Source organism: Saimiri boliviensis, chromosome 5 (assembly GCF_048565385.1).
Source record: "Saimiri boliviensis isolate mSaiBol1 chromosome 5, mSaiBol1.pri, whole genome shotgun sequence".
NCBI lineage: Eukaryota > Metazoa > Chordata > Mammalia > Primates > Cebidae > Saimiri > Saimiri boliviensis.
Window position 1 is genome coordinate 34348112 of NC_133453.1, and position 72089 is coordinate 34420200.

The window sequence follows — 72089 nt, forward strand, 5'->3', positions numbered from 1 at the left end:
CCAGCCTTGTATTCCAGGGATGAAGCTGACTTGATCATGATGGATGAGCTTTTCGATGCGTTGTTGGATTTGGTTTGCCCGTATTTTAATTGAGGATTTTCGTGGCTACAATAATCAAAACAGCATGTTACTGGTACCGAAACAGAGATATAGACCAATGGAACAGAACAGAGGCCTCAGAAATAACACCACATATCTACAACCATCTGATCTTTGACAGAACTGACAAAAACAAGCGATGAGGAAAGAATTCCCTATTTAATAAGTGATGTCAGGAAAATTGGCTAGCCATATGCAGAAAGCTGAAACTGGATCCCCTCTTTACACCTTATACAAAAATTAACTCCAGATGGATTAAAGATTTAAACATAAGACAAACACCTTAAAAACTCTAAGAAGAAGCCTAGGCTGTACCATTCAGGACATAGGCATAGGCAAGGACTTCATGACTAAAACACCAAAAGCAATGGCAACAAAGCCACAATAGACAAATGGAATCTAATTAAACTCCAGAGCTTCTGCACAGCAAAAGAAACTATCATTAGAGTGAATCGACAACCAATAGAATGTGAAAAATTTTTTGCAATCTACCCATCTGACTAAAGGCTAATATCCAGAATCTACACAGAACTTAAACCAATTTACAAGAAAAAAAAAAATCAAAAAGTGGGCAAAGGATATGAACAGACACTAAATTTATGCAGCCAACAAACATATGAAAAGAAACCCCTCATCACTGGTCATTAGAGAAATGCAAATCCAAACCACATTGAGATACCATCTCACACCAGTTAGAACGGTGATCATTAAAAAATCAGGAGACAGATGCTGGAGAGGATTTGGAGAAATAGGAATGCTTTTACACTGTTGGTGGGAATGTAAATTAGTTCAACCATTGTGGAAGACAGTGTGGCAATTCCTCAAGGATCTAGAAACAGAAATACCATTTGACCCAGCAATCTCATTACTGGGTATATACCCAAAGGATTATAAATCATACTATTATAAAGACACATGCACACATATGTTTGTTGCAGCACTGTTCACAATAGCTAAGACTTGGAACCAACCCAAATGCCCATCAACAATAGACTGGATAAAGAAAATGTGGCACATACTTACCATGGAATACTATGCAGCCATAAAAAAAAGGATGAGTTCATATCCTTTGCAGGGACATGGATGAAGCTGGAAACCATCATTTCAGCAAACTGACACAAGAACAGAAAACCAAACACCATATTCTCACTCATAAGCGGGTGTTGAACAATGAGAACACATGGACACAGGGAGGGCAACATCACACACCAGGGCCTGTAGGGGGGTGGAGGGCTAGAGCAGGGATAGTAGGGGGTAGAGTGATTGGGAAGGGATAACATTAGGAGAAATACCTAATGTAGATGACAAGAGGATGGATGCAGCAAACTACCATGGCACATGTATACCTATGTAACAAACCTGCATGTTCTACACATGTACCCCAGAACTTAAACTATAACAAAAAAACAGCATATGTATCCCAGAACTTAAACTATAATAAAAAAAAATATAAAAATACAAATACAAAAATTAGTATATAGGGTGTGGTGACACATGCCTATAATCCCAGCTACTTGGGAAGCTGAGGCAGAAGAATCACATATCTGGAAGGCACAGGTTGCAGTGAGCCGAGATTGCATCACTGCACTCCAGCTTGGGTGACAGAGGGAGACTTTTTCTCAAGAAAAAAAAAAAATTAGGATGCTGTTCATCCTGACAATAACATCTAGGCCAACAAACTCTGGAAGTCACTACTACTGGGGCCAAAGGCACCTACCTCACTGACACATGTGCACTTTCCCATGTTTTCTTGTCTTTTATAACACATGCTGTGGTAGTGGAGGCTCCCAAGTTCTACCTTCCCAGCAGGTGTCAAACATGAACTCAATCTTGTTCTTGTTCATGGTGCTTTTTCTTTTCTTTTCTCTTTTTTTTTTTTTTTTTTTTGAGACGAAGTCTCGCTCTGTCTCTCAGGGTGGAACACAGTGGCATGATCTCAGCTCCAGAGTAGCTGGGACTACACATGCGTGCCACCACACCAGGCTAATTTTTTGTATTTGTAGTACAGATGGAGTTTCGCCACGTTAGCCAGGATGGTCTGGATCTCCTGACCTCGTGATCCACCTACCTCAGACTTGCAAAGTGCTGGGATTACATGCATGAGCCACTGAGCCCCACCACGAGGCCTTTCAATACAGGTACACAAAGTGAAAAGCTGCTAATTCACCACTCCACCAGAAAAATATTTTAATTTTGATCCTTTGAAATAACTACTGCATGGAATATAATCTGTATATCTTTGGTTAAACTATTTTCTCACTGACATCAATATTTACATTCTCTCATTTATTATCACTCAGGCCATTATTCTCTTATTCTTCAAGTATTCCCAGAAAAAGTTTCTAATATGAAAAGAGAACAGAGACAAATTTCAAGGTTTAATAAATTTTATCTTGATAACATCAAAAACAAGTTTAGCTTTTACATTGCAATATAAAAAATACATTAGTCTTCACATTAGTTTTACATGGAAATATATAATTATTTGAATATTTAAATATAGCTTTTCTTTAACCAAAAAAAAAAGTGTTACTCAGAGCCCTAGTTACAGAAATAATTTAAATGCACAAATGCAAAAACACACTTCACACGATATTGTCCACATACTGTAGAACTCAGGACAATTACAACAAAAATCTATGCAAGATACTGAACAAGAACAAGATTAATAAAATACTCACTATGGTTGTAATTTGACTTTTTACTATTAAAAGAATTTAATGCATTCTTGAATACACAAAAACATCAATTGTTTTATCTAATCTGCAAATAAGCCAACATTTATTTAGACAAAGGGGCACATCTTGTATCCTACCAAATTCTGAAAGTAATTTGTTTGCAATTTAACTTAAATTATAAGTTTTACAATTTCAAGCTTGTCTAAAATAATCATGATTACAAGAACTTAGTAAGCATTTCAAAAAATTTAAACAAAATAATCAGTACTGCACTGTACTTTTATATTTGGTAATACAAAATTTAAATATAAGCCTTCTCCCTGCCCCCACTGAAAAATGGTACTTAGAAGGGCTTCCAATGTGAAAATGGTAAAATTTTTATAACTTGAAATTTTGATTACTTGAATTATAAGAGCTGCTCTCTCTGCATGATGTAATTACAACAGCTATGACACATCATATGTACTATTTCCATTTGAGCTCTTGCTTTTAAACTTACACTAAAAGAATGCCGAATGTCTATTAATAATATTTAAGGGAACTATGTGTCTATTCCATAGGGGAAAAAGACACCAATACCCACAAGTAGAATATTTTATGTATCAGCTGTTTATTTATTTCCTAGTCAGTAGGACAAAGCTCTGTTCCTAAATTAAAATTGGAGGATTATTTTGAAATAGTGGCTCACAGTGATCTTTTTAAGAAGAGAAGTGAAAATATATTTGTATATGAAGAGGCAAGGTTGAAGGAAATGTGATATATGCTGCTTTGCAACTAAAAACACAAACATTTGTCTTTTCTTAAAACATAATTACTATTTCAATTTAGAAGTACAGAAATCACAAGAGAACTCCATCATAGCATACACACAGGTTAAATAATGGCCCCTGAAATAAAACCACATTTAGAAACCAACTGTTATACTACATTTCATTATTTCTAAGGTAACACATTTTAAAGTCTGAAATCAAGATAATGGTTTAACATTTACCTTAGTTTCAATAAAGTATGGCAGTCATACAATATAGTTGGAATTCATGTTTCCCCTTAACATTAACAATAGAAGATCCAGGATCTTGGCTCAACATGAAAGAATGACAACTCAATGCATCTGTACCAACTCAACCAGTCCACCTGACTAAAGATTCTGGATGCATTCTGACTATCCCAGACTCAAACTGCATCTCATTAACATCTTTTATTTGAACTGTTAAAATCTGTTAACAAGTTTACGACAAACTAATGTATAAATACAGGTTTCCACTTGGAAAATGGGCCTCCACAGAGGTTACCAGTTTTATTCAATTTTTTGAAATATTAAGTAATTTTTTAATGAGAATTAATGGCCTGCCCAAATACTACCAAGCCAATAATTTCAGTTCAAGCTATTAAAAAATAATATGGTAATGTCTAAACCACTTTTAAGAGATAAGGCCACAAAGTAACCTGAATTTTCATATTAAACCACCAACTCTTCATGTTGAGGGGGGAGTAAAGGTGGTTAAACAAAGAACAGGGGGAATGCCTAAACACACGAGCCCAATTATTTTCCCCATTAAGATCTAAAAGGCTAACCCAAAAAACCTACAGAGACTGTATGTGTGCACATGTCCAAATGATAAAGTAGAGACTTGCAGATCCAATTTTTTTAATTTGTTTTTACTGTTTTGAGATGAAGTTTCACTCTTGTTGCCCAGGCTGGAGTGCAACGGAGCCATCTCGGCTCACCGTAACCTCCACCTCCCAGGTTCAAGCGATTCTCCTGCCTCAGCCTTCCAAGTAGCTGGGATTACAGGCATGCCCTACCACATTTTGATAGTTTTTTGTATTTTTAGTAGAGACAGGGTTTCTCCATATCAGTCAGGCTGATCTTGAACTCCTGACCTCAGGTGATCCGCCCACCTTGGCCTCCCAAAGTGCTGGGATTACAGGCATGAGCCACTGTGCCTGGCCTTGCAGATCCAATTTAAATGAAGTAAGAGTTCGTGTTACACGTAAAAAAATCACCAGGCCATTTTTTAAAACTGTATTAAAGATTATGGAATCTCATTTTCTGGAATGCTTCAAAAAGATAAATTATATTTCGTTTGTGTTCATTTAAGTCAACCCCACTCAAAAGTTGACATAATTTATTATAGTTCCTTCCTTATAATTGTCCAATTAGAATACTATATTGACAATGCCACTCTGAAACACAATATAGGCACGTATGCGTTTGTTCCAATTTTTAAAAAGTAATAATATAGCATTAATAAGTTCGCTATATTCATTCTTACAACATTAACTTTGCTGGCATGAGAGAGATAATCATAAAAAAATAAGTGGGAGATGATTTGAGGGACAAAATTCTATATACTCTGCTAAATTATTTTGTGACATAAATTAAGATGAAGGTCTTCTACAGAAAATGTTGGACAAAATTTAAGGTTCATGTTGAATCTTAAAATGAAAGGACTCTAAACACTAATTTTAAATGAATATAAAAATTCTGAAAATAATATTTATAGCAAAATAGTTCAAGTTTAGTTTTCTCACCAAAGTTGGGAAAGCTGTGTGCACAAAGTACCAAATATATTTCAATTGAAGTACTGAACCCTCAACTGGCCTGAATACAAAAACAACTTCTATTTTACCTCATTACCTCTCAATTTGTTTGCTAGCCGAGTCATCATTCTTTCACAAGGTTGTGAACAAGATGAACTTCTCAGATTATATGCTCTCACAGGTCCAGAAGAAATTTTCTTTTGGCTCTGGCAATCTTCATTCCTCTTCTTCTCCTCCTCCCTTTCTGCGATGCGGCTAGAAAAACGCACAGGTTGAGAAGAACGCGCAGGTCTAGAAGAACGCGCAGGTCTAGAAGGCGGCGCAGGTACAGCAGAAGCCGCAGGCATAGAAGGCAGCGCAGGTCTAGAAGAACATGCACGTCTAGAAGAATGCACAGCTAGCTTCGGAGGAGGATTTGCGATAGCGCTTGACAGCTCTTCAGCACCAGCTGGTGAAACTGAGGAGTTTGAAAGCACGTTAGCTGTTCTCTTTGCCTTCTTTAGCCTACCGACAACAGTTTTCTTCTTCTTCGGATACATTCCAAAACAAGCATACCTAGACTGACATCTATGATATAGAAAAGCAGAGTATTTTGACATATACTTTCTAATTACCTCACTTGGTTTGGTCCAAATTGAAGCTGATTGTTTTCCTGAAGCTTTTCTGGCTTTTTTCCGAGGAATAATTGGTTTACAAACCTTTTTGGGAAAACCTAGCTTACTACCACTAGCTGTCACCTTCTTCCCATGAATTTTCTTTTTACTTTTATTTTTAAAAAACTTATTTCTAACTGATTCAGGATTATTTAAATGATTTTTGACAACACCATGATTTAAAAAAGTTAGCTGGAAATTACTTTTCTTTGGAACCTCATGAACCTGCAGAACCTTTGATTCTTCCAGAAACAGAGAAGACTCACTGGTTCTCTGATGTGAATTAAATCCATATCTTGCTGGCGCTGCCAATAAAGGCACTGAAGCAGAGCTTTGTCCATCAGCATCATTATCTCCTGCGCTGGAGTTTAGGTTGCTCCTATTAAAATGAATTTTAACCCAGTTATGCCTCTCAAACTCTGGTACTATTAAATTCAGGGGAGAATTACCTACAATTTGCCTAATCAAGGACTCAAAATAATCAAAGATATTCCATTTATATTTGCATATAAACCGAATATCATTATCCCAACTATGGTGCCTCATTTTAGGGAATTGGGGGCCTTCACCCTCCTTCAGTTTAATATTTAAAGAAGAAAGAACACAGACTAAGGCTTTGGGTTGCATAGGCTTCAAAACTTTAGTACACGATGCAGGAAATTCAACTTTTGTCCCAATTTTGACATTCTTTTTGGTTTTTCTGTCATCCTGTAAACGTGAACACTTACTTTTTGGTGGGTCTTCCTCTTGTCTAATTATTTTTCTTTTCAACACTGGGTAATTCTTACAACTGGTTTGAGTACTATGGCTGATGTTCGCTGTCCGGCATTCCGAAGCCACAGGCCACTTTTGTGTAGAAGGATTCTCTGCTGGAGGATGACGATGGCATGGTTGATCTAAGGCCACTGACAAGTCATCAATATCTGAACTACCACGTACAGTATCATCACTCTCGGACAGAGCTTGAATTGGTGCAGTGTCCTCCTTACCTTGCAAGTCAGCCCAGGTAACCCTTTTCTTCTTTGGAAAAACTTTTGTGGTCTCACAGTCATCATCAAAGTAACAGTGGAAACGACCCTCCCTAAACTCCTTCACAAGAGCATTAATTTTCATGTCATCTTCTCTCATTATCTGAGACCATGTTTTCCCCACAAATGAAGGAGGTACATGAGGTAAGGCTTCAAGAACTGGTTCATCAGGATTATCTTCTATGATGTCCTTTGCTTTTTTCAGGTTCCTTACAGAATCAACCTTGGGAACAGAGCTTGGCTGGGAATCACAGTTCTTTTGTTTCAGGTCAAAAGATACCTTCTTGCAAGGATGCCTTCTCTTAACAGTTTCTTGAGGCTGATGAGTATCAGACCGAAGAGGGGGAGCACACTGAAAATTCATCTCAAAATCAGCTGGTTCCTGGCTCACACTCTCTAGATCTCCATGTTTTAACTTCAGTTTTTTTCTATCAGCCCTTCGATGAAGCGCTGACTTAGAAGAGACACCAAAATCCACTGCAGAAGCACTAGATTGACAGCTCTTACCCTTTAGGCTAGCATTTCTTGGATCTTTCCGAAGGTTGGCTTCTTTGTGAGCTTTCTGCATTCGGTGAGTCTTTCGATGAGAAGTACCTTCCAAATTAAATTTTCCTTTAGAACCATTATATCCACAGCTATTATCTTCTGAGTCAATATATTTCACCATTTTCTTATCAGGTTCTTGTGACTCGTAAGTCATGGACTGATTAGAGGCATCAACATTAAAATTCATTTCAGAACCACAAGACTGACAACTTGGCTCTCCCAGAATGATATAGTCTTTCTTCCGGTTTATTATTTTGAAAGTCTCTTTGCATTGGCTTGTCATTGAGGGAGAAGAGGCTTTACAACTACATCTGACTTCAGAGCCAAAAGAGTCACAGCTCTTATCTTCTATATCCATACATTCTGTATTTATACAGTTGATATCTTTGACAGTCAACTGAGGTGGGTCAGTCACTAACTGAAGGGGAGTATCATCTGAAATTACTTCATAATCACCATCACTGGGTATCACATTCACAAGTACCACCTTTGGAAGATGTGTTTCTTTGTCTGACCCTTGAAATTGGTTAACTACTATTTGAAAAGGAATATCAGAATCATACATCATTTCTGAATCAATAGGTTCATCAGTCTTTTCCATGACATGGTCTTCCTTCTGAAGGTCTGCCTCTTTGTAAGTCACTTGAGGTTGGTCAACTTCTGACTGAAGATTAACACAAGAACCACATTTTATTTCAGAACCACAGGTTTTACAGTTCTTCTTTTCTAGATCATTACGATCCTTCTTTTGTAAGTTTATGTCTTCAACAGACACAGAAGATTGATCAGTCACAAACTGAACAGGAATATGAGAAGTACAACTTACATCAAAATCACCTAGTTTATAGCTCTTATCTTCCAGGTAAATATGGTCTTCCTTCCAAAGATTTACTTCTTTGACAGATTTTTGAAGCCCATCAGCTGCTGCCTGAAAAGAGTCACTGAAATCAGAACTTTCTTCAGGACTACAAGAATCACTGCTCTTATCTTCCAGATTGGCATGCTCCCCTTCTAAAATGTGTGGCTGTTTAATCACTGACTGAAGAGGGATATTTGAAACATAAATTATTTCAGAATTACTGGGTGCATAGCTCTTCTCATTCAGACAAACATGTTCCTCCACCAAAAGATTTAATTCTTGATTGACTCCTTGAATGTTACTAGTCATGGACTGAAGGGGTTCATGAGAATCAAAATTTATTTTGGAATCAGTAGGTTTGACAATCTTATTTTCCAAGTCAGCATGCTCTTTCCAAAGACCAACCTCTTTAACTACTTCTTCAGGTTGGCCAGCCACTGACTGAAGAACATCAGAATCATACATAATTTCAAAACTCTTAGCTTCATCTCTCCTATCTTCCATGTCAACATCTTCATCCTTCCAAAGGCTTATTTCTTTAACAGTTTCTCTCAGCCGGTCAGCTACTGACTGAAGAGGGTCATCAGAATCAAAACTTACTTCAGAACCACAACGTTGATTGGGCTTATCTTCTAGTTCAACCTGCTCCTGCTCTAAAACAGTCATTTGAGGTCGACTGACTATTGACTGAACCAAGAAACCAGAATCCACATTCATTTCAGAACAACTATATTGGCTGTTCTTAACTCCCAAGTACATATGGTTTTCATTCCCAAGGTTTACATGTTTAATAGCTACTTGGGGTTGGTCAGCAACAGACTGGACAGAAACATTAGAATCATGTATTAATTTAGAAGTATTAGGTTCATTAATCTTATTTTTCAGGCCAATAACCTCTTCCTTCCATTGGTCTATTTTTTTAACTGCTTCCTGAAGTTGTTCAGAATTCAAAGTTATTTTAGAATCACTTGATTTGCTGTTTCTGTCCTTCAGATTAACATATTTTTCCCTCAAAAAAGCTAGTTGAGGTTGGTCAGTCATTGACTGAGGTGGAATATTAGAATCCAGAATTATTTCAGAACCACTACATTTATCACTCTTGTTTTCTAGAACACATTGCTTCTTTCTGTTTGTTTTGTTAACAGCTGCTTGAGGTTCAATTACTGAATACTGAGAGACACCAGAATCTAAACTTGTTCTCAAACCACTGAATTCAACACTTCCATCTTGGAATTCAGTATACTTTTCTCTTTGAAGCCATGTTTCTTTGACAATTACTTCAGGTTTGTACATCGCTGACTGAAGAGAGATATGAGAATCCAAACCTGTTTCAAAAACACTCTTATTTTCTAAGTACATGTGCTCTTTTTTGTGAAGGTTTATTTCTTTAATGGAATCTTCAGAATGTCCAGTCACTGAATGAAACATGGTATTATAATCCAAACTTACTTCAGAATTGGTAGGTTCATTTTCCTTATTTTCTAAGTGTCTCTGCTCTTCTTTTTGAGGATATAGCTTTTTAACAGCTACTTCAGGAGAATTAGTCACTGAATGAAGAGGGGCATAGGAGTCCGAATTTATTTCAGAACCACTGGGTTCATCATTCTTCCTTTCTAAGTGAATGTACTCTTCTTTCTGAATTACTTCTTTAACAGCTACTTCAGGGTGATCATTTCCTGAATGAAGAGGAATATCAGAATCAAAAGTTATTTCAGAAACACAAGATTCATTACTTTTACTTTCCAGATCAACAGTTTCTTCCTCATAAACAGCTACTTCAGGTTGGTCAACTACTGAATAAAGAGGAATATCAGAATCAAATGTTATTTCAGAACTATCTGACTCACAGCTCTCATCTTCCAGGTCAAGGTGCCGTTCTTTTCCTTCGGCATCCAGCTGAGACTGCTCAGTAACTGACAGAAGAGGTGGGTCAGAATCAAAAGTCAATTCAGAGCTGGAGCAATCGTAGCTCTTAACTTCCATGTCAATATTTAACTCTTTAAGATTTACTTCATCCAAAGCTTCTTGAGGCTCATCATGGGCTGAATGATAAAGAGAAGCCGGAGAATCAGAACTTAGAGAAGTACTGCTAGACTGAACACTCTTATTCTCAAGGTCAACATCCACTTTCTGAAGGTCTATTTCTTTAATTGCTACTTGAGATTGGTCAGCCACTAACTGAGCATCAGTGTGAAAACCCATTTCAGGATCCTGGGATTCACAGTTCATATCCATAAGGTCAGCATTCTTCTCCTTCAGAAGATCCATCTTCGCAACAGCCCTCTGGGATTCATCTGCAACTGTCCCAAGTGAGACATCACAATCAAGATGTGCTTTAGCACTACTGGGTTTACGCTTCTTATGTTTTAGGTGAACTTGTCTACCTTTCAGGTTTCTTCCTTTGACAGTCAGTTGCATATGATCAAGAGAAACATCACAATCAAAACTTGTTTCAGAACAGCTCGATCCATAGTTATCAACCAAGCCAGTATGAGCCTTCTTCCGAAGTTTTGTTTCTGTGACAGCCACTGAGGGTCGGTCAACCGCTGACTGAAGTGGGAAAACAGAATCAGCACTTAATTCAGAGCTACTAGAACCATAGTTCTTATCAACCAAGCCAATGTGTGCTTCCTTAGGAAGGTTTACTTCTTTTACAGATTGTTGAGGGTAATCATCACTAGTGGACTGAGGTGAAGCATCACAATCAAAATTCGTTTCAGAACTACTAGATTCATAGCTTTGGTCAACCAGGCTAACACGCATTGTATTCTGAAGACTTATTTGGGATTGGTTGGTAACCAACTGAAGAACATCGTCACAATCAGAACTTACTTCAGAAATACAAGATTTGTTACTCTTATATGGTACAGCAGCACGTACTTTCTTGGAATGGTTTACTTCTTTGGCACTCCCTTTAGATTGGTCAGTCAGTGAATAAAAAGAGGAACTGCAATCAAAACTCATTTCTGATTCTCTAGATTCATAATTATCTTCTTGGTCAATTCGCTCCTCTTTCCAAAGATTTAAGTCTTGTGCAGCCTCTTGGGGCTGATCAGATGCTGACTGAAGAGAGCTACAAGCAAATTTCATTGCAGAACTCACTGAGCACTTCTGATCCAAAAAGGCTTTCTTGTTAAAAACCAAATGCTTTTCTTCTTGGGTACAATCCATATTAGAAAAGAATTTCTCACGATGCTTTGGAATAGTATCTTCAAAGATTCCTTTATTAGAAGGCATGTCAGTTTTACTCGGGTTTGCTGCTAATTTGGAAGGAGATTTAACTTTTAATGAGCCTTTAGTACCCACACGTTCATGGAATTTCAAGCCAGCTGACACAGTTTTACCCTGAGATTTTACATCTTTCCGCAAAACCAACTTATCTGAATTTATACGTAAAGATTTCCTACTTGATTCTTTCTGTTTCTGACGTGAAGCTGAAGAAGTTTCCAGATGAGATGATGGCACAGGATTTCTAGAGGCCCTGTCTGGCTGTTCAAGATAGTTGTCCACTTTGTTTGGGCCACATTTGCTAGCTGAATCCAAATGAACTGCTGGTGGTAAACCAGTTGAATTAGTTGTAACTGGTCTACCATTAGAGCTTTCAGGTAAACAACTAGCAGGAGCATTATAAATCACTGGGGGGCGTACCAAGTTGCTTCCATTATTTGTAGCCTGAGCAGTATCTTCTGGATTACATTTTTTCATACTGGCCCCAATTTTATGACCAAACTCCAAAGGCTGCTGCTGTCCCTTCTCCAGTTTTTGAATAACTGATGGTCGAACTGAAACCTCCTTTGTGCCTTCCTGAGATTCATGGGGTCTGGAATGCAACTCTTCAATACGCTCAGAAGCCTCAGAGGGTCTCTCTTCAGTAGCATCCTCATCCTCAACCTCATTCTCATCCTCTTCCTCTTCTTCAGAAAAATCATCATCCGAATGCACCACTTCAGACGATGACCCAGTATTCACATATGTCTCATTTTGTGTTGAACTAAAAAGAAAAGGGGGAAACTCATAAACACATTCTAGCATCTGTTTAAAATATTAAAATAAAGGCATAATAAATGTTATTTTCTATTCTGGACTATCCTTAAAGGACAAGGAATCCAGGCTGTCACCACAGGCTGAACACTGCACGGACTACAGGGAGGGAATTACTGCAGAAGGTGGAGGTGGCTCCACCAATTGCTCCTTAAATACAAATGGCTTCTAAACTTGAAAAAATAAACAAATAAATAAATAAATAAAACCATATATTATTTTTCAGTTATCAGATTACCAAAGTATTAAATAGCAAAAAGTTTGACATATGTTACTTAACTTTGTATGCTTCAGTTTCTGCCTCCAAAAAAAGGGAATCTCATTCTATTTTCCCTCATGAGATTGTTTTGTTGAGTAAATTAATTGTTACATGTAAAGAGCATTAAAATGAAAAAACAGGTTGGCACCTAGTAAGCATTCACAAATGTTAGCTATTATTATTCTAAACACATTGTTTTGGTGAGAGTGTAAAGACACAGGCACTTTAATACATTGTTCATAGGAGTATAGATCAGTTAACCTCTGTGAAGGTTAGTGGTTAACCTCTATGTAGATTTGAAACCTCTACAAAGAGCAATTTGGCAATGTGTATTAAAATAAGTATGTATATATGCTCTGACCTAGTAATTTCACTTTTGGTTTTCTCATGTGTTTAATGAAAGATGTACAAGAGTATTTACTGCTACTTTTGGTGGGACAGAGGGGTTACAGCAAATGACTAGAATCAATCTGAATACTCAGCAAGTGGGTACTGGTTCATAATTAATGGTACTTAATGGAATACAATATGGTTTTTAAAAATAATAAAGCAGCTCTATCCATACAAATAACTATAAACATTTTTAGTGAAAAGCAAGAATACACAGAATGCTACCACTGATGTGAAAACAGAAGGGAAGAAAAACAATGTATTTAGAGTATCTGGAGAAGGGCACATACAACTGTAGAAGTGTAGAGGGAACACCACTTGTTACCTCTAGGGAAGTGATTACAGGATGGGAGCAATTTAAGACTTACTTTTGAATGTGCCCTATGAATGATGTCTATGTCTAGATATTTCCCATTCAAAAATTTAAATTCCATTATTTTTAAAAAGACTCAAATGTTTCATTACAAAATCAGTCTTTGAATCTCTTCCACCGGTATGAAGACAACATGCTTGATCAAAGCATTTTAGAGACTGCTCTTTCACACATGATATTGCCATAGCCTTAATCCTTAAAGTCAGGCAAACATTCATTCACATAACAACCTGCTAAGGCCTAAGGACTTGCTACTACATTACAGGCACTATGCTAGGTACTAAGGCCAATTCAAAAAAAGATAAGCTGCCTCTTAAGACCACTAAGTAGCTGCAGAAGGCAGACACATAAAAAATAATAAAAATTCAAAGTGATCAGTATCATCACATCTAGATTTGCTGAAGGAAAAAAAAAAAAAAAAGAAGATTCAAACGTCACGGCAAAGAGGAGCCTAAGAGATATTACAGGTTAATGTAATGTGGTATCCCGGATGGGATTCTGAAACAGAAAAAGAAGTACAACTAAGAAAATCTTAGTTTAAGAAAACTAAGTTTAAGTAGAAACCAAGAAGTCTAAATAAATCATGGGCTTAACTAATAGAAGTTCATTACTTATAACAAATATACCATGTTAACGTTAATAATAAAAAAACTAGGTGAGAGGGTATTACAGGTGCACTCTGCACTATTTCCTCAATGTTTCCATTAATCTAAAACTGTTTGTTTATAAAATAGCCTATAAAAATTAAAAATAGAATACCTAAAAATGTATTGAATTTTTCCAATTTGAGATGTCATTTGTCTAGGAGAACGTGCATACATGTGTCAGCCATTTGCAATTTCCTTTTAGCATAAGTATTACTGTTACTATCTTTCCCATATAAATTTATTACCTGAAGATTAATTTTAAACTTTGAAAATAAAAAAGTTACCCTACAGGCTGGGCATGGTGGCTCACGCCTGTAATCCCAGCACTTTGGGAAGCCAAGGCAGGTGGATCACGAGGTCAAGAGATCGAGACCATCCTGGTCAACATGGTGAAACCCTGTCTCTACTAAAAATACAAAAAAAAAAAAAATTAGCTGGGCATGGTGGCACGTGCCTGTAATCCCAGCTACTCAGAAGGCTGAGGCAGGAGAATTGCCTGAACCCAGGAGGCGGAGGTTGCGGTGAGCTGAGACGGCACCTCTGTCTCAAAAAAAAAAAGTTACCCTGCATCCAAAGCATTGTGATATAGCAAAAAAAAAAAAAAAAAAAAAAAAAAAAAAAAATCCAAATTTTTCATACTTCTGAACAATGACATTGCAGGCAACCTAACTTTACTCTAGTTTTCCAGAACCCTAGATGATCTTCATTCATCTTAAGGACTATCACAACATTCTCAAAATAAAACTGATTTTACAACATTAAGAAAAGAAAGAAAAGAGAGGAAAAGAAGGTAGAATCATAAAATCATACAGTTGGTAAAATCCCAAGAAAATCATGAACTGCCATCTGGATGCTTTGATCTGCATCTATATCTCTGTGTGTACATGTTTAACAATTAAATCATAATCCACATGTAACTCATCATTTGTAACTATACAACAACAAAAAGGCTCTCTAAAAATCTAACCATTAAGGATTAAAAACCACTCTTTTGGCCAGGTGTGGTGGTTCATGCCTGTAATCCCACCACTTTGGAAGACTCAATTGGGAGCATCACTTGAAGCCTGGAGTTTGAGGCCAGCCTGGGCAACATAATGAGATCCTGTTTCTACAAAAAATTTTAAAAATAAGTCAGGTGGCCAGGCGTAGTGGTTCACGCCTGCAATCCCAGCACTTTGGGAGGCTGAGACAGGCAGATCACAAGGTCAAGAGTTCGAGACCAACATGGCTAACACGGTGAAACCCCACCTCTACTAAAAAATTAGCCAGGAAAGGTGGCACATGCCTGTAGACCCAGCTACTCGGGAGGTTGAGGCAGGAGGATCTCTTCAACCTGGGAAGTGGAGGTAGTAGTGAGCCGAGATCACGTCACTGCACTCCAGCCTGGATGACAGAGCAAGACTCTGTCTCAAACAAATAAAATAAAATAAAATAAGCCAGGCATGGTGGTACATACTCATAGTCCCAGATATTTGAGAGACTGAACCAAGAGGGTCACTTGAGGAGTTTGAGACTACAGTGAGCTATAATCATATCACTGCACTCCAGCCTGGGCAACAGAGTGAGACCCACAAACGAACAAAAGACAGCTAAACTCTTGACCTAAAACGAAAAACTCCCGAGATAAAAAGAAAAAAAATTTTAATCTAAAAGAAGTAAAATCTATGAGATATGCCCAAAATAAAAATGTTGTACTTTTAAATACCTCCATTAAGAAAAGAATTCATAAATACAACTGGGCACACAATTTAAGATGAAAAAATAACAACAAATTGCTCGCATAAGCAAGTAGACAAAATATATCAAGAAAAGGAAAAAAATTACGATGAAACAAAAATAGAGCAAGAGCTGATTTTCAGGAAAGCTAAAACAATAGAAAAACAATGTCAGACAAGGGGGAAGAGAAATAATTTTTTTTTAAATCATAAATCCTATAATTGAGAAAGCTTATACGTATACAATAAAATACTCCTGGCATGGGATTTTTAAAAGAGGAACCCAAGTGGTATTCAAAATGAGATACATGTCCACATATATACACAAATACGAGAACTTCAGTTATGACACAGGTGGGGACATTTTATATCAGCAGGGATAATTAGAGATACAAGAAGTACTTGTCAGGCACAGTGGCTCACACCTGTAATCCCAGCAACCTTGGGAGGCCAAGGTGGGTGGATCACCTGAGGTCAGGGGTTCAAAACCAGCCTTACTAGCATGGTGAAACCCCACCTCTACTGAAAATACAAAATTAGCTGGGTGTGGTGGCGCATGCCTGTAATCCCAGCTACTTGGGAGGCTGAGGCAGGAGAATCGCTTGAACCTGGGAGACGGAAGTTACAGTGAGCCTAGATCTTGCCATTACACTCCAGCCTGGGCAACAAGAGTGAAACTCCGTGTCAAAAAAAAAAAAAAAAAAAGAAGTCCTGCCTCATACCACATATTAAAACAAACTCCAAGATGATTACAGATAAAGACAAAACAAAGGCATGAAGGTATAAAAGCAGCCATAAACAGAAATTCTCCTTACATCTGATTAAATAAAAATTTTTAATTTCTGTATGATAAAGAATAACATAAACAGTTAAAAGACAAACAACATAGTTTCTGGAAGAAAAAAAAACCTCTAACACATTTAAAATGCAAAGGACTATTAGTGGTACTCAAATATTGCTAACAAATCCAAAATATACAAATAACAATAGAAAAATGGGCAAAGTATATTAACAAATATATCATAGAATAAAATACGGCCAATGAATATACAAAAAAGTTCTACCTGAAAATAGATTATATGGGATTATCAGCATGTATATCTACACGTTTTTGGCCCATTATGTTTGGAGGGAAAAAGAAGCTGATAATCCCAGTGTTAGTAAAAACTCCCTGAATCCTGCTCAGAGGGAGCCCATTTTAAAAATACAAAAACCGAAAAACTAAGAAATTACATTGATATCATACTAACAGCTAATCTATAGACCTTGTATAAATTTTGCTGGTTAACTCATGTTCTTTTCTTGGACCAGGAGCCAATCCAGAATCACACGTTGCATTTCGTCATCAATATCTCCTTAGTTTTCCTTCACCTTAAATAGTTCCTCGGTTTTTCTTTGTTTTTAAGCCTTGATGCTCTATTTATAAAGTTCTGACCAGTTAATTTATGGGATAGCCTTCAATTTGTGTCTGCTTGATATTTTCTTATGATTAAATTTCAGTTATACATTTTGGGCATGAATATCTTAGATTTGATGTTGTGCCCTTCTCAGTATACTGAATCAGGAGACACATACGTTGCCACATCATTTGGGTGATGTTAACGTGAACCACTTGATTAAGGTACTGGCTGCCCAGTTACTCCACTGTGAAGTTACTATTTTTCCTGCTGTAATTAATAAGGATCATATGGGAAAGAACTTTGAGACTATGTAACTATCCTGTTTCTTATCTTACTTTTACCCACTTATTTTATGCAACCATTAATGATCCTTTAATCAAAACTGTACCAAGAAGAAGAGCTTTCTTTTTTTTTTTTTTTTTTTTTTGAGACAGGGTCTCGCTCTGTCACCAGGCGCCAAGCCGGAGTGCAGTGGCGCAATCTCGGCTCACTGCAACTTCTGCCTCCCAAGTTCAAGTAATTTTCCTTCCTCAGCCTCCCAAGTAGCTGGGACTACAGACACACACCACCACACCCAGCTAATTTCTGTATTTTTTAGTGGAGATGGGGTTTCACCAGGTTGGCTAGGATGGTCTTGATCTCTTGACCTCGTGATCTGCCTGCCTTGGCCTCCCAAAATGCTGGGATTACAGGCATGAACCACCACGCCCGGCCAACAAGAGCTTTAATACAGACTGACAAATTGGATAAAAAGTCAAAACCCATCAGTGTGCTGTATTCAGGAAACCCATCTCATGTGCGAGGACACACATAGGCTAAAAATAAAGGGATGGAGGAAGATTTATCAAGCAAATAGAAAAAAAAAAAAAAAAAAGCAGGAGTTGCAATCCTAGTCTCTGATAAAATAGACGTTAAACCAACAAAGATCAAAAAAGACATAGAAGGGCATTACATAATGGTAAAAGGATCAATGCAACAAGAAGAGCTAACGATCTTAAATATATACACACCCAATACAGGAGCACCCAGATACATAAAGCAAGTTCTTAACGACCTACAAAGAGACTTAGACTCCCACACAATAATAGTGGGAGATTTTAACACTCCACTGTCAATATTAGACAGATCAACAAGACGGAAAATTAACAAGGATATCCAGTACTTGAACTCAGATCTGGACCAAGAGGACCTAAGAGACATCTACAGAAATCTTCACCCCAAATCCACAGAATATACATTCTTCTCAGCACCGCATGACACCTACTCTAAAACTGACCACATAATTGGAAGTAAACGACTCCTCAGCAAATGCAAAAGAATGGAAATCATAACAAACAGTCTCTCAGACCAAAGTGCAATCCAATTGCAACTCAGAATTAAGAAACTAACTTCCGAACCGCACAACTTCATGGAAACTGAACAACTGGCTCCTGAATGTCAACTGGATAAACAATGAAATGAAGGCAGAAATAAAGATGTTCTTTGAAACCAACAAGAATGAAGACACAACGCACCAGAATCTCTGGGACACATTTAAAGCAGTGTCTAGAGGGAAACTTATAGCAATTAATACCCACATGAGAAGCGAGGAGAGATCTAAAATTGACACCCTATCATCAAAATCGAAAGAGCTAGAGGAGCAAGATCAAAAAAACTCAAAAGCTAGCAGAAGACAAGAAATAACTAAGATTAGAGCAGAACTCAAAGAGATAGACACAAAAAATCCTTCAAAAAAATCCATAAATCCAGGAGCTGGTTTTTTGAAAAGACCAACAAAATAGACAGACTGCTAGCCAGATTAATAAAAAAGAAAAGGGAGAAGAATCAAATAGACGCAATAAAAAGCAATAAAGGGGATATCACCACTGACTCCACAGAAATACAAACTACAATCAGAGATTACTACAAACAACTCTATGCACATAAACCAGTAAACCTGGAAGAAATGGATAAATTCCTGGACACTTGTAACCTACCAAGCCAAAAGCAGGAAGAAATTGAAACCTTTAATAGACCAATAACGAGAGCTGAAGTTGAGACAGCAATTAATTGCCTACCAACCAAAAAAAGTCCAGGTTCACACAGGTTCACAGCTGAATTCTACCAGATGTACAAAGAGGAGCTGGTACCATTCCTTCTGAAACTATTCCAAACAATCCAAATAGAGGGAATCCTTCCCAAATCATTTTATGAGACCAACATCATCCCGATACCAACACCCAGCAGAGACTCAACAAAAAAAAGAAAATTTCAGGCCAATATTCATGATGAACATTGATGAAAAAGTCTTAAATAAGCCCCGGGCGCGGTGGCTCAAGCCTGTAATCCCAGCACTTTGGGAGGCCGAGGCGGGTGGATCACGAGGTCGAGAGATCGAGACCATCCTGGTCAACATGGTGAAACCCCGTCTCTACCAAAAATACAAAAAATTAGCTGGGCATGGTGGTGCGTGCCTGTAATCCCAGCTACTCAGGAGGCTGAGGCAGGAGAATTGCCTGACCCCAGGAGGCGGAGGTTGCGGTGAGCCGAGATCGCGCCATTGCACTCCAGCCTGGGTAACAAGGGCGAAACTCCGTCTCAAAAAAAAAAAAAAGTCTTAAATAAAACACTGGCAAACCAACATCAAAAAACTTATCCATCACGATCAACAGGCTTCATTCCAGGGATGTGACACTGTTCAACATACACAAGTCTATAAATGTAATCCACCACATAAACTGAACCAAAGACAAAAACCATGATTATCTTAATGGAGGCAGAGAAGGCCTTCGACAAAATTCAACAGCCTTTTATGCTAAAAACTCTCAATAAACTAGGTATCAAAGGAACATATCTCAAAATAATAAAGGCTATTTATGACAAACCTACAGCCAATATCATAGTGAATGGGCAAAAACTGGAAGCATTCCCTTTGAAATCTGGCACTAGACAAGGATGCCCTCTGTTACCACTCCTATTCAATATAGTATTGGAAGTTCCAGCCAGAGCAATTAGGCAAGAAAAAAAAGTAAAGGGGTATTCAATAAGGAAAAGAGGAAGTCAAATTGTCTCTATTTGCAGATGACATGATTGTGTATTTAGAAGACCCTATCATCTCAGCCCAAAATCTTCTTAAACTGACAAGCAACTTCAGCAAAGTCTCAGGATAAAAAATCAATGTGCAGAAATCACAAGCATTTCTATACACCAATAACAGACTAACAGAGAGCCAAATCATGAGCAAACTCCCATTCACAATTGCTACTAAGAGAATAAAATACCTAGGAATATAACTAACAAAGGATGTAAAGGACCTATTCAAGGAGAACCATAAACCACTGCTCAAGGAAATAAGAGAAGACACAAACAAATGTAAAAACATTCCATGCTTATGGTTAGGAAAAATCAATATCGTGAAAATGGCCATACTGCCCAAAGTAATCTACGGATTCAATGCTATCCCCCTCAAGCTACCAATTACCTTCTTCACAACTGGTAAAAACCACCGTAAACTTCATATGAAACCAAATGAGAGCCTGCATAGCTAAGACAATCCTAAGCAAAAAGAACAAAGCCAGAGGCATCACGCTACCTGATGTCAAACTATACTACAAAGCTACAGTAATCAAAATGGCATGGTACTGGTACCAAAAGAGATATAGACCAATGGAACAAAACAGAGGCCTTGGAGGCAACGCCACACATCTACAACCATCTGATCTTTGACAAACCTGACAAAAATAAGCAATGGGGAAAGGATTCCCTGTTTAATAAACAGTGCTGGAAAAATTGGCTAGCAGTGTGCAGAAAGCAGAAACTGGACCCCTTCCTGACACCTTACACTAAAATTAACTACAGAGGGATTAAGGACTTAAACGTAAGACCTAACACCATAAAAACCCTGGAAGAAAACCTAGGCAAAACCATTCAGGACACAGGCACAGGCAACAGCTTCATGACTAAAACAGCAAAAGCATTGGCAACAAAAGCCAAAATAGACAAATGGGACCTAATTAAACCCCAGAGCTTCTGTACAGCAAAAGAAACAATCATTAGAGTGAACCAGCAACCAATAGAATTGGAAAAAAATTTTGCAAGCTACCCATCTGACAAAGGGCTAATATCCATAATCTACAAAGAACTAAAACAGATTTACAAGAAAAAACACACAAACCCAGCCAAAAGTGGAAAAGGATATGAACAGATACTTTCCAAAAGAAGACATACATGAGGCCAACAAACATATGAAAAAATGTTCATCATCACTGATTTTTAGGGAAATGCAAATCAAAACCACATTGAGATACCACCTCACGCCAGTTAGAACAGTGTTCATTACAAAATCTGGACACGAACAGAGGCTGGAGAGGATGTGGAGAAATAGGAACACTTTTACACTGTTGGTGGGAGTGTAAATTAGTTCAACCATTGTGGAAGACAGTGTGGCGCTTCCTCAAGGACATAGAAATAGAAATTCCATTTGACCCAGCAATCCCATTACTGGGTATATACCCAAAGGATTATAAATCATTCTATTATAAAGACACATGCACACATACATTCACAGCAGCACCGTTTACAATAGCAAAGACCTGGAACCAACCCAAACGCCTATCAAAGATAGACTGGACAAGGAAAATGTGGCACATATACACCATGGAATACTATGCAGCCATAAAAAATGATGAGTTCGTGTCCTCTGTAGGGACATGGATGAATCTGAAAACCATCATTCTCAGCAAACTGACACAAGAACAGAAAATCAAACACCTTATGTTCTCACTCATAGGCGGGTGTTGAACAATGAGAACACATGGACAAAGGGAGGGGAGCATCATACACTGGGGTCTGTTGGGGGGACCAAGGGAGGGACAGTGGAGGGTGGGTTGGAGATGTCAGGCAGGGATAACATAAGGAGAAATCCCAGATGTAGGTGATGGGGGAATGGAGGCAGCAAACCACACTGCCATGTATGTACCTATGCAACAATCCTGTATGCTCTGTACCCAAGAACCTAAAGTACAATAAAAAGAAAAAAAGAAAGAGAGAGAGAGAGAGAGAAAGAAAGAAAGAAAGAAACAAGAAGAGCTATACTTGTTCTTTCATTTATTTATTCAAGTATTTAATATTTATTTGTATCATTGGAGAGTCATGGATATTTCTTTTATTCTATGGGTTTTAATTTGTTACTATTTATTATTTATTTTGTTGATCAAATTGTGTATGGACATTTGAAATCCTCGCTAGACACTTTCTAGAAGCCTATATCAATTTATACTCACACCAGCAGCAAAAGAGAATGCTCATTTCCTGTAACTGTTGCTAACACTGGCATTAATATTTTCCCTTCCAACGTAATAGGCCAAAAACATGTAGATATACATGCTGATAATCCCGTATAATCTATTTTCAGGTAGAACTTTTTTGTATATTCATTGGCCATATTTTATTCTATGACATGTTTGTTAATATACTTTGCCCATTTTTCTATTGTTATTTGTATATTTTGGATTTGTTAGCAATATTTGAGTACCACTAATAGTCCTTTGCATTTTAAATGTGTTAGAGGTTTTTTTTTCAGAACCTATGTTGTCTTTTAAATGTTTATGTTATTCTTTATCATACAGAAATTAAAATTTTTTATTTAATCAGATGTAAGGAGAATTTCTGTTTATGGCTGCTTTTATACCTTTTTCTTCATGCCTTTGTTTTGTCTTTAAAGTATTTGTAATCACCTTGGAGTTTGTGGTATGAGGCAGGAGTATGTGGTATGAGGCAGGACTTCTTCTTTTTTTTTAAGATGGAGTTTCACTCTTGTTGCCCAGGCTGGAGTGTAATGGCAGGATCTAGGCTCACTGTAACTTCCGTCTCCCAGGTTCAAGCGATTCTCCTGCCTCAGCCTCCCAAGTAGCTGGGATTACAGGCATGCGCCACCACACCCAGCTAATTTTGTATTTTCAGTAGAGGTGGGGTTTCATCATGCTAGTAAGGCTGGTTTTGAACCCCTGACCTCAGGTGATCCACCCACCTTGGCCTCCCAAGTTGCTGGGATTACAGGTGTGAGCCACTGTGCCTGACAAGTACTTCTTGTATCTCTAATTATCCCTGCTGATATAAAATGTCCCCACCTGTGTCATAACTGAAGTTCTCGTATTTGTGTATATATGTGGACATGTATCTCATTTTGAATACCACTTGGGTTCCTCTTTTAAAAATCCCATGCCAGGAGTATTTTATTGTATACGTATAGGCTTTCTCAATTATAGGATTTACGATTTAAAAAAAAAATTCCTTTCTCATCCTTCCTTGTCTAGACATTATAAGTTTTCTATTGTTTTAGCTTTCCTGAAAATTAGCTCTTGCTTTGTTTTTGTTTCATCTTAATTTTTTCCTTTTCTTAATATATTTCATCTACCTTCTTATGTGAGCAATTTTGTTATTTTTTCATCTTAAACTGTGTGCCCCATTGTGTTTATGAATTCTTTTCTTAATGGAAGTATTTAAAAGTATGACATTTTTATTTTGGCCATATTTCATAGATAGTATTTCTTTTAAATATTTTTTCTTTTTAGCTCAGGAGTTTTTCTTTTTAGTTCAAGAGTTTAGCTGTTTTTTGTTTGTTTGTGGGTCTCACTCTGTTGCCCAGGCTGGAGTGCAGTGGTGTGATTATAGCTCACTGTAGTCTCAAACTCCTGGACTCAAGTGACCCTCCTGCTTCAGTCTCTCGAGTATCTGGGACTATACTCTCGAGCAGCTGACAAAACCCGGTCTCTGCTAAATATACAAAAAAAAAATTAGGCAGGTGTAGTAAGTTCAGTGGTGTGATTACAGCTCTCAAACTCCTGGACTCAAGTCACCACCTGCTTCAGCTTCTCGAGTATCTGGGACTACGTACTCTTGAGTATCTGGTGAAACCTGGTCTCTAGTAAATATGCAAAAAGCAATTAGGCAGGTGCAGTGGCGGGTGCCTGTAATCCCAGTTATTTGGGAGGCTGAGGCAGGAAGAATTGCTTGAACCTGGGAGGTGAAGGTTGTAGTCAGCTGAGATCGCGCCACTGTATTCCAGCCTGGGTGACAAAGCAAGACTCCATCTCAAAAAAAAAAAAAAAAAAACTGGAAATTTACGCTGACCCCAGGATAGGATTATATCTTCCCACCACCTAAGAAACCATCTTGTTTTCCTGTAAGTATTCCCCATTAAAATATTTTTGCCATTTCTAAGGCACATGTTAGTGATTTGCAAACAGAGAAGTTTATTCCTTTTTCTACTAACTGGTGTACCTCTCAGCTAATTCTGCAGAGATGTGCTAATAATCTATTTTTACCTTATCTTGTACAGCTGGAGCTACAAAGTTACTATAATATTTAATCTGATTTTCTACCAATGTTTTTCTTTAACATGGGGCATTAACTCCTAAATGTCATCAAAATAATTATTTTTATTAAAAACAACTAAAACTGATACAAGAATAGCTAACAAGATACAGTCAGATCATTTTAAAAGGCAATTTCTTTTGATATCCCTTTTACTCAGAATTAGCAAAGATTTTTGTTAGTGGAATTGACTCAGTTTTGACTTGATTGTCCTTACTCCGCTATCGTCACCAGCTTTTGTTACTAACCTTTTAAAAACTATTTCTTCCTCCTTTTCCCCCTGCTTAGTCCTATAACATACTTATAAAACATCTTAATGATATTTAATTATTTATTAGCCTAAGACTTTTATTTAGGGAAAAAAACAGTGTAGTCCATATCTTCTGTAGTGAAATTTCTTACTTAAGCTAAGAAAAATTTAACATTGCAAATGAAGGTTACTAAAATTTCGCTTGATATTCCTTGACTCAAAGATTCACTTTAAAGTATTGATTGGGACATGAACACGAACACCTACTGTAACATACAACTACGTATAAATATTATTCCAATCAGCTACTTTACCTGCTCTCTTGACAATGATATGGATGGTGCTGCAGTACATCTTGTAAGAAACGTTCCATCAAACTACTGGTGCATATTTGACGTCTACTCTGTCTGGTCAGACTCCTGTGCTGAGCACTGAACAAATGCTATTAAGAAAAAAGAAACGGAATATTTTCAAATGGGTAGTACTCAATAGTGAGGGTTTGACAAAATGGATTCACTTATACACTCCTGGTAAAACTGTGAATTGATATCTTTTCTATAAAGCACTGCTGAAATTTGCATCTAAAAACCATAAAACGACTTTACTTTCCCTTAGGTAAAATAATGAGATTTTTAAAAAATATAACCTAAGGAAATAGTCTTAAAGGTAAATGATTCATGCAAAAAAAGATGCTGTTATCATAGTATAACCAAAAACTGGAAACCTCGTCAAGTTTCTAACAGTAAAATACTTCAATTATAATAGGCTCTAAGACATAATACTATGCAGCTACCTAAAATAATACAAAGAATTTTAATAACACAGAGAAATGTTACGTATTAAGAAAAAATGAGGGATGCAAAAGTCACATGTATGGTTTCATCTGAAACTACAGTTTAAAAACATACAGACAAGTAAATGGAAGAAATTACAGTAGTCCCCTATTATCCGCAGGGGATTTGTTCCAAGACCCCCAGTGGATGCCTTAAATGGTGGATAGTACCAAACCTATATACTACGTTTTTCCTTATGTACCTATGAAAAGATTAATTTATAAACTAGGCACAGTAAGAGATTAATGACAATAACTGATAATGAAATAAAACAATTATAACAATATACTGTAATAAAAGTAACATAAGGGTTACAAGAACACAAGCACTGTGATAGCCAACAGTCGCAAGAGTCAATCTAATAACCAAGACAGCTACTGAGTGACTAGCGGGCAGGTGGTATGTACAGCAGGAATATGCTGGACAAACGGATGATTCATTTCCTGAGTGGGACAATGAGTGACAGCGAAGGATTTCATCACAATACTCAGAATGATGTGCAATTTACTTGCCCATTTATTTCTGAATTTTTCCATTTAATATTTTCAAGCCACGTTTGGCTGTGGGTAACTGAAACCAACCACAGATAAGCGGGGACTACTGTATGCCAAACCTTACTAATATTGACATCAGCGTGGTACAGTTATAGGTAGTTTTCAATTTTTCTTATAAATTTGTATATTTTTCAATGAGTAAATCTTTTTAAAAATAAAAATCTGTTAAGAGAGAGAACAGGGTTGGATTATTGTATTAAAAGAGGCCAAAGATTAATTGACAGAAAAGGCCCCTTTATTTTCTTTCAGAGATTAAAAATCCCAACTTAAACAGAAAATTAAAATAAACACACTAAAATTTTCAGTTTTGTAATTCCCTCCAAAGTTAGAAAGATTTTTCCTTTGCTAATATTATTTAGTAGACTAGCAGGAGAATGGGAAAAATTCTACCTACAGAGCACCTTGTACCAAACACAGTGCTATTCCATTTACACAGTAATCTTCATTGACTTCTCACTGAGTAAGAATATTGTCCCCATTTGGCATGAAAAGACTAAGGCACAAAGAATTAGAGTAAACTGGGCTGGGCACAGTGGCTCACACCTGTAATCCCAGCACTTTGGGAAGCTGAGGTGGGCAGATCACCTGAGTTCTGGAGTTTGAAACCAGCCTGGCCAACATGGTGAAACCCTGTCTCTACTAAAAAATATTTAAAAACTAGGCCGGGTGCAGTGGCTCAAGCCTGTAATCCCAGCACTTTGGGAGGCCGAGGCGGGTGGATCACGAAGTCAAGAGATCAAGATCATCCTGGTCAACATGGCGAAACCCCGTCTCTACCTAAAATACAAAAAATTAGCTGGGCATGGTGGTGTGTGCCTGTAATCCCAGCTACTCAGGAGGCTGAGGCAGGAGAATTGCCTGAACCCAGGAGGCGGAGGTTGCGGTGAGCCGAGATCATGCCATTGCACTCCAGCCTGGGTAACAAGAGCGAAACTCCGTCTCAAAAAAACAACCAAAAAAATTTAAAAATTACCTGGGCAAGGTAGTACATGCAGGTAGTCCTAGCAACTTGGGAGGCTGAGGCAGAAGAATTGCTTGAACCCTGGAGGCAGATGTTGCAGTGAGCCGAGACTGCATCACTGCACTACAACCTTGGTGACAGAGTGAGACTCTGTCTCAAAAAAAAAAAAAAAAAGAAAGAAAAATAAAAAAAAATAAAAAATTATAGTAAACTGCCCAAATTTTCATACTGAGCAAACAGCAAGGCCAGGATTTGAATCTAAAGCTTCTCTTTCATTGTATCATGTTAGCAAATGGCATATTTCTAACATGTAATTTACCATTTAATAGTGCATTTTAATTTAACAATACTTAGAAAATATGTTTTAAAGTATCTTGGTAAAGGTGCTCAAAGAACTTAAAACAGCTTGCTAGCTCCTGACTACTATTACAACTCTTGCAATTATTTTCTTCCATGTTGACTTCAGAGGTCCATGCTAGTGCTCCTAGCCCCAGGAACAATCTAAATTATGACACTTTCGAAATCTTGCTACAAAACTCTCCACTGTCCAGGACCCATCACCAGAGTTAGACTGCCTGGTGGTTAAAGGGGACAAATGCACAAGGAAACAAATATTCAGTTAAAATCCAACCTTACTGAATAAAGAATAGGTGGTACATATAGATCATGGAATACTACACAGCCATAAAAAATGAGATCATGTCTTTGCAGCAACATGGATGGCTAGAGGCCATCATCCTAAGCAAATTTGCACAGAAACAGAAAATCAAATACCGCACGTTCTCACTTTTAAGAGGGCGCTAAACATTAGGTACATGTGGGCATAAAGATAGGAGTAAAAGGCACTGGGGATACTGAGTCAGGGAAGACAGGGCAGGGGACAAGGGCTGAAAAACTACCTGTCAGGTACTATGCTCACTACCTGGGTGATGGGATCATTTGTACCCCAAACCGCAGCATCACACAATATAGCCACATAACAAGCCTGAACATGTGCTGTCCCCACTGAATCTCAAATAAAAGTTGAAATTACAAAAATAAATAAAATCCAACCCTGTCCTCTCGTAAAAAGGCAATGTGAACAGAAAACTTCATTTACATCCCATAAAGTGTAGTTCCTTTAGATTTTTTTAACTGATGTATAACATACATAAAGTACAGAAATCATATGCACATAGCTCAGTCAACTATCACATGGTAAACACATTCTTACCATCCATGAAAAGTGGACAAAGCACCCAGAAATCCCTGTAATGTCCATTCCAATCTAACATCCCTTCCCTTTTCCCCAAAAGTAACTATTACCTAACTTTTAAGTATTATAGTTTTAAAATTTTCTGAATTGTATATAAATGGGATCATACAATATGTATGCTTTTTCATTTAACTTATTTTACTCAATATTATATATGTGATATTCATCCATATTAGCTTAATTTGTTCATTTTCTTTTCTGCATATTTCATTGTATGAATATGCCATATCTTATTTATTCATTCTACTCTTGATGGACATTTGCGTTGTTTCTGGCTTTTGGCTATTACTAATAATGCTGTGAAGAACCTTCTTGTATGTCTTTTGGTGCCAATGTCCATGCATTTTTGTTGAGTAATTAGGAGTGAAACTTCTGGGTCACAAAATTTCCATATGTTCAGCTTTAGTACTCACTACCAACCAGTCTTCCAAAGTGGCCGTACCAATTTATATTCCTACCAGCAGTATTCCTACCTCCTTATCAACACTTAGCATTGCCAGTCTCTTTAATTTTAGCTATTGTACAGTTTTTTATGGTTATATTACTGTGGTCTTACTCTGTACTTTTTGTGATAGCTTTTCCTATTTACTGGCCATCTGGATATCCTCTTCTTTGTTGGGTCTGTTCAAGTCTCTCTGTTTTTCAAATGGATGTTCTGTCTCTTCCTTATGGACTTGTAGAAATTCCTTATTTATTCTGAACACCAGTTCTTTGTTCAATTATATGTGTTTGGAGTACCATCTTCCTCTCTGCAGCTTTTCACTTTCTTAATCATCTTCCATTGTTTCTTAACTTTATTGCAGCCCAGTTTTTATCTTTTTTTCTTTGTCAGTCCTTTTTGTGGCCAGAAATCGCTCTTTACCATCAAAGTCATAAAGATTTTCTCCTGTTTCTAGAAGGCTTGCTATTTTGCCTACGACATTTACATCTACTTCTAACTGATTTTTAAACGCAGGGTGATTCGGCAATAAAGTTACATTTTCCTCTCCATATGAGTATTCAATTGACCCAGTATCATTTATTGAAGAAAGTCCTATTCTCTCTGCTCTGCAGCGCCACTTCTGTGACAAATCAGACATCCATATATGTGTCTGTTTCTGGAGTACCTGGTTTGTCTCCATGGTCCTTCTAACTCTGCAGCAAGACTGTACTATTTTAAAGACTGTAGTTTCAAAAGTTTTAGTATCTGGTAGAGGACATCTATTCACTTTGTTCTTAAGACTATCCTGGTTCTTCTGAGCCTTTTACTTTTCCATATTTATTTCTGGAATTGTTTTTTCATTTAAAAAAAAAAAAAAAAAAACTTCTGAGATTTTGATTGAAATTTACATTGGATAACAATCTAGGCAGAATTGACATGTTTATGATATTGATTCTTCTAATCCATGAACATGAAAATTTCTTTGAATGTTTATAGTTTCTAGCTTAAATATCTTACATTTTCTTAAGTTTATTCCCTAGAATTTGATGTTCTTTGATGCTATTGTAAATAATCATATTTCATTTTCTGCATGGTATCTGTATATAAAAATACACTTCCTTTTTACATTGGTCTAACAACCTTTTTAAACTCACTTATTGATTCTGATGGTTTACCTAGTTATCTTTTGAGTTATCATGTTGTATATAAATAATAGTTTTATTTCTTCTTAACCAATCGTTATCATTTTTCTCTTTTTTTTCAGTTATTTCCTTGACTAGGATCTCTGACAAAGTATTGAATACAGTAGTAATTCAAGCATCAAATCTATTTTCCCTTAATACATTATTGATAGAGTTGTATTTGACTTTTTCAATCTGTTATTCTTCTTGCTTATACAATTATCCCTTTTCCTCTCCTTTCTTGTGTTCTTGAAGACAATGTTTCATTATTTCAATTTTTCTCTTACTGTTAACTCTATAGTTAGTTACAGACTTTTTGTAGTCTATTTTGGTAAGAGATTACAATGAGCAACCCTGAACTGTCACTGTCTAAAATGACTTGTTACTTTTATTCTCTTTATAAACAATGCAAAGTTCTTAGAAATTAACATCACTTACTCCCCTCCCAATTTGTATGCCATTGTTGTTCATCCCACAAGACAGTATTCACTTAGATTGCCTACATATTTACCTTTACACTGTTCTTCATTACTTCCTGTATCTGTGAGCTTCCATCGGGAATCATTTTCCTTCTGCCTGAAGAACTCCTTTTTAGTTTTTCCTTTAGTGAGAGTCTGCTGGTGACAAATTCCCTTAATTTTTATTTCCTGAAAATAGTTTTATTTCACCTTCCTTATTAAAAGATATACGTATTGAGTAGAGAATTCTAGGTGGCAGTTGTTTTCTTTCTTTTGGCTTCCATTGTTTCTGTTAAAATACTTCACTAGATATGGGCCCCATGTTACTTGACTGCTTTTATAGTTCTCCAAAGCCTTGAAATCGAAGGCCGCAAACATCCTCAACAAATTATTAAGAGCAAACCAAATCCAGCAACATATAAAAAGGATTATACACCATGAACAAGTGGGATTTATCCCAAAATGCAAGATTAGTTTAACATCTGAAAACCAATCAATCTAATTGCTATAGGTTGAACTGCATCCCCCCAAAAATTCATATGTTGAGGTTCTAACCCCTCATGTGACTGTATTTGGAGACAGGGCTTTTAGGAGGTAATTTAGGTTAAATGAAGTCATAAGGGCAGGGACCAAATTTAGTAAGATTGGTGGCCTTATAAAATAGGAAGAGGTATCACCCTCTCTCTCTGCTATAGGAAGACACAGTGAGAAGGCCTGTCAGGTATCTGCCTGTAGCCTGTTAGGAACTGGGCCACACAGCAGGTGGTGAGAGGCAAGCAGGGGAGTGTTACCACCTGGGCTCTACCTCCTGCCAGATCAGCAGAGGCACTAGATTCTCATAGGAGTGCAAACTCTATTGTGAACTGTGCATGCAAGGGATCTAGGTTGCACACTCCTTGTGAGAATCTAATGCTTGATGATCTAAGACAGAACAGTTAAATCCCAAAACACCCCTCCACCCCATCTGTGGAAAAATTGTCTTCCATGAAACCAGTCTCTAGTGCCAAAAAGGTTGGGGATTGCTAATTTAAGTTACCTAGTCTATGGTATTTTATTATGGCAGCCTGAGCTGATGAATACAGTAATATATCAACAGACCAAAGAAAAAAACATACTTATCTAATAGATGAAGAAAAGCACTGGACAAAAGCTTATACCCTTTATTGATTAAGCACTTAGCAAATTAGGAATAGAAGACTAAAACCCACAACTAACATTAAACTTAATGGTAAAAGACTGAAAGTTTTCTCCCAAGATCCAGAACAAAACAAGGATGTCCATTCTCATGACTTCAACACTGATCATACTAGAAGTTCTTGAAAAAGCAATTATGCAAGAAAAAGAAATAATGGCATCCAGATTGGGGGAAAAAGTAGTAAAACTATTTGGAGACAAGATAATCTAGTACACAGAAAATCCTAAGGAATCTACAAAAAATTATAAGCACTAATAAACAAGGTGAGCAAGGTTGTATGATACAAGATCAATATTTAAAAATCTATTGAAGCTCTCCATTCACTCGCAATGAACAATCCAAAATGAACTTAAGAAAACAATTACAATAGCATCAAAAATAACAAAAAAATGCTTGGGAATAAATTTAACATAAGAAGTATAAAACTTGTACATTGAAAATTACAAAACACTGTTGAAAGATTTTAAAGAAGCTCTACATAAATGGAAATACCCCATGAATGTATCTACAAAGTCAATACAATCCCTATCAGAATTCCAGCTGTTTTTCTGCAGAAACTGACAGGGTGATCTTTAAATTCATGTGGAAATACAAGGAACCAAGAATAGCCAAAACAATCTTGAAAAAGAGGAACAAAGTTGGAGGACTCAAATGTCCCGATTTCAAATTTTATTACATAGCTACAATAATCAAGACTATGTGGTACTGGCACCAGGGCAGATACATAGATAAACAAAATGGAACTAAGGCCAGGCACAGTAGCTCACACCTGTAATCCCAGCACTTTGGGAGGCTGAGGCGGGTGGATCACGAGGTCAAGAGGTCAAGACCATCCTTGTCAACACGGTGAAACCCCGTCTCTACTTAAATACAAAAATTAGCTGGGCATGGTGGCGCATGCCTGTTGTCCCAGCTACTTGGGAGGCTGAGGCAGGAGACTTGCTTGAATCCAGGAGGCAGAGGTTGCAGTAAGCCAAGATCACACCACTGCACTCCAGCCTGGTGCCTGGCAACAGAAAGAGACTGTATCTCAAAAAAAAATAAATAAATAAAATAAAATAAAATGGAATTGAAAGCATAGAAGTAAACCTTATATTTACGGTCAACTGATTTTCAACAAGGATGTCAACTGAATGGGGAAAGGATAGTCTTCAACAAATGGTGCTGGAACTATTGTATATCACAAACAAAAGAATAAACTTGGAAAAAGATGGCCAGCACACTGAACGGACAACTATATTTTAATGAAAACAACTGAAGAAGGGCAATGGAGTGCATCAAAGGAGAAACAGAAACAAGGGTGAGCACAGAACTCAGAATGGCAACACAGAGAACAGAAGGGAATGCCAGGCCCCCACCACCCCATTCCCAACCGGGACTAGCTGGGAACCAAGAAGAACTTCTTCCTACAGCAAGGAGGCAAGCAAGAGAATCCCAACAACCAGCCCCCATTAATATCTTGGATACCTACAGACCCTACCCCTGTAGTCCTCACAGGTACTAAGACCAGCTGAGGGAGCTGTCTGGAGTCTACACCACCGGGTTCCCCTGAGAGAAAAAGCTAATACTGTGTCCTGGCCCCTGTGGCCCATGTGGCTATACCACCTTGCAAGTGGAACGATCACTGAAACATGTTTTGCTCCAGGGACAAGTAGCCATGGCTCCCTTTCATCCCTGAGGCTAAGCCACTGCTGAATCATACTAGCCCAGTGGCCTGAAATCCCCAGGCCAAGCTAACGGTGATTAAACCCTTCCTCATGGAACCAAGAAGCAGTGAAACTACTTCACCTGCCACTCCTCTCTCCCCATCAGGCTGGGGCTGAAGAGGTACCCTACCTCCCGGGAAAATTGTACCTTGGCAGCTTAAAGCAGTCATGCGTCCCCAAGTGCCTAGGCTGAAGTAGCATCCTGAACTGCAGGAAACTACCTTAGATACTCAGAGTAGTCACACACACCCCAGTACCTAACCTGAAGTGGCACCTTGCATCCCAGGGAAATGGCCACCCAGAACAGTCACGACCCCTAGGCCTAAACTGAAGCAGCACATTGCCCCCTGGGGAACTAGTGTCCTGGCCAAGCTGAGCAGCTGTGCACCCCAAGGCTGAGTAATCCATGTCCCAGGGAAACAGAGCAGTAGCTAAGCTGAGACACATCATCCTACTAGCCAAACAACTCTAGTACTCTGGCTTCCTTAGACCAGACTAGACCCCTAGAGTCTGAGCTGCTGATACCTGCCTTTACCTAGCAAATGGAGTCATTGTTGTGCTGTTCCCTGCCCTACCTAAGCAACAGCTGTGTATCTGCTGCTGCTGAGTCCCACCATCCCAGGGTCTACAGTCACTACTATACAACTTCATCCCCTGAGACCTGAGTTGTCACTGAGCTCTACTGGCTCACGTTTCTGAACTGCAGCCATACCGTGCTCCCTAGGATCAAACCTCCAGAGCAACTATTTTTCCCTGAAGTCAGGCCAGTGCTGTGCCCTGCCTTTCAGGGTAGAATCTCAGCTACAACCTGACTCCCTGGACCCCAGTTACTAGTGCATGCCTGAAAGTTACAGGTCCTGGTTCTGTGGGCAACCTACATCTAACCCCACCTAAGAGCAAATCTGTACCCCAAGATCCAGGTGCAACAGTAGGTTCATAAGCCTATGAGCTTAGGACCCTGGTCCCACAGTTACTCCAAGCACCTGCACATGAACACAGTGCTATAAAGGCTGCTTATAGGCCATGTCAGACCTAACACCAAGAGGGATCTACTCAGCTAAGTCTCCCCGTTGTAATGAAAACAAGAACAGGTGGATCCCCAGAAGCCCTTGACATCAAGGACATTCACAGCCTATGCCGCTGCCATCGCCACAATCTTCTACAGTGTAGGCTACTGTAGAAGCCTACATCATTGCTGGTGGTGAAGACAGCTAAAGAAAGAAGGAAGACTATACAGCAACAGAGTTGCTATCTAGCAACAGAGTAACCACACTCTCCCAACTAGCACACTAAACCCCAACTGCAAGTGAAAGCTATTCAGTATAAAAGCCTCTCCAGAAAGTATGGAAGAAGTGACTGTTCCACCAGATCCATAGACATCAATGCAGGGACGTAAGAAATATTTTTTTAAAAAGTAAAGAAATACAATACCACCAAAGGAACATAACTTTCTCGTTAAAAACCCCAATAAACACCACAGAACTGAAAGTATAAAATAACAAAACCCAATGAAAAGAAAAGCAACTAATTTCTGAGAAAAAAAAAATCAGAATAATGATCTTAAGGAAACTCAATGAGAGACAAGAAAATACACATAGACAATTCAACAAAATCAGAAAAACCATTCTCAATATGAATAAGAATTCAACACAGATAAAAATCATGAAAAGAACCAAACAGAAATCCTACAGCTAAAGAATTCAATGAATAAAATTAAAAATACAATAGAGAGATTCAACAGCAGATTTGATAAACTAGAAGAAAGAAATATTTTTACATCAGTCATTTGAAATTACCCAGAGGGAAAAAGAAAGAAAGAATGAAAAACAGGTGAAGAAAGCCTACAAGACTTAAGGGACACCACTGAGTGAACAAATATTTGTATTATGGGAATCCAGAAGGGGAAGACAAGAAGGCATAGAAAACCTATTTAATGAAATAATAGCCAAAACCTTCCCAAGTCTATGGACATCCAGATATGGGAAGCTCAAAGAATCCCAAATATATTCAACCCAAAAAGGTCCTTCTTGAGGCACATTATAAACTGTCAGAGGTCAAAGACCAAAAATGGAACGCAAAAAGCAACAAAAGCATCAAGTCACATATTAGGGAATCATCATTAGACTAACAGACTTCTCTGCAGAAATTTTACAGGGCACCAAAGAATGGGATGATATACTGAAAGTGCTAAAACTACTCCAACAGCCAAACAATACTATATCCAACAAATCTATCCTTCAGACATGAGAGAAAAATCAAGTCTTTCCCAGAGAAAATGAAAGGAATTAATCACCACTAGACCAGCCTTACAAGAAATGTTCAAAGGAATCCTACATCTGGTAAGCAAAAAAGACAATAGTCACTGTCATGAAAACATGGAAAAATATAAAAACTCACTGGTAGAACAGATGTGCAAAGGAGAAAGAGAAAAGAATCAAAACCTACTTACTATAGAAAACCACCAAACTGCAATGATAAGAGAGAAAAAAAGAACAAAGCACACACAAAACAACTGGAAAGCAATTAACAAAATAACAGAACCAATTCTTTGCCTATCAATAATCATCTTGAATTTAAATGAATTAAATCTCCCACTTAAAAAATATAGCTGGGCTGAATCAATTTTTAAAATCATGACCTAATAATACACTGCCTACAAGAAACTAACTTCACCTGTAAAGACACATATTTTTATGTGGGGGGCGGTGTAGGGAACAGCATGCCACTGTAGTCCCTGCTACTAAGAAGGCTGAGGCAGGAGGATCTCCTGAGCACAGAATTGAAGGCCAGCATGAACAACATGGTGAGACTCCATCTGTTTTTATTAATTTAAGACACATATAGACTGAAAGCCAAGGGATGGAAAAAGATAGTCCATACACCAGAAACCAAAACTGAGCAGGAGTAGCTCTATTCATAATAGACAAAACAGACTTTAAGTTAAAAACTATGAAAAGAGACAAAGTCATCATATAATGATAAAGGGATCAACTCAGCAAGAAGATAAAACAACTATAAATATATATGTATTCAACACCAGAGCACCTAGATAAATAAAGCAAATACTATTAGACTGGTTGAAGATTCGATTATCACTCTCTCAGAATTGGACAGATCTTCTAGATAGAAAATCAACAAAGAAATACTGAATTTAAACTGCATTTTAGATCAAATGGGCTTACCAGATATTTACAGATTTCATCCAACAGCTACAGAATACACATTTGTTTCATTAGCATATGTAACATTCTCCAGGACAGGCCACATATTAGGCCACAAAGAAGTCTCAACAAATTTAAAAGAAGTGAAATTATATCAAGTATCTTTTCTGACTACAATGGCATAAAACAAAAAATCAATAATAAGAGGAAATTCTGAAAATGTACAAATATAAAACAAAGGCACCTGTACCATAAATTGGGGAAGGGACAGCTTCTTCAATAAATGAAGCCAATAAAACGGGATATTTATATGCAGAAAAGAGGAACTAGGCCCCTATCTCTCACCATACACAAAAATCAAGCCCCAAACTATGAAACTACCAGAAGGAAACACAGGGGAAATGCTTTAGGACAGTGGTCTAGGCAAAGATCCTGTGGAAAAGACCTCGAAAGCACGGGGAACAAAGCAAAAATAGACAAACTGGATAACATCAAACACATAAGCTTCTGCACAGCAAAGGACAATTAAATAGAGTGAACAGACAACCTAAAGAATGGGAGAAAATATTTGCAAACCATTCATCCAAACAATGATTAATATCTGGAATACGGGATACCCAAACAACTCAATGATAACAAAAGGAAAAATCCAATTTAAAATGGGCAAATGAGCTGAAAAGATCTCTCTCAAGAAGTCATATAAATGGCCAACAGGTATATTAAAAAAACGCTCAACATCACTAATCATCAAGAAAGTGTAAATCAAACCATAGTCAGATATCATCTCACTTCAATTAGAATAGCTATTATCAAAAAGATAAAAAAATGACATGCTGGCAAGGATGCAGAGAAGGGAATTCTTACACATCATTGTTTGGAATACAAATTATTACAGTCATTATGGAAAAGAGTATAAAAGTTCTCAAATAAAAAATGTAACTACGATATGATCCAGCAACGCCACTAACTAGGTATTTATCCAAAGGAAAGGAAATCAATAAAGAGATCTCTGCACCCTCATGTTTATTATTACAGCACTGTTATAATAGCTAAGATATGGGATCAATCTAAGTGTCCATCAACAAAGAAAAAAGGGGCCGGGTATGGTGGCTCACGCCTGTAATTCCAACACCTTGGGAGGCCAAGGCAGCGGATCACCTGAGGTCAGGATTTCAAGACCAGCCTGGTCAACATGGTGAAACCCCATCTCTACTAAAAATACAAAACATCAGCCAAGTGTGTTGGTGCATTCCTGTAATCCTAGCTACTCGGGAAGCTAAGGCAGGATAATCGCTTGAACGCAAGAGGCGAAGGTTGCAGTGAGCCAGGATCATGACACTGCACTCCAGCCTGGGCAACAGAGCAAGAGTCTATCTCACGCACAAAAAAGGAAGTGTGGTATATATACACAGTGGAATACTATTCAGCCGTAAAAAAAGAAAATCCTTTCATCAAAGTTGTGCTCATAAAAGTAGAGAATAGAATAGTAATTACTAGAAGCTGGGAAGAAGTCAGGGGAGAGAAACTGGGAAAGGATAATTAATGAATGCAAAATTACAGCTAGATAGGAGGAATATGTTCTAGTGTCCTAGATAGCACTGTAGGATGACTATAGTTAACAATAATTGATTGTAAATTTCCAAACAGTTAGAAGAGAGAATTTTAAATGTTTCCAACCCAAAGAAATGATAAATGTTTGAGGTGATAAGTATGCAAATCACCAATTTATTATGCAAATTACCAATTTGGTTATTATGTATTATATACATGTATCAAAATATCACACTGTACCCCATAAATGTTTAATTACAGTAAAAAAATAAATAAAAGTAAACAAATCAATATAAATACATACATATATAAATTCAATATGGGTAGCATAGGGAGAGCTCTGATGGGCATAAATCTTAACAGGATTTCTATGACAGTTAATTTTACAGACTCAAAAAACATAAAAGTATACCCTATCTCAGACCCTATACAAAAATGAACTCAAAACAGATAAAAGGCCTAAATGTAAGAGTAACTATAAAACTCTTAGAAGAAAACAGAGGCATAAATATTTGACCCTGAGATTAGGCAGCCCTTTTGACACCAAAAACCATAAGCAAAACATAGCAAAATTTAAAATTTTTGTGCATCAAAACATACTATCAAGAAAGTAAAAAGAAGGCCAGGTGTGGTGGCTCACACCTGTAATTCCAAAACTTTCAGAGGCCAAAGCAGGAGAATTGCTTGGGCCCAGGAGTTTGAGACCAACCTGGGAAGCATCATGAGAAATAAATAAAATATTAGCTGGGTGTGGTGGTGCATGCCAGTAGTCCCAGCTACTTGGAAGGCTGAGGCAGGAGAACTGCTTGAGCCCAGAAGGCCAAGGCTACAATGTGCCATGATTGCACCACTGCCCTCCAGCCTGAGCAACAATGCAAGACCTTGTCTCAAAAAAAAAAAAAAAAAAAAAAAAAAGAGTAAGTAATAAAACAATCCACAAAACAGAACAAGTATTTGTAAATCATATGTCTGATAAAGGTCAAGTATCCAAAATATATAAAGACTTCTACAGCTCAACAGTAAAAAGACAAAGCAATTGAAAATAGGAAAAGGATTTGAATAGGCATTCCTCTAAAGAAGACATACAAATGGCCAATGAACACATGAAAAGACATTATATGTCATTAACAAAATGCAAATCAAAACCAAAATGAGATACCATTTCACACCCACTAAAACGGCTACAACAATAACAAAAAAAAAAAGAAAAAAAAAAAACAGACAACAAGTGCTGGCAAGAATGTGGAGAAACTGGAACTCTAGACATTGCTGGTGGCAAGACACAGTCACTTTAACAAACGGTGAGGCACCCTCTCAAAAAAGTTAAACACAGTTACCACGTGACCCAAAAATTCCACTCTACATGTAAACCTAAGAAAAGTGAAAGCATATGTCCACGCAAAAAAACATGTACACATCTGTTCACAGCAGCACTATTCCTAACAGTCAAAAAGTGAAAACAATCCAAATATGCATAAATTGCTCAATGAAGAAACAAAATGTGATATATCCATATAACGGAACACTGGCAGCCATAAAAAGGAATGAGGTAGTGATGCATGTTACAGCATGGATGAACAGTGACAATATTATGCTAAATTAAAGAAGCCTGACACAAAAGGCCACATAATGTTTGATTCTATTTACACATAATATTCAGAATAAGCAAATCTATACGGATAGGAATAGATTAGTGGTTGCCAGGAACTGGTGACAGAAGGGAGGAGTGAGTTACTGCTCAACGGGTGCAAAGTTTCCTTTCAGGATGATGAAAATGTTCTGGAATTAGACAGTGGTTGTACCACTTTGTGAACATACTAAAACATCACTGAATTACACACTATAAAGGGTCAAGTTTATGTTGTATGAGTTATACCACAATAACAGAATTTTTAAATCTCTATACCAACTATGTTTCCCTCAGCATCCAGAATGAACCTTTTAAAACACAAAGTAGATGATTTCACCCCTATGCTCAGAATTTTGAAATGCTCTCCCACTTCACTTGAAACAAAATTCGAAGTCCTCACCTAAGCCTACAATGTCTTAAAGAATCGACTTCTCTGATTTGGGTAATGGATACACTAGAAGCCTAATCCCGACCAGTTTGCAATATACTCATGTCACCAACAAGCCTACACACCCCCTCAATCTAAAATACAGAATTCTTTGCCTATTACTTATCACCTACCTTCCAATATCCATGCAGCCACCAGCCTCCTGGCTGTTCGTTAGTGTGCCAACCACTCAGCAGCCTCAGGGTCTGCATCTCTTCCTTCTACCTAGAAACTCTTTCCCCAGATAAATGCAAACCTGAAACCTGAACTTCAAATCTCCACTCAATGTCACTTCCTTAAAAAGGCCTTACCTGGCTACCCTACTCCTTCCGTATTTTGTTTTCCTCATAACATTTATCATAATCTCACATAGTATGTACTAAATTTACATATTATTTATCTTCTGTCTTACTACACTAGAATATAAGCTTCATGAGAAAAGAGGCTTGTTTTTGTTTATGGTCATATCCCTAGAACTTTTACACAGTATCTGCCAACTAACAGATTCCCAATATGATCTCTTCAACGAATAAATAAATAAATTTAATAAAATGTCAGAGAAAGTCACAACTAGGTCCTTTGAGATATTATCATATTAATAGAAACCTCTCACCTGTTCCAGGTTATTATATGGCACACGGCAATAACTGCAATATCCTTGTCTTTTCTGCATCTTGAATAAATAACTGAAGTCAGATGGCTACTGTCTTTCAATACTCAAACTGAAAAAAAGAAAAATGTCGAAAATCAGGATAATTCCTTACTCTTATGAGGAAAATGGCTAAGATAATTAACAGAAAACAGAAATTCACTCTTGGGTCCTATCCGCTCCTACTTCTATTAATTAGGAAAATATATAAGGCTGCCATGAGCCATTGAATAAATAAGTGAGCCTGAAGCAGAAATAAGAACTACACATCCTATGAAAGAACAGTGTGTTGCCAATATTTGAAGACTAGATGACTAAATATTTAGTTTTTTAGATTAGTTTTTCTAATCACTTATTAGAGATATTAGATATTGATTCAGTAACAAAGACTACAATATTCAATTTGTGAAGATCAATTATTTCTAAAATATTGTTATGGTTTATTTACTATATTCTAATGGAGCTCATTAATTTCCCCATCATGTTTCCATATAAAATCCCAGATTATCTGACGACGTGTCATTCTCTGTCATCATGAGAGTAAAGACACCACATGGCATTTTCTGCTCAGCTCACAGAGAGACAGATTTTTTAATAATTTATGCAACACAGTTGCTAAAAATTGGAACAACTAATTTAGCCTCTGAAACACAATACATTTTTCTTCTGCCAATTACATATGCCAGATAAATATGAAGGATTTTTTTCCTACTAGTGTTTGAGATTTCTCTACAAATAAATAGTTTTCCAGTTTCTACTCACCTAAAAGTATAATCCTTCAACATTACAGATTGCATGGTTCCCAAACCAGGCTGAATACCCAAAATTTTAGTAGAGCTGAGGTGAGCCTAGGATTCAGAATTTTCAAAATTCCCCTGGTAATTTTCATGCTCAGCCATGTATTAACTGACACAATGTACATATAATTTATGATGATTTTAAGTAAAAAATTTAATGCAGTTTATTTGCTGCTTTGTTAAGCTGAAAACAGAATTGCAAATTATTTTGTATTTCAAATACAGTTTAAGCATTCTCAGCGGCCGGAAGATATATAACAATCATTCTATAATGTGTTATGAGTATTTCTGCAATGGGAAAAATTTAATCATTAAAATCAATAACTGAAACATGAAATCACAGCCTTAAAACCAGTAAGATGACGGGAAAAAAAGGCTTCATTAAGTCAAAATGCTAGCATAACATTTACTTACCTATTACTTCTTACTATGAGAAATACTGATTTTCCGACTTCTCACATTTATGGAGAGAATTAATCAATTAAACCAGCCTCTGACACAAAAAATATATAAGACATTACTTACTTAAAATTTAGTCTTTTTTCCACTAATTTACTTCACTTATTAACCTACAGCAATAAAACAGAACAAAGTTTTTCAGGTTATACTTACACATAAGGCAAATTTCAAGCCAAGAGAACCTAGCGCTTAAATCTAAACTTTGAAAAATCCTAAAATAACAAACTTTGGGAGAATTTACTGAAAGTATGATTAAAACATTTATTGACTAAAGGACAAAAGTAAGCATTAGTCCAATATCATATAAACACAAAATTTAAATACTTAAATATTTTTAAATATTTAATCCTATGGCCCTTAACTCCTGTGGCATTATCACCTGTCACTCCCGTCATCTGTCATCTCTAGTGCCACAGTGAGTTGCAATGAACCAGAAGCATGTGTTAGCATTTTAAAAAATTAAAATGCCAGGACCTCATCGGAAACTTACCAAATCAAAATCCCAGGGGTTGAGAGAACCCAGGACATACATTACAAAGCAAATTTAAAATGCTCAAGGGGGCAGGGCACGGTGGCTCATGCCTGTAATCCCAGCACTTTGGGAGGCCGAGGCAAGCAGATCACCTGAAGTCAGGAGTTCGAGACCAGCCTGGCCAACACGGTGAAATCCTGTCTCTACTAAAAATACAAAAATTAGCTGGGTGTGGTAGCAGATGCCTATAGTCCCAGCTACTTGGGAGGCTGAGGCAAGAGAATCGTTTGAACCCAGGAGGTGGAGGCTACAGTGTGCCAAGATCAAGCCACTGCACTCCAGCCTGAGCAAAAGAGTGAGGCGCTATCTCAAAAAGTAATAATAATAATAAAATAAAATGTTCAAGGTGATTCTGCTGTAAGTCGACTCAATAACATGTCATCATTTTTTTATAAAGTAATAAACTTACCTATTAAAGAGATCACTTTTTTAGGGTCTGGGATTATATTACTTTGGATGCCTAAATAAGTCTTTTTATACGAACTCTGAATTCTACTAGAACCTGATATTTTTACAAAGTAACAAATTATTTACCTGGAGCAGAAAAGGTCAAGTATTTCATCAGCTGTTATTAGTTGTGGCAAATATCTGTAAATTAAAATAAAATCATTTTTTAAAAGAATTAGGTCCTGTAAGTGTCTACCACAGACCAAGTAAGTATACCTAGACATATTTTGAAAAGGGACATGTTTCCAATAATATAAGAAAAAATAATTAACTTTCGAACACAAAGCACTTTATATACTACGGCTCACTGAACCTCACACACCACCTCCTGACGTTCTGGTGCAGTGACTGTGATGGCCCATCTAACCCACCATCGAACACTGCAGGTCTCTGGGTTCCTGGAACAGTGGCTGTAAAAGAATATAAGGCGCAATTGTGCTTCTGGTAAGGTTAAGAACAAAAATGCTATCAAATCCAAACAAGATTAGCTTCATGAGAAACTTCCTGAGGCTCAGGTATCACATTAGTTTTAATGAAAAATACTGTCAAGTCTTTAATCACCTATCTATATCAATACACTATTAAGCAGAAGCATGTCTTTTATTCCTCCATTGTGGGCAAAGCACTGCTCCTTATCCAGGATCACTGGTTAAGAAAAACTACGAACACTTGGGCTCAAAAGAGCCAGTGACACCACGGTATAATCAAAGAATAACTAGTAAGCACCCACCCTGTGCGGAGCTCCACGCTAGAAACTTTAAGGGACAGAGACAAAGATGAGACAAGTTTTCCTGCCCTCAAAAAATTTAAAATGAAATTGGGAAAATAGTGCCCAAGAATGAGGTGATGCCTAAGAAATGCCTCAGCAAAAATGAGAATTGCTAATGAGTTCAACTGCAAAACTCAGTTTTAGCTAGAGTGGCCAGGGATGCCACTGTGGGTATGGTTTTTTAACCAGATACTGAAAAATGGGTAGGATTTACTCACTCAAAGGCTGGGAAATAATAGCCCAATTAACAAACAAGCCAAGGTACAAAAGCAAGAAAATTAACAAATTCAGCAAATCTAAGGTTGCATTTGAGAATTTTTTTCAATTATTTTATTTTTTATTAACAAATACTTTTATATATTCATGGGGCAATAAACCACAGAAAGTGGATTGGATTTTGACCTGTTAGTATTCAAAAGCAAACTGAACAATTTAGACTGTGCCTTTACGCACTGCGGAAGTTTTTTTGTAAAGAGGTATACTCTAGAGTGGTTTAAGAAAATTCTGGAACCATGATTCTCTTCTACACAAAGGAGCTTTTCATACGGTAAAGAACGTAACTATTAAATACTCTGCACCATTTCCAAAAATACTGGAAAATTAGTTAATGCCCGAAATCTCCAAGCTAAGAGTCAGTATCCCTTAAAGCACAGTCATGTATGTTTACAAAATAAGAAAACACGCATTTTTCTTTAAAAAATTATTTTATTAATTTTTACTACAGAAGTAAAACATTTATAATAGTACAATTACAAAGAGCATAAAAATCAACCATAATACTACCACCCTCCTTTAACCTGTGTTATATTTTTTATTCTAAACATATTTTTACAAAAATGGGATGGTATAGTACATTCTATTCTATAGCCACCGTCTCTCACTGAACCACATATAATGAGCACCTTTATATGCCATTATAAAATGTTATTATAAAATAGAAGAAAATAAAGTAAACTAAAATAGAATGTTTAATGATTGCATAGTATTTCATCGTGTCAGTGTAAGATAAAAGCTCTGACAAGAACCAGTAGTTGGTGAGTTAACTTCTGAAAGTCACCAGTGAGATAATTTAAATATACACATAATCTTAATATTTAACTTAAAACATATAAATGTATATATGTTTAAGGTCAAGTTGGGCTTTTTTGTTTCATTGGTATTTTTAGTATGGGTGTTGTTGCTTTTCTTGGGGGACAGGTTAGCCAAAGTCTCAAGACATGTCTTTTCATAAACTACACTGTAATTCACCCCTGAGTTTCCATTTTTGTTCCTCTAAAGCAGAACAAAAATCTGAAGGCAGTTTCAAATCTGAGAGCAGAATTTTGATCATTTATTTTTCCTAAAAATAATAATACTATTTTTTAAATGACTATGTTCACCTTCTTATTCCATTCGTTTAGGTGACATTTAAAATTGCATAAACCTATCCCAGGGAGTGAACAGAGATTTCTGAGCTACCCAGATGACTTCAGCAGAAATGAGGAATGTAACTGAAACGTCATAGCAGCAATGTCTCAAAAGAAAAATAAAACAGCATTTTGTTGTTGTTGTTGCTGTTTTTTAAGAGATGTTTCTTGCACACCTGAGATCTGCACCAGCTGCAGAGGTAAACATTGGTTAACAAATATTTCTGAAATGACTTTGGGGTTTTTGTGTATTTCTCAAACTGAGTGTGGCATTGTAGTAACAACTAACAAAACCCACAATCCTCATAAAAGATTTTTCAAGTGCCTGACAAAAGACACATCAACTTAATAAAAAAAAAAAAAATAAGGAAAGATAATAGAAAGGCATTTGGTTTTCTAAATAAGACAGTCTAAATTTTCTGTCCAGCAGTAGGGAAACAACTGAGAAGCAATGACAAAACAATGGCCGAATGACAAAAAAGACCACACCAATTCAGTGTCAGTTCCTCCACACAACACTACTGATTTTCAGTTTTCCACTTTTTTCAATTATCCACGTTATGCCGGCTTTCCTCTGGTGACAAGCATTATCCTAGACATCTCTATTCAGCCTTAGTAAAATACTAATAGCTAATACTTAGTACTTAACCTGAGCCAGGCGCTCTGTCAACAGCTTCCTGTGCATTATCTCATCTAAATAACAAACCGCTTTATAAGGTAGCTGCCATGATTAATTCTCATTTAGCAAATCAGGGAGCTAAGGTTAAGAGAAAAGAGATACCTCTTAGCAGTCTCACACCAATAACCAACATTAACTGAGTTGCGACCATTGGTCAATTTGAGCAATTTACGCTACAATCTCTTAACGACTTAGACACCACTTCTCTGTATTTTTAGGAATACTGCTTGTTTTAATGTTAGGTGAAAACAAATAATTAGGACTCTTATTTGCTGCAATCAACAACATCACTATTCCAAATTTTAAAAACTAATGTTTAATTGCATCATTGCTCATCTGAGTGCTAGCAATACCTTGGGTTAGTGCCTTCCAAGATTATTTAACACGACACACAGCAACCAAAACATTTTAATTACAAACGAGCACACACGCACAGTTAAAACATTTTCCACAAAACAATACTCTCATTACATGTAATGCATTCTGATATTTTCTATGCGATCTTATTTAATTTTTTAAATTTTTAATGCTAGTCATGACCCATTAAATTAATTTCACAATTCACGAACTGGCTGAAAAAATGCAGTTTGAAGAAACACTGCCTGCAATTATTATGACATATTTTCTAAACAATATTTTCTAGAAACCAGTTGTTACTGGTTTCTGAATTCAGCTTATCTCTATCCAAATCACTGGCCACTGCAGTGATACTTTATCAACTCTCTTAACGAGTTGCTTTCTTGCCTTCTATGCTTTGGGTTCAAACGATATAGAAAAGATCTTCCACGCATTAAGTGAAAAAAGCAGACAAATAAACGCCCCTCATGTGACACACGTATATATGTTTGTGTATTAATTAAAGAGAAGAGAAAGATACCCCCCAAATTGTGAGCAGATTTTCTCCAGGATGAAATCGCCACAAGCTGTCTCCGCCGTCCCTCCCCCTCCCCACACATAGCAAACTGCTGTAAAAAAGAAAAACAAAAACAAGCTATTTCCTTTAAGTTGGGGGGGGGGGGTTGCGTTTTGGTCCCCGAGAACCAGTATCTTGTTACGCATCTCTTCCACGAGCTACCCAGAATCAAAGCGTGGGATCATCGCAGGAGCTGGAAACGGCCTTCTTAGGAGCAAGTAAAAACGATGGCGCAATAAGACCAGATTTACACAACTGTTGCACGGCCGTAGTAAAACGATCATTAACACAAAAATCACACGTTTCCAAATAAACTAGCACCGCCAGGGGCTGGGAAAGGCCTAGGTCTGGGGCCAGCTAGACCCAACGCAGGGCACTGGGGGAAGGGGGTGTGTGGACAGGTGGCTCGGGATCTCGGCCCCACAGGTGCCCAGGCAAGACTCCCGGGCTTCCCGGCCCTCAACCCGACCCCGCAGGCTTCCTCCTCCCCAGGCCCGGGCCCGAGGCCTCGTCCGCCGGCCCCTCGGACCCAGGGCCCCGACCCAAGCGCAATGCAGCCCGCGCCCCACCTCCTCCCCTCGACCCGCCACCTCGATCCCGGCCCGGAGCCGCCGAACCCTCTCACGCAGCAGGGGCAGAATGGGACGCGGGACGGAGGGGAAGCCGAGGACCTGCGAAGCGGCCGCGGGAGCCCGGCGAGCCGTCCTGGCGTCCCCCGGGAGAAAGAAGGCGCCCAGGGCGCCCGGCGAGCAGGCCCCGCCCGCGGGCGTCGCCCCGGCCGCGCCCCGCCCCCGCCGCGGCACTCACCTCCGCGGAGGCCGCCCGGATTCCTTCCGGGCCGCGGTGGAGACCGAGGACCGCGCCGGGCGCTCTCCGTTCCGATTCCGGTTCCGCGGCGGCGCCCGAACCCCAGGCCGTCCGAGCGCCGCGGCCGCGCTGCCCGCGGAGCCACAAACAGGCGCCTGCGGCCGGGCGGGAGCAGCGGGGCGGGAGCAGCGGGGCGGGAGCGCGTCTCGCAGGACGCTCGCCCCGACTCGCGACTGGACTCACGCAGGCATCCAAGGCAACGTGGCGTTGCAGCCCTGATGGAGGTTTGACGTCAGGGAAGGTGCGAAAACCGGACCCCGTCTGACGCAGGAGCGGCGGGCCCGCCCCCTGCCCGCCCACCCCCTCGCGCTCCCACCCCTTCGCGCTCCCACCCGGGCGGAGGAGCCCCTTCCTCCCCGCCAGGAGCTCTTAAAGCGGACACTTCCTCCCCGGTCGGGGCCCCACTCCGAAGCTCGGGAAATCCATCACGATGCAAAGAAAAGGACTAGACTCAAAGCACAGTTAGAGACCAAGGTTTCAGCGTTTGAGGGTCCAAATAAAAACTGCTTGCCAATTCAAAGCAACATACGAACGTAGAAAAAAAAACGGGGCTAAGAGAGCTAGTCGTTTGTGCTGTTGGAACGCGTATTTCAGAGTGAGGTGCATCGCACAAAAGCTGCTGTTCAATGAACGTCTCTGTGCTAGGCACTGCTTAAGGCTTATATACATTCTTGCATTTCATTTCAGAGTAACTCTGAATGAATCCTGACTTAGCCCCCCTTTGACTATTGAGAAAACTGAGGCTTAAGGAAGTTAGATATTCAAAGATCTACCCTGCACATTAAAGGGTTACAAATATTAACAAACAACATTGGCTCATGAAATTATATTCACTGCGCTATCCACTACGAATATAGTCGTGAGGAAAAACAGTTTAAGTGTAACGGAGGTCACTAACCTAAATGAATCACACTACTGAATATGAAATTATAATCTGCGATAAAAGCTTCTGAAATACCTAAACCAATTTTACTATCTAAAATGGAGAGGAGCCCTGCTGCAAAGCTTATATCTAATGTAAAAATAATCTTTAAATGAGCTACTTTGCTCTTCGGCTGTAGCTGTAATTGGCATTGCCCTTTTTAATAAGCTTGTGATTTTTATCCCTTTCAAAAAAACTTGCCCATTGCTTTTACATCCATTGTTTCCATTCTTTCCGTATTTCTCAGCTCTTTCTTCCCCTGCTACATCTTTTTCTCGCTTTAAACTTGGGCTCTTGCAACCATTCGATTTATAACCTCCCTTAGATTTAACGTACCAAAAAGTATGGATTTCTTTTAAGGCAAGTTTTTTTTTCCCCACATCCCAACCTTGGAATTAAAGAAAAGCCACTATACATTGACTCAGCCACCATGACGTTCTGTATTTCACAGATGCTAAACCACGTTTTTTCCCACAGTTTAACATCTGTGAAATGAGGATGCATCTTACAAACTCACGTTGACCAGGTGGCAGTACAGATCTGGTTGTCATTACCTCCACGTCTTACGGCGTGGATGTTGCTGTTCAGGTTGTTCTCATTTCACTGAGATAAGCGCGTTGTTTAATAAAACCCACAACCCTAGGAGGAAGGGAATTAACAGGCAAAACTTACTCCAACTTGGAAAGAGATTTTCCTAGGACCAAAAAGAGATTTCTCTAGCACTTAGAAAAGAAAGAGATGGTACTGGCTAAGAATTAGTAGTCTTCTGGGAGCCATGAGTTACTCATCAAGCACATTCATTCTTGATGGATTTTGGGAACCCATATCGGAACAGTTAAATAGTAAGCCTAATTGCACCCCCAAAAAATGAAATAACTTGGATATTATTTTTGATAGTCTGGTTAGACAATTACAACTCCTATAGATTGTATTCAATAACACCATTGAAGAAGGAAAACAAGTCCTGAATGTTTTACGTGAAAACTTGAAATTCGGCTGGATGCCATGGCTCACGCCTGTTATCCCAGCACTTTGGGAAGCCGAGGTGAGTGGATCATGAAGTCAGGAGATCAAGACCATCCTGGCCATGGTGAAACCCCGTCTCTACTAAAATACAAAAAAAATTAGCTGTGCTTGGTGGCAAGTGCCTGTAGTCCCAGCTACTCAGGAGGCTGAGGCAGGGGAATCGCTTGAACCTGGGAAGGGGAGGTCGCAGTGAGCCGAGATGGTGCCACTGCACTCCAGCCTGGCGACAGAGCAAGACTCCATCTAAAAAAAAAAAAAAGAAATGAATGAACAAAAGAAAGAAAAAAAGGAAAGAAAAGAAAAAGAAAACTCGTAATTGATATATTCAGTTGAGATCAAGCAGGCGCCAGCATCAAAACTTGCAAAATAAGGTAAGCTGGCCTGGAAGAAAACCCTGCATACACAGGGACATGGATGAAGCTGGAAACCATCATTTCAGCAAACTGACACAAGAACAGAAAACCAAACACCGCTTGTTCTCACTCGTAAGTGGGCGAACACTGAGAACACATGGACACAGGGAGGTGAACATCACACACTGGGACCTGGCGGGTGAGGGGCTAGGGGAGAAACAGCACGGGGTGGGGGGATTGGGGAGGGATAGCATTAGGAGAAATACCTAATGTAGGTGATGGGGTGATGGATGCAGCAAACCACCACCATGGCATGTGTATACTTGTGTAACAAACCTGCATGATCTGCACATGTACCCCAGAACTTAAAATGTAATAAATTTTAAAAAAGAAAAGAAAATCCTGCATACAATAGCACAGCATGCTTTCTTTTTCTTTTTCTTTTTTCTTTTTCCTTCTTTTTTTTTTTTTTTTTTTTTTTGAGAAAGGAAACGGTCTCCCTCTGTCACCCATGCTGGAGTGCAGTAGCGCAAAACACTGCTCCCTGCAGCCTTGGTCTCCCAAGCTCAAGCGATCCTCTTGCCTCAGTCCCCCAAGTGGCTGGGATCACAGGCATGTGCCACCACGTCTGGCTAAATTTTTTTATTTTTCATAGAAACGAGGTTCTCACTTTGTTGCCCAGGCTGCTCTCAAACTTCTGGCATCAAGGGATTCTCGCACCTTCGTCTCCCAAAGTGCTGAGATTATAGATACGAGCCACTGCACCTGGCTGGAGCACTCTTAAGGTTAGATGCATCACTAATACCTTTGGTGGAAAACCACAGCCATGGACAACTGGTTCAAAAAGCGATTAATGGCGCGGTGGCTCATGACTGTAATCCCAGCACTTTGGGAGGCCGACGCGGGCAGATCACGAGATCAGGTGATGGAGACCATCCTGGCTATTCTGGTGAAACCCCATCTCTTCTAAAAATACAAAAAATTTGCCAGGTGTGGTGGCGCCAGTAGTCCCAGCTACTCCGGAGGCAGGCAGATGAATCACTTGAATCCCAGAGGCAGAGGTTGCAGTGAGCCGAGATGGCGCCACTGCTCTCCAGCCTGGGCGACACAGCGAGATTTCATCTTAAAACAAAAAATAACAACAAAAAAATCGATTCATAAAAGTTGAGTTCTGGGCCCTGCGTGGTGGCTCATGCCTGTAATCCCAGCACGGATCACCTGAGGTCAAGAGTTTGAGACCAGCCTGGCCAACATGGCAAAACTCCATCTCTACTTTAAAAAAAAAAAAAAAAATAGCCAGGTGTGGTGGCGTGTGTCTCTAATCCCAGCTACTCGGGAGGCTGAGGCAGGAGAATCACTTGAACTCAGGAGATGAAGGTTGCAGTGAGCTGAGATCACTCCACTGCACTCCAGTCTGGGTGACAAAGCAAGACTTCATCTCAAAAAAAAAAAATTAAAATTAAATAAAAGTTGAGTTCTGAATATGAATTAGTTTCTGAAATCCCTAAACCAATTTTACTTATATTTTCCTTTTTATGCATGCACAAGATCGATGCATAATAAATGTATCAAAGTCTGAGAGTGCTCTTTTACTGAGTATGAAATAAAAATAGGCCAGGTGCAGTGGCTCGCACCTGTAGTCCCAGCACTTTTGGAGGCTGAGGTGGGAGTATCGCTTGATCCCAAGAGTTCAAGATCAACTTGGGAAATAGCAAGACCTCGCCACTACAAAAAAGGCAAAAAAATTAGCTGGGCATGGTGGCACATGCCTATAGTCCCAGATAATCAGGAGGCTGAAGCAGGAGAATCACCTGAGCCCAGGAGTTAGAGGTTGCAGCAAGCCACAATCGCACCACTGCATTCCAGCCTGGATGAGTGTGAAACCCTGTCTCAAAGAGAAAAACAAAAAAAGGAAAGAAAAACACTAAATTACAAGAAATTATTGTGTCATAGTTTAGTTGGCAAAATTTTTCTTCCAACATGATACTATCGTAAAACATCAAAGGGGGTGCCATTCTGCATCAGATCAGCAATCCACACAAACAAAATTTCCGTCTAGTGGCAATGGGCACATTTTGTGGGAGAGCTTAGTTATCCATAAGGTTAAGCTCCAAAAGTTGTAATTTCCCCCTCAATTCTTTATTAACCCATTACAGATCTAAACACATTACACATCTAAACATCTTTAGAGGACCTCAGAGATCAGGATTGGGTTTTTATGTACCCCATCTCCTCCCCTAACATATTTGGTCCAGGGAGAGAAAAGTGCTATGTCTGTGTTATTTCATCTTCTTCCTCTTTTAAGGGACACGAAAACCAGCTCTTTTGTGTCTAGAAAGCACTCCAATAATGCCAACATTTTGTAAGCCATTAAAGCTAACATTATGCTAATGTCTTAAGGAAAGGCTATTGGGAAAACCAAGATCTCATAGCTGAATTATAAAAGAATTTAGATTTCATCAGCTTAGAGTATGGGCTATTTCTTTTCCCAAATTCTATTACTGTGTACTTTGTTCTACCTATCACCGTCAGGTGAGGTCATTATAAAGCTTTTACCCGCTAAGCCTTCCATGTTAGCTCTTTAAAACGTAAAACGTTTTCTTTAAGCATAAAGGGATTCATGAATATGCCCCATCCAAATCATTATTTTAAAATTAATGTGGACAAGGCGCTGTGGCTCACGCCTGTAATCCCAGCACTTTCGGAGGCCGAGGCAGGCAGATCATTTGAGCTCAGGAGTTCGAGATGAGCCTGACCAACATGGTAAAACTCTCTCTCTTCTAAAAATAAAGAATAAAAAATTAGCTGGTAGTGATGGCTTATGCCTGTAGTCTCAGCTACTTGGGAGGTTGAGGCAGGAGCTTCGCTTGAACCAGGGAGGTGGAGGTTTCAGTGAGCCGAGATCGCACCACTACATTCCAGCCTGGGTGACAGTGAAGACTCCATCTCAAAAATAAATAAATAAATAAACAAATCAGAATAAAATTAATGTGAATGGTCAGAAAATAACTGCATTTGTCTTGTTGATTTCTCCTGCAAGACAGACAAAAGTTTCATTTGCAAGGTAGAGGGAAAGATGGTAGTGTTAAATGTCCTCATCTTACTGATTGTTGAAACAAAAATGTTGATGAAAAATGCAGGTTGGGTGAGCACCGTGCCTTACACCTGTAATCCCAACACTTTAGGGGGCCGAGGCAGGTGGATCATGAGGTCAAGAGATCAAGACCATCCTGGCCAACATAGTGAAACCCCGTCTCCACTAAAAATACAAAAATTAGCTGGGCGTGGTAGCGCGCACCTGTAGTCCCAGCTACTTGGGAAGCTGAGGCAAGAGAATTGCTTCAACCCAGAAGGCAGAGGATTGTGCCACTGCACTCCAGCCTGGCAATAGAGCCAGAATCCGTCTCAATAAATAAATAAATAAATAAATAAATAAATAAATAAATAAAGCAGGCAGGCGCAGAGGCTCCTGACTATAGTCCCAGCCACTCAGGAAGCTGAGGTGGGAGGATTGCTTGAGCCCAGGAGATTGAGGGTGCAATGAGCTGAGACTGTGCACCACTGTACTCCAACCTGGGCAACAGAGTGAAACTATAAATAAAAAAAAAAAAGAAAGAAAAGAAAAAAAACAGAAGGAAGAGAGGGAGGGAGAGAGGGAAGAAAAGGAACTGGGAGCAGTGGCTCACGCCTGTAATCCCAGCACTTTGGGAGGCTGAGGTAGGAGCATCACTTGAGGTCAGGAGTTTGGGACCAGTCTGACCAACATGGTGAAACCCCATCTCTACTAAAAAATATTTTTAAAAACTGGCCAGGCATGGTGGTGGACGCCTGTAATCCCAGCTATTCAGGAGGCTGAGGCAGGAGAATCGGAGGCAGAGGCAGAGGCAGAGGCAGAGGCTGTAGTGAGCAAAGATTGTGCTGCTGCTCTCCAGCCTGAGTGACAGAGCAAAACTCCAAGAAAGAAAGAAAAAGAGAAAGAGAGAAAGAAAGGGAGAGAGAAAGCAAGAAAGAAAGAGTATATGGCTTTAAGTTGCAGAAATATACAGTAGACAATTGTGGAATGGGAGTATAAGTGTAGGGAGAAGAGTACACAGGGAGACCTGTGCAAGTAACTTATTAATGACTTCTCATCTGTCATGTACGAGTTTAATACATAATGTAATGTCTGCAGTCAGCAAATCACTAAATAGCTATATAAGCATCTTTTTAATGTAAACATACAGATGATCCACCTAGGACAAAATAATTTTTTTTAAATAGACAGAGCCCCACTCTGTCAACCAGGCTCGAGTACAGTGACAGGTCATTCGCAGCAGCCTACAACCTGGACTCAAGCGATCCTCCTGCCTCAGACTCCCAAGTAGTTGGGACTACAGGTGCATGCCACCACATTGGGCCATTTTTTTTTCTTTAGAGATAATGTCTTGCTGTGTGGCTAAGGCTGGTCTCAAACTCATGGCCTCAAAGGATTCTCCCATCTCAGCCTCCCAAAGCACTGGGATTATGCACATGAGCCATACCACGCTCAGTTCAAAGCAAAATTTTAAAAATAGTTGCTTCTGCTTATCAGGAGTAGATGTGGGCAAAGGAATTGCAGGGGCAAGGAACTACAAGTATTAAAATCATGATAACATTTTCCCCCACGTGAATTTAAAATTGTGCATAGTGAGATTTTAACTTCTCAGTTATAGTCTTCACATCGTATTCTTAGTCTTTTCCACTTTACATTGTATGGATACATTTGTAATACACCTCCTTCATACAGACATAGCTGGGATGATCATTTCCAATAATTCTCTACCAATTCTTGCCATATTCTACTCCTTTTTTTTTTCTACTTCTTTTTCTTTTTTACTCACCCGTTTTCTTCTTCTCCTTTCTCTTTTCTTGCTGGTAGAAACACAATCGGTAACTCTCAAAGACAGTGCTTTCAACATCTGGTGATAGTTGGGACTGAAAATGCTACGAACCAAACACTTGTTTCTTTAAGTCAAAGATTATCCAAAGCTTATATCCTCTAAAGATTTAACTTTAAAGAAAAAAATCCTGGCCCGGAGCGGTGGCTCAAGCCTGTAATCACAGCACTTTGGGAGGCCGAGGCGGGTGGATCACAAGGTCGAGAGATCGAGACCAACCTGGTCAACATGGTGAAACCCCGTCTCTTCTAAAAATACAAAAAATTAGCTGGGCATGGTGGCATGTGCCTGTAATCCCAGCTACTCAGGAGGCTGAGGCAGGAGAATTGCCTGAACCCAGGAGGCGGAGGTTGCGGTGAGCCGAAATCGCACCATTGCACTCCAGCCTGGGTAACAAGAGCGAAACTCCGTCTCAAAAAAAAAAAAAAAAGAAAGAATTCCTATCGGCATTTTATACGATGAAGTCATCAAGATGAAAACTATATTATTGAGCAGTTCTATTTCAACTGACAGACATTTTCACCAGTTAACTTCCAACAATAAAGCAATTTATATTCAAATAGAGTAACTCTATAAGGAATAATTTAGGAAGCTGTGAATTCCACAGATCCTATTTTTTGAAACTAATTGGTAGTGTTCAAATATTATGACATGGAAAGGGCTCCAGAAAATTTTGTAATGCTAGAGCACTACAAGTCCAATCAAATTAACTCTATGTTCTTATTTTCTGTATTCTTGATGCAATTAGAGCCTTTCGACGTCGGTACCACCTATCTCAGGCTTAACTAATTCCCAAAGATAAAACTTGCCTGCCAGCATGCCTTTGCTATGCAAACCAACCAATCCCCGGTCCACCACTCCCAGCCATCTCCTTTATCAGAGCTCTACGGTCTGGGACACTATCCCCTGTCCTATGTACTATAGCGCCAGATACTAGACCACCAGGGACCCACCCCATAACCCAGAATTCGCTGAAACCATGAAAACGATCCAATCCTAAATTTGCACCACTTGCTTACTTGGTTTCACCCACTCTTTGCTGAAAAATTCATAAGAAAGGCGCTGCCAGCAGTTCCCCTCTCTCTACATTTGCTCACACCAATTTGTCACTTTCCTGTGTGGCCCTGTGTAGTATGCCTGCCTCCTGTGTCTTGGGAACTGTGGATATAATAAAAAATGTGCCAGGTGCAGTGGCTTATGCCTGTAATCCCAGCACTTTGGGAGGCCAAGGCTGGCAGATCATTAGGTCAGGAGTTTGTGACTAGCCTGGCCAGCATGGTGAAACCACGTCTCTACGGGGTTTCACAAAAAATTAGCCAGGCATGGTAATGCGCACCTGTAGTCCCAGCTCCTCAGGAAGCTGAGGCAGGAGAATTGCTTGAACCTAGCAGTCGGAGGTTACACTGAACTGAGATCATGCCATTGCACTCCAGACTGGGAGATGGAGCGAGACTACGTTGCAAAAATAAATAAATAAATAAAAATTTTAAATGTCTGTGGGCCAGGCGCAGTGTCTCATGCCTGTAATCCCAGCACTTTGGGAGGCCAAGGCGGGTGGATCGCCTGAGGTAAGGAGTTCCAGACCAGCCTGGCCAGCATGGTGAAACCCCATCTCTACTAAAAATAAAGAATTAGCCCAGATTGGTGGTACGCGCCTGTAATCCCAGCTACTCAGGAGACTGAGGCAGGGAGAATTGCTTGAACCCGGGAGGTGGAGGTTGCAGTGAGCTGAAATCATGCCACCGCACTCCAGCTTGGGTGAAAGAGCAAGACAGGATCTCAAAAGAAAAAAAAAGAAAAAGGAAAAAAAAGTCTTGCTTCCTGGTGATCATTTGTGTGTTTGGTGTGTGTGCCTTACTACACCTGCTGAAAACAAGTCTAGGGTATATTTTTAGAATAGTTAGCACAGCCAACAAGGTAGGTGATGTAAGCCACATGGAGATGATCAATCTGTAGAGTGCCCTGGGCTTAGAAACTGGCCCCAGCAGACAGCTGCCACTGCCAGAGAGGGCACCACCAATTTGGCAACTTGCTTGCTGGCTACTACTGTGTTGTGTCTTGATGGGTGTTACCATGATTTTCCAACCTAAAGTTGGGGGGCTGGAAAAGCTGAGTTCTCCCTGAGCTGTCCTATAGATTGCCATGAAGAGCACCGTGCTGTGTAGATTCTCATATGGATCACATGCACAGCACCTAGCGACAGAGAAGAAAATGTGCAGAACCCTTGGCACATGAAAACCCTGTCTAAATCCCTGCACAGAGACCTGATTAAACAAGTTTGGCTTCTGACAGCATCAGGCTGTGTCCCTAGAATGATCCCAGGCCCCTAAATAATGCCTGCCTGAGAAAGCTCAACACTGCCAGGAAAATTTACGATGCGCTCTAGCCATCAAACAGCTGATGATAGCTTCTTGACCTCCCTTTCTTAGGGCATTTACCAAAAACGTCCTCACAATTGTATATATGTAGCTCTTGTAATGCAGGGGTATCTTTCTCAAAGACCTGAGAGCCATTTCTTCAAAATAGAATCATCAAGAAGGGTAAGGCCTCTGTCTCCAACTCTCTGTGGGAGGATAGATCCCTAATTCAGATAACTGCCTGCTAGCAGTCACAGCTGGCCTAATCACGTTTATATTGACCAATGCTTTGTACTCTTTTCTTTTCTTTTTTTTTTTTTTTTTTTTTTGGAGCTTAAAAGTCATTTAATCTAGAAACATTATTCAATATATATGCTTAAATCACAAACAACAGTTCACAAGTATATCTATATTGTTTCCTGCATAACACACTGAAGAGTCATAAGCGATAAGAAGCACATTTAGAGCAATATCCTTAGAATTAAAATTAATTCTAGAACAATACCAAAGGGCCAAAATTATATTATTGTGCTTAACAATGCCAAAAGTGTATGTTTTGTCCGTTCATTTGGGCATTGATTATATAGTACCCATATAGTGTTTTAATCAGAATCCAAATTTTCAGATGCATTATCACCAATAATGGGAAAAGTTCTTAAACCTTGTTTCCCTCCAGCTCTAAGTTGGTACAAATGTTCTTTCATTTACTGAGAAATACAGCAAATTCGCCTTTCTATGCCAGGTGCTGCAATTACTGCTGATGGCTTATCTGATTGTTCCTCAAAGGCTGTTAATAATGATGATTTGTTTGTAGTAGTAATCAAATTCATTCAATGGCCTGAAAGACACTGCTTCCTTTCCTACAAAATTTTTATCGATTCAAAGTGATTCAGGGCGATTGTGGAAGGTACCTGTACAGTTTCCGTGTCAAACATTCAAGAACAACTATCAAACATAATGTAACTATTCTTCTCATGTGCGATATATTCTTTAATAACAAGAAGGCAAATTTTTTCGTTGAACTTTCACAGTATCTTTATTCAATGTCCCAGTTCTGCATCTGAATTGAGTCCAAATTCTATTCCAACAACTTCAGAAAAACTCCCATCCAAAGCTGAATATTTACTAACCTCATTTTCAAGACCTTCAAGCAGCTGTGCTTGTGTTACTCTGACAAGGAAAACTGGGGTCCACTACGAGAAGGAGAGCAAAAAAATCATGCGAAGTGAAATTCCTCACTGGATGTATTGCGTTAGATCTGAAAATACTTGTATGAAGTAATGCTACATCGGCATGAGTAGCTTACAACACGGCTTTAGTTACCACATTTCCAATATTGCTCTCAGTTCTTCTTACAGTAATTTTGCAGCCATTTAATTCAATATCAATTGGGTGGAGAACTGCTTCTAACATATACACTTTCAAGAGGTTCAGAAGTAAATCTATTATCAACATTACTGAGAAATCACATGAAGCGCATTTGTTTCATGGAGTCTTCCAAAATCAAACTCATGGTTTCCAAAAACTGCAAAATCACCGGGTGCAGTGGCTCACACCTGTAATCTCAGCACTTTTGGAGGCTGAGGCAGAGGAGGGGTGCTTGAGGCCGGGAGTTCAAAACCAGCCTGGTCAACATAGTGAGACCTGTCTCTACAAAATTAAAATAAATAAATAAATAAAACTGGTTGGACAGTGTAGCGCGCGGGCGCCTGTGGTCCTAGCCACTCGAGAGGCTGAGGTGGGAGTATTGCTTGAGCTCAGGAGACTGAGTAGGTAGGGAGCTGTGTTCACGACACTGCACTCCAGCCTGGACTACAGAGCAAGATCGTGTCCGAAAAAGCAAACCAAAAACTGCCTAAATGTACTTCCAATTCATTAATCTAGGAATCTCATGCTTTCCTTTTCGCTGTGGTACTTAAAACTAAGACATTTAAGCAATCGCCACTAAACATAAAAAAATGGATTCAGAAAACTGAAGATTTTCACAGCTGTTGCAAATTTCCGTTTACCTGTTTACTATAAAGGAAATTTCTATGTATACAGATGGGCAGCCAGATGGAAGAGATGCGCAGGGCAAGGGCGCGGAGGGAGCGCGAAGATTCCACTTGCTCTCTGGGGGGGCCACCCTCCAGGATCCTTCTTGTGTTTCGCCATCCGGAAGCTCCCCTTTGCACTTTCTCACTTCTCCGACATTTCTCAGCTCCTTTACTCCCCTCCTCCTCAATGTTTCTTTAAAAGGCCCAAATCACCTCTGCCTAAATCGGAATAGAGCTCAGCTCCTTCCCTGGTTTTAGTAGTTACCAAATAAAACCTATTTTTTCGCCACTTTAACTCAGGTCCTGCGGTGTTTCCGACCGCGGTCTGGTGCGGCGACTGGGTCCGGATGGGAACCACCTCCTGCAGTTTGGGTATCCATCCAGTGGGGAATCGGACTCCACATCCAGTGCCTGAACAAGCATTTGTTGAGGCACACTGAGGACACATTTTGATTCCTACAATTTTTTTGTTTGTTTGTTTTTGTTTTTGTTTTTTGTTTTTTGTTTTTTGTTTTTTCCGGAGGCGGAGTTTTGCTCTTGTCCAGGCTGGAGTGCGATGGCGCGATCTTGGCTCACTGCAACCTCTGCCTCCCGGGTTCAAGCGATTCTCCTGCCTCGGCCTCCCGAGTAGCAGGGATTACAGGCACGCGCCACCACGCCTGGCTAACTTTGTAGTTGTTTAGTAGAGACCAGGTTCTTCATGTTGATCGGGCTGGTCTCACACTCCCGACCTCAGGTGATCCACCTGCCTCAGCATCCCACAGCTCTGGGATTATAGGCGTGAGCCGCCGCCCCCAGCCTGATTCCTGCAATTCTGAATATACTCTCAGAAACTAGGTTAGAGTCCCAGGTTTCTTTTGAAAGGCACCTCCTAGGCTGGAAGTTCTTCCTGGCTCCTTGTTTTGAATGGAATTCATTCCCTGGCCCCCGGAAAATTTTCTTTCCTGGCTCCTCGCGACGTCTTTCTGTTATCTCTATTTGAGCCTGTTTCTCTCACGGGAACCTCTCAGTCGACTGAAACCCCTGTTCCTCCAATCCTACTTCACCACATGGTCCCAATACTGTCCGTGTTCTTTCTCCGTGTCAAAACTTTTCTGAAGACCTTGAATAACAATGGCCCTCTGGGGCTCCTTGGATATCCCCAAATTAATCCACCTAAGGGGACACCCAGAGCAAAAAGGAACAAAATTCTCAAATGCATGATGGTCTGCTTATTTAAGGAAGTCAAAAAATAGAGAAATAATTTATACTTCACTCAAACCATTGAGTCTTGTACATCATGCCTTCAGAAACATGTTTTAACCCGGAAAACCCCACAGCAATTCCATATCCCACTCCCAGCTCTCTCCTGCATCCTTCTCTCCCAGAATGTCCTCTGCCAACCGAACCTCAACGCCCCTCAACTCCCTGTAACCTTAAGATTCGTTAGTCCGCGATCTCCTACAGATGAAGCCAAAACCTTGGTCTTGGTCTGAATTACATGCCATCACCCCAAAAGGAAAGGAAAAAAGAAAATTTACTGAACAACTTAGAATTATCCTGGGGTCATATTCTCCCTGACCTATATCAATGTAACCAGCTCTTGGTTGACCCTGGATATGACTCCTCTTGGTTTAAAAAAGGCAAATGGACGATCATTTCCAGGGACCTTTTTTCTCAGCCTATCCCTGACCCCTTCTGAAGACTGAAGGAAATAAGAGATAAACAACTGGGAGGCATCTCTCAGTTCTATCCCTTTTGCTGTGTACCGTTTAGAGTATCTGACTGAAACCAATCAGCCATATAATTAAAACTGCATACAGCAAACGGATGAAACTGTGGCACACTGTCATCATCGACTGGAGACAACATAGAAGGTGCATTCAGGGTGGGAACTGACTTCCCCAAAAAACCTCTGCTCTGCCTACAAGCTTTGTAAATGGTCTCAGACTGGCATTCACACACCACACACAAAAAATAATATCAACTAGAAAAATGTAGACATGTATGAGCTTCAGGCATTAGTCCAACAGTATAAAGGCAGCATTTGCAAACAACTGGGAAATACATAACTCCGGTTTGTAATAATGCACTCAATGTAATCACAGTAACTAGAAGAAAAAAAAAACAAGATTTTAACTCATGGGGCAAGCTCTAAAATCATGGGCTCCCAGTGATCTGGAATCTTGCCAATACTGTAAAGAAAAAGAACACCACGTCTAGAATTGCACAGCTCTCAAAAGGAGGGAAAACTTTCAGGACTCTTCTCGCAGAAAATCACTGACTCCCCTCCAAGGAAGTAAATGTCCAGCACTCCCAACTGCCACCAGACTCAAAGTTGAGAGGCACCTCACCACGTTTCTTTTATTTATTTATTTATTATTTATGTACTTATTTATGAGACCAAGTCTTTGTCTGTCACCAAGGCTGGAGTGCAGTGGCACGATCGTGGCTCATTGCAAACTCCGCCTCCTGGATTCAAGCGATTCTCCTGCAAACTCCGCCTCCTGGATTCAAGCGATTCTCCTGCCTCAGCCTCCCGAGTAGCTGAGACTACAGGTGCGCAGCACTATACCCAGCTAATTTTTGTATTTTTAGCAGAGACGGGGTTTCATCATGTTGGCCAGGCTGGTCTCAAACTCATGGCCTCAGGTGATCCACCTGCCTTAGGCTTCCAATGTGCTGGGATTACAGGCGAGAGCCACCTCGAGCAGCCCATGTTGCTTCTTGATACCGACACCTGGGCGAGACAATCATCTGCCCTTAACACCAGCTACCACCCTGCTTCCCGTGCTCCTTTCTCAGCATGCCCAGACTTTTTCAGAGGCAGGTTTTGATCATTTGTCTCACGATTTGCCTTTCTCAACCTCTTAATGTTTCTTTGGGGGCCTCCTAAAGCTCTGCACAACTTTTTTCTCAATTCTCTCATCCCTGTAAATCTGTTAAGAAGGGAGCTTTTCAGGAATTGGAATATCAAACTTCAGTGCACCCTCAAGGGACCCCTCTGCAACTCCTGCCATACCCCACTCCCAGGTTTATGCCACCTAAGGGCTTTGTCCGACTTCTCTGAGTTCCTCTTCCCTTCAACCTAGCACTGTTCGACTAAGGATTTACATCAACTGCTGGACAAATCCCTCCTTTGTGGGCAACATACTCTACCCGTATTGGACATTCATGGCCTGCAGAGCTCCTCAAGGTGGAAACGGATCTTTCCATGCTCCTCCCTAAACTGCCCAATATCATTTAAAACCATGGGGCCTTGAAGGGCTCCATCCAGTAACCCAAGATTTATTAGATAAAAAACTGCTAATCCCCACTTCTAGTCTATGCAACACTCCCATTATGGCCACTATAAAGCCAGACGGAAGAGGATTTTCAGCCAGTCCAAGACTTGAGAAGTATCAATAAAAGTGTCAAATCCAGATTTCCCCTGATGCTCAACCCTAATACTGTGCTGGCTGTGACCCCTTCCAACATCTAATATTTCACCTGTCATCAATTTGCGTTCAGATTTTTTTCAGCATCCTTTTTCAAAAAGATACCCAGTATTTGTTTTTCTTCACCTAGGAAAATCAACGATATGTCTGGACAGTTATGCCCCAAGGAGTTACTGAGGGCTCTGTGTAAAGGACTTAAAATACCCAGAAAACCTCAGTGTATTTCCGTGTGTGGGTGATTTTCCGTGTCCTGCCAGTTACGACAGCGCTCTTCTGAACACTTAAGGCATTGGCAATAAAGGGCTACCAGGTGGTTAATGACAAAGTTCTGCATTCAATATGTGGGTCATGATATCTCAGCCCCAGGAACAACTATCTCCACAGACTAGGCTTCTACTATTCAACAGTTTACTCTGCCAGAAACAAAAAGAAAATTGAGAGATTTTGGGGGGTCAGAAACTGCAGGATCTCTCTATAATTGCCTCCCCGCTTTATGCCATAAGGAGACAGTCATCTTCCCACTTGGTCACCTAGGACCCCCTATTCAAAGATGCTTGAGAACCTTAAGAGCTCTTTGTTTTCCATCTCTCTGACTAGGCAGGTGTCCCCTCCCTCCTGAAGCTGCAGAGTTCCTTCAAACAGAGGAGGATGATGGCTCTTCAATGGAGGGTATTTGAGTCGCTGCACTTCCCTGTTAGAACCTCCAAATAGGCTCTCAAGGGTTACTTTCTTTTCCTTTTTTTTTTTTTTTTTTTTTTTTTTTTGAGGAGTCCTGCTCTTGGCTCTTGTCGCCCGGGCTGGAGTACAGTGGTGCGATCTCAGCTCACTGCAACCTCTGCCTGAGTAGCTGAGATTTCAGGCATGCGCCACCACACCCGGCTAATTTTTGTACTTTCAGTAGAGACGGGATTTCGCCATGTTGGCCAGGCTAGTCTCGAACTCCTGACCTCAAGTGATCCACCCACCTCAGCCTCCCAAAGTGCTGGGATTACAGGCAAGAGCCACCACGCCTGGCCGGGCTCTCTATTTTCACATATTGTCTTGGACTTCCCAATTACTCCCTACCTTCTTCCACGTGGATTTCTCCCTACCTTCTTCCAAGTGGCCAGGCAGCCCCGCTTCAAGAACACTCTCCATGCTCAAAGCCTGCAGGCACCAGTACCCTCAGGCGCCCTCCCTGCTGCCAAGATGCCCAAGAGGAAGGGCCACACAGCTGAAGGGGCAGTGAAGGAAGAGCTGAAGTGAAGACTGATGAGGTTATCAGCTAAACCCACCCCTAAAAAAATGAAAACAAATCCAAAACAGGCAGCAGGAAAGGATAAATCTTCAAACAACCACAACAAAAATGCAAAGAAAAAGGAAATGGGAGTCTAAGACAAACAAGCCAAAGTAGCTAACCCAGAAAGTAAAGATTTTCCTGCAGAAAATAGAGAAACTGAAAATGAGGAGAGTCTAGCCTTTACTAAAGCAGGAGAGAAAGAGTCCAGACCGGTTAATATCCTTCACCCTTGTCTCATCAGTGGTCCCTGTCCCCCTTCTGGTGCAATTCCTAGAACTATTTTTATCAAATACTATATTTTATAAACACAAACGTAACTCTGCAATTTTTTTTTTTTTTTTTTTGAGATGGAGTTTCACTCCTATTGCCCAGGCTGGAGTACAATGGCATAGTCTCAGTTCACTGTAATCTCCGCTGCCTGGGTTCAAGCAATTCTCCTGCCTCAGCCTCCTGAGTAGCTGAGATTACAGCCACATGCCACCACACCTGGCTAATTTTGTATTTTTAGTAGAGGCGGGGTTTCTCCATGTCTCAAACTCCTGACCTCAACTGATCCACCCGGTTTGACATTCCAAAATGCTGGGATTACAGGCGCAAACCACTGCGTCTGGCCCAATTTTGTTTTTTGTTTGTTTGTTTGTTTGAGACAGAATTTTGCTGTCACCAGACTAGAGTGCAATGGCACAGTCATAGCTCACTGCAGCCTTAACTCCTGGGCTCAAGCAATCTTTCCACCTCAACCTCCCAAGTAGCTGGGAGTGCAGGCACATGCTACCATGCCTGGCTAATTATTTTTTATTTTTAAAGATATGGGGTCTCACTATGTTGCCTGGGCTGGTCTCTAACTCCTCGCCTCAAGCAGTCCTCCCACCTCAGCCTCCCAGCGTGCATGAGCCACTGCATCCAGCCTGGAAATATTTTTAAGAAGGAGAAAATCTGGCCGGGCGCGGTGGCTCAAGCCTGTAATCCCAGCACTTTGGGAGGCCGAGGCGGGTGGATCACAAGGTCAAGAGATCGAGACCATCCTGGTCAACATGGTGAAACCCCGTCTCTACTAAAAATACAAAAAAATAGCTGGGCATGGTGGTGCGTGCCTGTAATCCCAGCTACTCAGGAGGCTGAGGCAGGAGAATTGCCTGAACCCAGGAGGCGGAGGTTGCGGTGAGCCGAGATCGCGCCATTGCACTCCAGCCTGGGTAACAAGAGCGAAACTCCGTCTCAAAAAAAAAAAAAAAAAAAAAAAAAAGAAGGAGAAAATCTGATTTTCAAAATGTAAATGCTTTTTTTTTTTTTTCCTTTGGAAACAGTTTCACTCTGTTACCAAGGCCAGAGTGCCGTGGCAAGGACATGGCTCATTGCAGCTTTGACCTCTTGGGCTCAAAGAATCCTTCTGCCTCAGGGTCCTGAAGAGCTGGGACTACAGGCATGCACCACTGTGCCCGGTTTGTTTGTTTGTTTGTTTGTTTGTTTGTTTGTTTGCAGAAATGGGTTTTTGCCATGTTGCCCAGGCTGGTCTTGAACTGTTGGGCTCAAGCAATCCTCCCACCTCAGCCTCCTAAAAAGCTGAGATTACAGGCTTGAGCCACTGCTCCCGGCCTAGGTGCTTTTTTTTGAAAGAAGCAAAATCATTTGCTGTTTATTTTTTATACAACCAGAAAACTGTCGGCTATGAATTACGGAAGGATTTGACTGTTGTGGGTGTCAGCTTAACAAACCATAGGTGGAGAGGGTAGTTTTATATCCTGTAATACAAAGCTGTCGGGAATTCTTGTAATTTTATGTTTTCTAACATCCACTTCCAATATAAGTTGGGCTTTCTCGTACCAGCTTCGTCACCCTAGACGCCATTTGCGGTTCTCAACCCTCCACCTCCTCTCAGTTCCTCCAGGTAGATAAGCCAGCAACCTACTTTATACACCGCCTCCTGGTGACCACTTCACTAGGGCACAGCTAGCTCAACCTACTAGACTCACCCACTGGCCCCCACACCCTGCATGGACTTCACAGATACGCCACAGTGCCCCCCTCCCCATCACAGCATGCATGCCCCCATGGAACTGGTCCTGCTTGCTCTAAACTCACCAGTTAGAACTCCCCACGGAATGGGCACGGTGTCTCACCCCTGTAATCCCAGCATTTTGGGAGGCCAAGGTGGGTGGATCACCTGAGGTCAAGGAGTTTGACCAGCCTGGCCAACATGGTGAAACCCCATATCTACTAAAAATACAAAAAATTAGCCAGGCATGGTGCCTGTAATCCAGAGGCTGAGGCAGGAGAATCACTTGAACTAGGGAGGCAGAGGTTGCAGTGAGCTGAGATCCAATCTCTGCACTCCAGCCTGAGCAACAAGAACAAAACCCTCAAAAAAAGCTCTCCATGGGAAACCTCCTTGGGTAATGCCCTGAACCCCTCTAAGGGCTTGGCCCACAGCTCCCCTGCACGCTCTCACGTGCTCCCCACCTGCTGCCTCAGCAGGCATGTCCCAGGCGGCTCCCCACTTCCTGCTGGCCCTGCACCACGTGCTGTTCTCTTCTCTCTGAGATCTGTCACTGACACACTGCTTTTGTTACTTCAGAATGAAGAAGTATTCTGTGAAAAACATAATATAAACATCCCCTTCAGGGCAGCCCCTTCAGAACAGGCTAGACTTTATAGCTACTCTGTGTCTCTGGAGCAAATTAGAGGGACAACCAAATTAGAGGAAAATAAAACTGGCACAGCAAGCAGAGTGCGTGGTCACATCCACAAGGGACACAACAAAATGCCTCTGAGCTGCTTGTGGCTTGCTGCGGCTCTCCCCCGTGGCTAGCACCACAGTTCCTCTGCACACTCGCGCGTGCTCCCCACCCGCTGCCTGAGCGTGCACGTCCCAGATGGCTTCCCGCTTCCCCGCTGGCCCTCCACCACGTGCTGTTCTCCTCTCTCGGATCTGTCACTGATACACAGCAAGCAGAACAGCTTGCTGGAGGGGTGTGGTGCTGCTGTGGGGCTGCATAAAGCCCTCCGCCTGTTGCTCTGATGTCCACCCTAAAGTGTCACCATTGCCATTATCAATCTAAGTCCTCCCAAAGAGAGTTATGCGACCAGGCATCTCTGGTCTAACAAGAATAGACCACATAGAGGCTCCCAATTGACTAAAGTTAAAGACAAGACAGATTAAAGACCAGAGGGTCCTTCCTGCCTCCAGCCAACGGGAGATAATGGGCGTGAAACAATTGCAAGATTACTATCTCCGCCTGGGTGAGGCTAAACGCTAAAGGGAACTAGGAAACTAACAAGCAGAGCAAGGGAAGGAGGACTTCTCCCCTCCAACCCCTGAGTGAGTGAGTGAGTCTTCCCTGGCCTACGTGTCCTAATCCCAATGGGAGAAATAATCTCACTACAGGAAACCAATGGCACCAAAGGTGAAATACCGCCCAGGCCTGTGGTCGCTAGCTTGGACCTTATCTTGTTTCTGTTGCTCTCTGTCAGAGCTACCGGCTCCCACCAGGAGCTTGTCAGGTGAACTTCGAACGACGAGGTTGGGGGTGAATTGTAGTTGCCTATAAATAAAAGCCATTCTAAAGATTTTACTTTCAAAAGGGGTCAGGTGTGTGTGGCGGCACACGCTTGTAGTCCCAGCCTCTCAGGCGGCTGAGGCAGGAGGATCACTTGAGCCCAGGAGTTCAAAGCTGCAGTGAGCTATGATCGCACCAATGTTTTCCAGTCTGGCCGACAAAGTAAGACCTTGTCTCAAGAAAAAAAAAAGAGAGAGAGAGAGAGAGAGAGAGAGAGAGGAAAAGAAAACCACTCCTTAATCTTTACTCTCACTGTCAGAATTGTGTGCACTCAGCCAGGTGCGGTCGCTCACGCTTGTAATCCCAGCACTTTGGGAGGCTGAGGCAGGAGGATCACTTGAGGTCGGGAGTTCAAGACCAGCCTGACCACCACAGTGAAACCCCGTCTGTACTGAAAATACAAAAACTAACCAGGCATGGTGGTGTGCACCTGTAATCCCAGCTCCTCGGGAGGCTAAGGCAGGAGAATCACTTGAACCTGGGAGACAGAAGTTGCAGTGAGCTGAGATTGCGCCACGGCATTCCAGCCTGGGTGACAGATTGAGATTCTGTCTTGAGTAAAAAAAAAAAAAAAAAAAAAGGATTCTGTGCACTCCGTAACATCTTTGGTTATGGTAGTCCAGTTTTCCCAATAACTGTTAATATGCTGCAGACAATTGAAAATTTGAGCATGTAATTTATATATTACATTGTAAATTAACAGCTCTTCAGGAAAAATTGCCTCCAGCTTTTAAGCTGGAAAGTCACTGGAATCATTTTAGATAAGATCGTAAGAACATGGCTTTTGAGATTTTCATTCTAGTATGTTAAGAATTGTATTCAAACGAAAATGTGTGTGTACTAATCCTCAACACAGCCCAATACCTCCCTACTACAAGAAAAAAGAAACTAAAATAACTAGTGCTGGCCAGATAATAGAGAAGTTGGAACCCTTGGGCACTGTTGGTAGGAATGTAAAATAATATAGTCATTATGGAAAACAACATGCAGGGTTCTTTAAAAAAATGAGCCAGTCACAAAAAGACTCCTATGAAGGATCGAAAGGAGTCAAAACTGCCAAGTGTTGTGGTGCACACCTGTAATCCCAGCTATTTGAAAGGCTGAAATGGTAGAATTGATTCAGCCCAAGGAGGTGGAGCCTGCAATGAGCTGTGATCCCACCATTCATTCCAGCCTGGGCGACAGAGTGAGACCCAGTCTCTTAAATAAAAATCATATATATACACACATATATATAAAAGCAGGCCAGGCATGATGGCTCATGCCTGTAATCCCAGCACTTGGGGAGGCTGAGGTGGGAGGATCACGAGGTCAGGAGATCCAGATCACCCTGGGCAACATGGCGAAGCCCCATCTCTACTAAAAATACAAAAATTATCTGGGCGTGGTGGCACGAGCCTGTAGTCCCAGCTACTCAGGCGGCTGAGGCAGGAGAATCACTGGAACCCAGGTGGCGGAGGTGGCAGTGAGCTGAGATCACACCATTGCACTCCAGCCTGGGCGACAGAGCAAGACTCATTCTCAAAAAAAAGCAAAACTAAGCAAAACACAAAAAACAGCCAGGCACAGTGGCTCATGCCAATAATCCGAGCCTTGAGGCCAGGAGTTTGAGACTAGCCAGGGCAACACAGTGAAACTCTGTCTCTACAAAAGATTTAAAAATTAACAGGGGGCTGGGTGCCGTGGCTTATGCCTGTAATCCCAGCACTTTGGGTGGCGAAGGCGGTTGGATCACGAGGTCAGGAGATCCAGACTATCCTGGCCAACATGGTGAAACCCCGCCTCTACTAAAAATACAAAAACTAGCCGGGCGTGGTGGCACGAGCCTGTAGTCCCATCTACTCAGGAGGCTGAGGCAGGAAAATCACTTGAACCTGAAAGGCAGAGGTTGCAGTGAGCCAAGATCTCGCCATTGCACTCCAGCCTGGGCAACAGAGCGAGACTCCTTCTCAAACAAACAAACAAACGGCCAGGTACAGTGGCTCACACCGGTAATTCCAGCCATGAGAGAGGGTCCCTTGAGGCCAGGAGTTTGAGACCAGCCAGGGCAACATGGGGAAATTCTATCTCTACAAGAGATTTAAAAATTAGCAGGGTGTGCTGGTGAGTGCCTGTAGTCTCAGCTACTTGGGAAGCTGATATAGGAGGATCGCTTGAGCCTGGGAGTGAGCTGTGATCGCAGCGCTGCACCGGCACTCCAGCCTGGGTAACAGCATGAGACCCTGTCTGAAAAAAACAAAAGAAACAGGGAGAGAGAGAGGAAGGGAGGAAGAGAGGGAGGGAGAGAGGAAGGAGGAAAGAAGGGGGGAGGGAGGAGGGGAGGGAGGGAGAGAAAGAAGAAAAGAAGGAAGAAGGAAGGAAGAAGGAAGAAAGGAAGGTAGGTTGGTTTAAGAAAGAGAAAGAAAGACTAAACCAGGTAGTGAAAAATCACAGAGACAGTAGAAAGAGGTTACCGAAGGCCAAGAAAGAGGAAAGGAGAGTCAGTGTTTACTGGTTATAGAGTTTTAGATTGGCAAGAAGAAAAAGTTCTGAGGATTTGTTGCGTAATAATGTCAATATACTTAACATTACTGAACTGCACGCTTCAAATGGTAAGTATGGTTAAGTTTAATGTTATGTGTTTATTGCTACAAGTTTTTTTTTAAATTTCTTTTTTTTTTTTTTTTTTTTTTTTACTTTTGGATGTGCTTTTACACAAGCTACAAGTTTAAACATTTCTGTTTTCAAGAAAAGAGAAGGAGGGAGAACAAGGGGTAGACTAGTTTCTAGGGCCTTCACAGTGGGCTCCAAGCTACAGCTCACCACCTCAGAGAAGCAGCAGTTTGCTGAGAGAGTGCCAGGCCCTAAAATTCAGAACTTACTAAGAGACACTCAGAATCTCCAAAACCAGTCTTTGCACAATTGGGGATGCACCCTATAGCGCAGACTGCTAAAACAATGCAAACTATCCAATCCCAAATTTGCCCCATATGCTTATCTTGCTTTGCCCATTCCTTCCCAAGAAATCCACAATAAAGGCTCTTCCAGTGCTTTCCCTCTCTCTACCCCCTGCTCATTCTGCGTTGCCAATTCCCTGTGTGGCCCAGTGTGGAGTGACCCCCCTCCCGTGTCTTGGGGACCGCGAGTTTAATAAAAAAATGACTTGTTCATTGGCGATTATTTGCGTGTCTGTGGTCTTACTATACCTTCTCAAAACAAGTCCGGGGCATATTTTTAGGACAACTAGAACAGCAAGCAGGATATGTGAACACCAGATAAAGATGATGAGCCCGTAGAGTGCTCTGGGCTTAGTAGCTGGCGCCAGTACACAGCTGCCACTGCCCGAGAGGGCACCACCAGCGTTGCCAGCTTGCTGCTTGGTGGCTACTGCTTGTGTTGTTTTTTAAAATAATATTTTTTTGTTCCTAAGAGACAGGATCTCGCTATGCTGCTCAGGCTGGAGTGCAGCGGCTATTCACAGGCGCAGTCCCACTACTGATCAGCACGGGAGTTTTGACCTGCTCCGTTTCCGACCTGAGCCAGTTCCCCTCTCCTTAGGCAACCTGGTGGTCCCCCGCTCCCCGGAGGTCACCATATCGATGCTGAACTTAGTGCAGACAACCGATCGGCATAGCACACCATAGCCCAGAACTCCTGGGCTCAAGTGATCCTCCAGCCTCAGCCTCCGGAGTAACTGGGACTACAGGCACGCGCCACCGCGCCCAGCGCTTGTGTTGTTTTTGTTGGGCAATGCCTTGATTTTGTAGCCTAAAGATGGGAAGCTGGAACAGCTGAGTCCCCAGGCAGCTCCGTGGAAATTGCTGCATGTGGTAGCACGGGTGGCTCCCAGCCATGGAGAGTGCTGCCGGCGGTATCGCGTGCAATAGAGTGCCACAAATGGTTCCCAGAGGAAAAGACGGGGGGGGGGGGGGGGGGGGGGGGTGGGGAGGGAGGGGGGGAAGTGTCCCATAAAGAATTCCAAGACAAGGGCCGGGCGCGGCGGCTCACGCCTGTAATCCCAGCACTTTGGGGGGCCGAGGCGGGTGGATCACAAGGTCAAGAGATCGAGACCATCCTGGTCAACATGGTGAAACCCCGTCTCTACTAAAAATACAAAAAATTAGCTGGGCATGGTGGTGCATGCCTGTAATCCCAGCAACTCAGGAGGCTGAGGCAGGAGAACTGCCTGAACCCAGGAGGCAGAGGTTGCGGTGAGCCGAGATCGCTCCATTGCACTCCAGCCTGGGTAACAAGAGCGAAACTCCGTCTAAAAAAAAAAAAAAAAATTCCAAGACAAAAAAACTGGGATCTGCTTTCACTCAAAGATTCCCAAGATGAAAAGACTGGGATATATTGTACCCTCCAAAGAATTGTAAGACGAGAACACTGGGGTGTATGGCACTGCAAATGAGTCCAAAACAAAAAGAGTAGGGCATACAGTACCCCCAAAGAATTCCAAGAAAAAAGATTGGGGCAGCTGGAAGTAACCAAGATGTCTCTCGATAGGTGAATAATGTTTAAAACTGTGACGCATTGAAAAAAAACTGGGGCATATGGTTTCC

General features: G+C 40.4%; 1 protein-coding gene across 16 annotated transcripts; it reads right to left on the reverse strand.

The window, feature by feature from the left end:
- Positions 1-1948: 1948 nt before the first annotated feature.
- ZDBF2 (zinc finger DBF-type containing 2) lies at positions 1949-47943 on the reverse strand. 16 transcript variants are annotated; one of them, XM_039470211.2, is made up of 5 exons: positions 47627-47943; positions 43140-43193; positions 40782-40890; positions 25150-25277; positions 1949-12398 (listed from the first exon to the last, which is right to left on the reverse strand). In XM_039470211.2, exons 3-5 carry the CDS (start codon positions 40839-40841, stop codon positions 5402-5404), a joined length of 7185 nt encoding a protein of 2394 aa, XP_039326145.1. In that variant the 5' UTR covers positions 40842-40890; positions 43140-43193; positions 47627-47943; the 3' UTR covers positions 1949-5401. The 16 variants fall into 16 exon arrangements, with proteins under 16 accessions (XP_039326145.1, XP_074255277.1, XP_074255273.1 ...); XM_074399176.1 differs by having other exon boundaries at positions 40782-42107; XM_074399172.1 differs by having other exon boundaries at positions 40782-42183.
- Between the last annotated feature and the right edge of the window lie 24146 nt (positions 47944-72089).

Excerpts from the sequence above, each read along its gene's own strand:
- ZDBF2 (XM_039470211.2), bottom strand. The coding sequence starts at position 40,841 with ATGCAGAAAAGACAAGGATATTGCAGTTATTGCCGTGTGCCATATAAT. Across the intron at positions 25,278-40,781 it reads CATATAATAACCTGGAACAG|CATTTGTTCAGTGCTCAGCA; the intron begins GTGAGAGGTTTC and ends TTTTCTTAATAG. Across the intron at positions 12,399-25,149 it reads TATCATTGTCAAGAGAGCAG|TTCAACACAAAATGAGACAT; the intron begins GTAAAGTAGCTG and ends TTTTCTTTTTAG.